At 31.4% G+C, this 72,089-nt stretch overlaps 6 protein-coding genes across 6 annotated transcripts; 3 read left to right on the forward strand and 3 right to left on the reverse strand.

Moving 5' to 3' along the window:
- Positions 1-2,280: 2,280 nt before the first annotated feature.
- On the reverse strand, positions 2,281-4,998 carry VNE69_10038 (endonuclease; the record flags this gene model as incomplete). Its single annotated transcript, XM_065474759.1, has 2 exons — positions 2,281-4,192; positions 4,223-4,998. The coding sequence occupies 2 exons, from the start codon at positions 4,996-4,998 to the stop codon at positions 2,281-2,283; spliced, it is 2,688 nt and encodes an 895-aa protein (XP_065330831.1).
- Positions 4,999-5,040: 42 nt separating this feature from the next.
- On the reverse strand, positions 5,041-5,292 carry VNE69_10039 (uncharacterized protein; the record flags this gene model as incomplete). The annotated part of the gene is made up of 1 exon (XM_065474760.1): positions 5,041-5,292. The coding sequence occupies one exon, from the start codon at positions 5,290-5,292 to the stop codon at positions 5,041-5,043; it is 252 nt and encodes an 83-aa protein (XP_065330832.1).
- Positions 5,293-30,646: 25,354 nt separating this feature from the next.
- VNE69_10040 (uncharacterized protein) lies at positions 30,647-31,306 on the forward strand (the record flags this gene model as incomplete). The annotated part of the gene is made up of 1 exon (XM_065474761.1): positions 30,647-31,306. The coding sequence occupies one exon, from the start codon at positions 30,647-30,649 to the stop codon at positions 31,304-31,306; it is 660 nt and encodes a 219-aa protein (XP_065330833.1).
- Positions 31,307-37,643: 6,337 nt separating this feature from the next.
- VNE69_10041 (pol polyprotein) lies at positions 37,644-38,713 on the reverse strand (the record flags this gene model as incomplete). The annotated part of the gene is made up of 2 exons (XM_065474762.1): positions 37,644-38,579; positions 38,699-38,713. 2 exons carry the CDS (start codon positions 38,711-38,713, stop codon positions 37,644-37,646), a joined length of 951 nt encoding a protein of 316 aa, XP_065330834.1.
- A 15,413-nt stretch (positions 38,714-54,126) lies between these two features.
- VNE69_10042 (protein DDI1-like) lies at positions 54,127-55,327 on the forward strand (the record flags this gene model as incomplete). The annotated part of the gene is made up of 3 exons (XM_065474763.1): positions 54,127-54,282; positions 54,335-54,561; positions 54,625-55,327. 3 exons carry the CDS (start codon positions 54,127-54,129, stop codon positions 55,325-55,327), a joined length of 1,086 nt encoding a protein of 361 aa, XP_065330835.1.
- A 12,048-nt stretch (positions 55,328-67,375) lies between these two features.
- VNE69_10043 (enolase) lies at positions 67,376-68,592 on the forward strand (the record flags this gene model as incomplete). Its single annotated transcript, XM_065474764.1, has 5 exons — positions 67,376-67,421; positions 67,597-67,704; positions 67,924-68,169; positions 68,222-68,310; positions 68,428-68,592. The coding sequence occupies 5 exons, from the start codon at positions 67,376-67,378 to the stop codon at positions 68,590-68,592; spliced, it is 654 nt and encodes a 217-aa protein (XP_065330836.1).
- Positions 68,593-72,089: the final 3,497 nt, after the last annotated feature.

The raw sequence follows: 72,089 nt of genomic DNA on the forward strand, positions 1-72,089 counted from the left end.
ACGAAATTAAAATTACTTTTAATAAAGAATAGTTTTAGAAAAACTTACTTCTAATATATGATAATATTGGCAAACCTGTTCATGAGATGTTAAGACCACCTTCAATTAAAACGAAATATATGTATATATATCTGATTGTTATGTTAGTATTTTTTTTTGGAGAAAATATTTTATATCTGATCGTATAATATATACTCGTTAAATCAGTAGTAGTTCAAAAAAGTAAAAAAGGACTCAACATTTTAAACTAATATTTTTTTGTATATCTTTTATATAGAAACCTCATTAATAACAATTTCTAATATATATATAAAGTACTTTTTTGTTTAATATTTTGTTTTCGATATTTCTAAAATTTATTCCTTTTAAATCTGTTTTAAACTAAAAGCAAATTGAGAATTAGGAATATTTAAAAATACATCCTAATTAAAAATATTCATTGTTTATAATATAGTGTTATAACACTAAATATGATAACGTTTTGAATTTTAACATTTATTTATATCAGTATATGGAGGGACACAAAAAATTTTAGCATTCTAAAAGTTTTCCTAAATTATCTATTTAAATTCTCATAATCATAAATAATAAAACTAGAATAATCATCAAAATATTCTTGTTTACACATATCACACAATTCATCAGACTGATGCTCTATGAATAATATTAGTAAGTAAAATTATTTAAATAGTCGAAATGTCTAAAATTGCCCTTTATTCACCGTAAAACTGTTTCTAAATAGTCTATATTTATAATTTGATCTTAATTCTAATATCCCTTTGAATAATTGAATTATTTATTCAGATAATGGTAAACTTATATCTATAGAAGTTTTCGCATACATTCATCACAATGATTATGTAAGAATCATACTTATGTTTGATTGGCAATAATAAGGTATAAATGCGATCATTAAAATCATTATTTTCTACGGACTAGAAATATATGACCGAAGAAACCTTATGTTTATCAATCGATAGATTATATGACTAAATTTGGGTAAAGCTAATGTAGCGGAAGAGCTTCTATTATAATTATAGTAAAAAGCTGCAATTACAATTCTTGTGACAGTCCGTGTTTTTTCACTGTTAATATAATTTTTTTTATTTTATGCTCATGATCTTATTTATCAGCAAATGATTATTATACAATTTAATACTTCGGAAATTTGAGTATACAACTGTATTCCAACTTTTCAACTTCTCGCGACACGTGGGATGCGCAAGCGCTATAAGGTCTTGTCCATTGAAGTTGGTATAACTAACGGTACTCAAATTTCTGAAGTATATAATTCGTATAATAATCATCATATATATAAAAGAATTTTATTTAATTTTTTACCCCTCTTTTTTATGGTTTTGTAAAATCCAAACTTCTTATTACAGCTTATTATGTTATTGTATTGTCAAATTTAAACTCAATGCTTAAATTTGATAATTGTAAGTGCGTATACTATTTATTAATGCATTTTTATTCTATTTATTATTTTTGTAAAACTCAGTTCCAAAATATCGTCAGAATCGTTTTTTAGAATTTATTTAACCCTTCTAGAAAAAATTCAAAAAAACATATACCAAAAATAAGTTGAATATAAGTGTTAACAATTTAGCTTATAAGTTCCCAAAATTATCTCATTATAATTATAAAATGTTTTTAGCTCAACTTTACTCCTTATATGTTACTAAAAAGTATTTTTCAAAATCATGTTTTCTCCTTTTTAAATTCAGTTATCCCAAAAATGGAAACTCAACAAAATTCAAGGATCAAAGACATATTATCAAACTAAACATTTAGATCCCGTTTTCAAAACGGGAAAGCATACGCTAGTTTGCTGATAAAAAAAGATCATGAGCATAAAATATAAAGATTATTACACTAGCAGAAAAAAAATTGACTGTCTTGGATTAGATATTGTATAATACTCTATTCTTAAAAATACTATATATTCCGCAAATTTTCATTGTCATAAAAACTTAACTTATCTCTTTTATGCACCAACCCAATCTTTGATTTATCATTGCCCATAAACAAAAAAATTTTATTTAATATTTTAGGAGGGAAATTTAAAATAAACAAAAATTGAAAAGAGCGTAGATTTTGAATTTAAAGGATTTTAAAGCAAAAATAAAACAAATTTTTGTCATAAATTAGTTGAAAAATATACAATCAAAAACTAAACAAAAACGTTAATTAATCTTTGTTCAATGTATTTATTTATCATAATGAGGGGTCAAAATATCTAAATATATAACATCCCCCCTCCAGACGGTTAGTCTCACTTTACTCCCACCTCTCTATACCTTTTAAATCATAATGCCTCTTTTTAATTATCCTTCCGTTTTCAAGCCTAACAATATACGAGTCACTAGGGCATACTTCCAATATCATTCCCAAATCAACAAATCTTCCTTTCATATACTTGGTCTGACCTCCTAAATTTTCTTTTTTCGCAACACGGACAATCTGATTTCTATAAAACTTTTCTCTTTTCCTTGCAACAAATCTCTTCGCGTATGTTCCTTCAGGTCCGTTTTCAATCATTATCTTTCCCGTTGTACCTTGAACAGCCTCTACCGGTGTATATTTTATTCCACTATGGTAACTTAAATTATAAATCTCAATGCTCTTCATAACTCTTTCCTCGAATGTTTTACCTTCAATTTTGGCTATACTCTTCCTCAACGTTCCAATAACCCTCTCCACTCTTCCATTGCTCCTATGAGCTTCTATGCTTACTTTCCTGTGCTCAATACTTAGATCTTTACATAGTTGTCTAAACCCTTCGTTAACGAACTCCTTACCATTGTCCGTAATTATTTCTTCGGGCTTCTTCCCCTGGACACACATTTCTTTAACCCATTCAACAATCTTCTCACCTGTCTTAGCGTCAATTACTCTGTCCCAAACTCTTCTCGTAAAATAGTCGATAGCTACAACAATGTATTTTTTTTCTTCTCTATACTCAATCAAATCAAATGCTACCTTTTCTAAATATCGGCTTGTTGCTACAAAAACACATCCCCCGGATTTCTTTCTATTATTAATCTGACACACCTCACATTTACTAAGTTCGGCTTCTATATCTTTTTTCATCCCCGGCCAATAATATTTGCTTTTCATCTCGTAATACACACTTATCATGCTTCTATGTCCTTTCAATTCATGATATTTCTCTATCAATTTGGGCCTGTCTTTTTCTTCAGGGATATCCGCCATTTTATTATTATCAAATTTCCGATAATTCAAGCCATTCTCTACGATTACATGTTTCTTCCACTTACCTATCTGTTGCTTAATTGCACGTTCTTCCATCTGTTTCTTCTTACTATCTTCTTCCGTATATATGCGGCCGATTGAATCTGCAACAACCATTATCTCCGGTTTTCTGCATTCTATCGTAAAGTCAAAATCTTGTATCTTCTCTATCCACCTATTGATCCTATCATTATTAAAATTTGCCTTGTTCCTAATTTCACTCAAGGCTTTATGGTCTGTCTCAATCTTAAATTTTCTTCCTCTGAGTTCGTATTCAAACTTTTTAATTCCCCAGAATACTGCGTACATTTCCTTTTCTGTTATCGCGTATCTACTTTCCGTTGGCGTAAACTTTTTTGAAGCCCACTGTACCGGAACCCACTCATTTAATCCGTTTCTCTGCAATAACACAGCTCCCATGCCAACGTTGCTCGCATCTTTTCGCTGCAAAAATTCTTTACTATAATCAGCTATCTTTAAACTTTTTAAATTTCTTAAACATTCTTTCAAACTTTCAAACTCTTTTTGCATTTCCTCCGCCCACTCGAAGTTATTCCCATTTCCCTTAAGCGCATTTGTTAAATGGTATGTCAACTTAGCGTAATCTTTAATAAAACTTCTAAACCATCCAGTTAATCCCAAAAATCTTCTTAATTCTGATACATTTGCTGGTGCTGGGTATTCTAACGCTTCATTCTTTTTAATTTCGCACGCCTGAGAATCCTCTCCATTCAGTGTCACCCCTAATAGCTTTACTTCCTTTTTACAGAATTGTATCTTGCTGATATTTATTTTCATATTATTTTTCTTAAATCGTTTTAGAACTTCTTTTAGCAGCTCATCGTGCTTTCTTTTCGTTTTTGCGTGAATTACTACATCATCCATATACACCTCTGCTCCTCCTCCTAACAGGTCGTCAAAAATCGTATTCATTGTCCTTTGTCATATTTGGGGCGAGTTCTTAAACCCTATTACCATACTATTCCACTCGTAAACTCTCCCATTGAATTCAAAAGCTGTTTTATGCTTATCCTCTTCGCAAATCCCAATGTGGTAAAAACTGTCTTTAATATGTATCACAGTAAAAAACCTTGATCCCTGCGTTCCCCGCGTTACATCTCCAATTCGTGCCAATTCATACGGATCCTTATCAACTATATCATTTAAAGCCATTAAGTTACTTACCAGTCTTATCTTCCCATTTGGCTTCCTAAGCGCCCTTACTGGATTCCGCCATTCCGATACTGATCTTCTAATTATTTTCCTTCTTTCTAAACTCTTAATATGTTCTACAGTATCCGCAATAAGCGCTTGTTCAACCATTTGTCCTTTCTTCTTTACGACTTTTCCCTCTTCGGTTTTAATTCGGCATTTATCCAACTTACAATATTTAATTTCCTCCTCTTCGTCCGAAAATACCTCATGATACTTCCGTCTCAATCCATCTAATTCCATATATTCAACTCTCTCACCTATAATTTCCCTGCTTCTCTTCTCTCTCTGCTCTTTTTTACACTTCTTATAATTATCTTCACTTAAACATTCTTCATGATCCATCGCTGATCTTTTAAAAACTAAATACTTGGAATCACCTTTATTAAACCTATTATATTTACAATTTCTACTAATATGTCCTATTCTGCCACACTCATAACATCTAAAAAGCTTTCTCTTAAATCCAGTTCTTTCTGCACTTTCCGCTTCCATGGCCTTCTTAACTGTTTCCGTAATCATCAATGTCATGTTCCTTATCTCTTATTCTCTTCTCATTTCCATTTTCTTCCTTTATTTCTCTTCAATCAACTTTTTTCTTATTTCTTCAACTCCTCCTTCAATCGGAACATTCAAAACAAAAAAATTTTTCAAATCTTCACTTCCTCTTCTGTAGACTTCTCTCTTCCATAATACTTCTTCAATTTCCTCTAATCTTAACTCATACATTATCCTCTCAAACTCACTATGATTTCTGAACTCTTGTCCACAGTCAACTCTTGTCAACTCATCATTAGGTTGGGCCCCCATGTATTTATTTATCATAATGAGGGGTCAAAATATCTATATATATATATACCTTCAATGATCTTTATTTAAAATTTATCACTTATTTTTCAATGTCTACAGAGTAACAACTCAATTAAAAAGATGACCAGATGGTTTTTTTTTAAAAAAATACGACCTTTAAATTTTTTAAATTCTCTGGCATTTTTGAAGAAATTCAAAATTTAATTAAATTTTTGCTAAAAATCAATCGTAATGTCAAAATAATAGTTACAGTTGAAAATTTTAAAAGTTTAGGAATTCATTTTTTCTAAACTATATTATTATTGTGTACATATATATATATATATATATATATATATATTAATATTTTAAGATCTTATTTGCATTCTGCAGAAATTTAAACATTTCTGGAAGCATACATTCAGTCGGCGCTAGGGCCTATTCCCAGTTAATGAACATAAAAAAGACGGCATTTCCCGGGAATAGGCCCTAAACTGGGAAATTTTTGCAACCCCTAAAAAATGAATAATTGTGAAGAAGAACCAAAAAATTCGAGATTTGTCATTTTTTCTTCAAATAAAGCAGCCATGCCTTTATTCAAAGGCATGGCTTACTCGAAGAATTTAAAACATGCTCGAAATGTTATGAGAGCATGGTTTTGGAACATGATATTTTTTATTCGAACGTTTTCGATTCAGATCTACTAACTTATTTTGTAGAAAATCCAAATCAGTTTTTGAGGGGCTAAAAGTTTCAAGTCCAAAGATAGACACAAGCGAATACTTATTTATAATATATTCATGGCTGGAAAAAAATTATGAATATAATATTAATAAAAATACTTCGGTTTTTTTAAATACTATAAAAAGAATTAAAAGGAATATTATAGAAGTAATAACTGGAGATAAAAGAATACATGGGAGAAATTGGGGCCAGAGCACCCAATACAAGTGGATTAGAGTGTTATAATAAAAGGAAAACTTATTAAGTCACCATCTGAAATGTATGATTCAATTAGTAAAGCTACTTTGATAATTGGCGCAGTAGAAAAAAACTAGAAAACTAGTTCTTAAAGTTTTACCAAATAGAAAAAAAAGAACTTTCTTCGACTTTTTTTCTGAAAATATTAGTCCTATGTCTGTAATAAAAAAAGATGGGCACAGATTCTACCCATACGCTGTTGCTGGGATTAGCGGAGTACATAAAATCGTGAACCATGAGGAAGGATTCACCAATGCTGATGGAGACCACACTAATTTAATAGAATGTGAGCGGTCTCATTTCAAAACGGACATCAAAACGAGGAAAGAATTACCAGGTTATTCAATGCCAGGGTATATAGAAGAATATTTTGGAGGGGAATAAATTTAAATTTCATGATTCCAAAGCCTATAAAGACGCCTTTTTAACTCTCTTAAAACTTTTAATTCGAAATAAATGTCACCGTTCGGACTGGACGCCGGGGAAAATGCTTACTTGAGAAGGGTAAAAATTTAAAAAAAATATCCGTTCGGACTGGACGCCGGGAAAAATGCTTACTTAAGAAGGGTAAAAAATTAAAAAAAATTGGTGTTTATTTTTTATTTGTTTTTAAAATTATTTTAAAAATAAGGGCATGAAAACAAAATTGAATAACAATGAAAGACAAGAAGTTTTTGTCTTTTTACAGACTGGTGTTGTTCCAACAAGGTTGGTAACAAAACAAGAAAGAGATGCTTTCAAAAAAAAGCACAAAAATTTATCCTTTTTGAGGATGTAATTGACGGCATCACAGAGCTCACGGTGAGATTTAAAGTAGGTCTATATAGATCATTAAGATTCTTTACCACCAACGAGCAACGATTCAAAATCGATTATATAAAATTGATCCACGTCTCAAATAAGCATGCGGGACTGGACAGATTGTTTCCATTATTGCAAACAAAAGTCTACGACGCTTCACAAAAAGATATCCAGAGGGTCTTGAATAGCTGTGATATATGTCAATCAAAGAGAAATCTAGTAACTAGACCAGTTATTAGACCAATTGTAGCAAAGTATCCAAGGGAAAGATATGTTGCAGACTTGATTGATCTCCGGCTATATCACGAACTCAATGAAGGATATAAATGGTTATTGAATATTGTAGATTCATTTACCAAATTTTGTTGGACGGTACCACTGTTTGACAAAACAGGTATAAGTGTGGGGAATGCCTTTGAAACATTGTTTAGAACATTTGGTTCTTGTTATATACTTCATACTGATAACGGCAGAGAATTTGTAAATCAAACATTCGTCGATTTATGTCAGAAATATGAAATAAGACACGTAAGGGGGAGAGCTAGATGTCCATGGATACAAGGACAGATAGAAAAATGCAATCAAACAATAAAGTGGATGATTGCATCTACTCTCAGGACAAAAAATATTTTGGGGCAATGGACCAAGGTAAGAGAAGAAGTTACCTGGTCATATAATTATTTAAGACACTCTACTACGAGACAAACACCATTCTCTTTAATGTTTGGTAGACCCATTAGGGACATAATGGACGAGTCTAGAATCACGGGCATTCTAGATTCGATCAATAGCGAAAATCATGAACAAGAGTTAGAGGAAGAAGAAATAGCTGAGGAAAGTTTATCAGATGTTCTAGATGGCAATACAAATGAAGAAATACAGCAACTCTATGCTCTTAATAACACAAACCTTTTTTTAAATGAAATTTATCATGATACAGCTAGAATTCATACACAAACTGCTGCAGATAGAATGGTACAAAGAAGTATGTGGAGAAATGATTTCTTAGAATTTAAAATAGGAGATAGAGTCCTTATAAGACCTTACTTGGACAACAACGTAAATACCCGAAGACATTCTCTTTATGAACATTTAGATGCTGAAGTCTATATTGTAACAGACATAATTCAATTTAATAAAGTAAAATTATGCAAAGAAGATGATAATGGCATTATAATAGAAGAAATAAGTACTAGAGATCTAAGGTTGCTTGGTAATGAATAAAGTACTAAAAATTTTGTTTATTTTATTTTTCTCCCTTTTTCATTATTCCCTCCCATTATTATAAAAAAAAAAACAAAAATTCCCCCCTCAAAAAATCAGAAGAAATTTGAGCTGTCTTAAAGACGAACATTTATTTGTTCTTATTTTCTGGTTCGCCCCTGACTGAAGAGATTTTTTTTTTAATTTTTTACCCCCGGCGTCCAGTCCGAACGGGCGTCCGGTCTGAACGGTGACAATAAATAATTGAGATTTCTTTTTTTTTCTATAATTTTTTGTTTAAAGGGTCCCCCCCCTTTAAACAAAAAAAATACCCGGGAATAGGCCCTAGAGCCATTCAGTCTAATGTGATGAAGAAAACTCCAGAGTCCATCTCTTTGGAACGACGAACAAGATACGATAAAGATTATGCAGAAGAAGAAGTAACTAGAGCTGTAAGCGCACTAGCAAATATGGCGACTGTTAAAGAAGTGGTGTCAGCAAAGGAGAATGAAGCTAAAAATTTGGAGTTGAAAAACATAAATAATTCCACAGAAACCAAAGTCTATGAAGAGCCGAATCTAGTGAGCGATACCGAGGGAAACTGTGCTAATCTAACTTTAATGATAAATTAACTTAATAAATCTTCTATATGTTGTCAACACTTCACAAAAAATTGCCGTACTTACGAATGTAGTAACGACCATGCAACTTTCGTTTAATTGTGTGACCCAACTTGACGGAGCTATGGCAGTCTGGTGGCCAAAAATCCCTTAAAAGGAATTTTTAAAAAAATCACCCCAAAAATGAAAAGTCAAGAGGAAAAACTTTTTGAAATTTTTAAAATATATTGAAAAAACAAGCAAATCATGTATAAAATGTGGTTCTATAAGTAAAAAATATTATGAAAATGTTATTTTTCGATGTACTTGGTCTAAATGTAGAAGTAAATGGTCTTTATTAAAAAACACTCCATTCTACAATAACAAGCTTGGAATTAATACTATGTTATAATTATTAAATCATGGTCTGTTAATGTAAAGTATAAAGCTTTTGCGGAATTTCTTGGAATTACCATTAAAAGTGTAAGAAAAATCATTTCTTTAACAGTAAATTCCATCGAAAATTCTGTTTACGTTGAAACAGGTATAAATGGAGGACCTGGGATTGTTGTGGAAATAGATGAAAGTAAGTTTGGTAAATTAAAATACCATAGAGGCCATGGGTAGAAGGAGTTTGGATTTTCGGAATGGTAGAAAGAACACCTCAAAGGAAAATTGTGTTTGTTCCTGTTGATAATAGAAGAGCAACTACACTAGAAGAACTTTTAAAAAAAATATGTTCACCCAGAATCTATCATACATAGTGATTGCTTCTCTTCATATTCTAGGTTGTGTTCAATTTTTCAACAACATAAGACGGTTAATCATTCAAAAGAATTTGTTAATAAAAATAAATATGCCATACTAATACTATCGAAGGTAATTGGAGCGCTGTTAAAAGTGAAACTTCCATAAGGCATAGAACAAAAAAATTAATAAAGAGTTCTTTGTTAAGATTTATGCTTAGAAGAAATTTTGAAGGGAATTTGTTTGATAAAATTATTAAAATGATTTTTAAGTTTTTATTTTTTTCATCTTGACTTTTCATTTTTGGGGTGATTTTTTTAAAAATTCCTTTTAAGGGATTTTTGGCCACCAGATTGCCCTTTAACCCAACTTGACATGTTATCCGAAACAATTGACTTTTTTTTGACTTCTTTCCATGTGTTGTAGTAATGTACATCACAGTATCTAAGAAAAACAAAATCTCAAGAAAAAATATTAGTTAAATCACATAAATATGTTTGGTACATGACCGTTTGGAACCCGCTTTGGGAAAATGAACCCGCTTTGAAAATAAACACGCTTTGAAAAATTCAAAAAAAGGGAAAAATAAAAAAAAGTTATAAAAAAAGGACTTGATGATTTATTTTAAATAATGACAGAAGACAATTTATCCGTTAATTTTTGTGAATTTGAAAAGCCTAGTGAAACTGTAAAAGGTACTCATAGTGTTCTTCTTTGTTTATGTTAAGATCAAATATCTCTTATAGGAATGAGCCGAAACCAACTAAATTATATAATATTGTGACTCAGAATCGCTAGAGGTTACTGCATTTATGGAGTGATTCTTAGTACTGTGCTCCACCCCTTTGCTTAGCTAATGTGACATCATATGCTACCCATTGATTAGAGATCATATAGAAACAGGTTATACATTTTCTTGTATCACCTCAAAGAAAAAGCAGTATTCTACTAGTTACAGAAACGAGCAAGGCGCACACCAATGCAGCATCAAATGTTTCCAAAATAAACTTTTCTTTGTATTCCATGCATAAATACATTACATCACTAAAAACCTCATCTGCCTCAACAAACATTGTTTTTGCCAATTTTGCCATTTTTTTAAAGGGGGTCCTTTAAAATTTCAAGGCGGGTTCATTTCCCCAATGCGGGTTCATTTTCCCAAAGCGGGTTCCAAACGGTCATGTACCATATGTTTTTATTATTTTGTAGTCTGAATTATTAAAAGAATGTAGTTCATATATAGTTGTAGCAGATCAAATACATATTAATCATATTCTTACAAATGACAGTTTTAACTTGTTGAAAAAATTATTTAAAAAAATTTATTTTAGAGGGTATGGAAAATAAGAATAACAAAATTGCCAGATATAATAGAGAGATTGAAATAAGAAGCCATTAAATCTTAAAATATGCGTAACATATGAAAGTATTTTGTATATATAATATAGGATATATACTCGTTTTGCCGTGTAAAATGTATTTTATTTTTTTAGTTTACTAAGTATATATATTAGAAAGGTATATTCGGATCAAAGAAAATCTTATATAATTTTATTTTATATAAGAAAGCATAAAACTAACATTGTAAATTGTTCTATTATTTGATTCATTCAGATTAATGATCTTTTAATCTGACTAATATGAAATGTTTTTTTATGCATAGAAAGAAAACAAAAATAAAAGAAAGTTGAACTATAATTGGTTTTCTCAAAGGATAACCAAAAATTAAAATAAGTGTGCTTGGCAGAATAGTTGCACCTTGATTTGGGACATCGAAGGTCCAAAGTTCGATTACCGGTGGGAATAAATTTAAATTTATTCTAAGTTAAAGATATCTACTCGCAGACATTCAGACGTCACTAAATTTAATGTCACAGTCCGGAGCGGACGCAGGGGGTAAAAAATCAAAAAAAAATCACTTAATGAGGGGCGAACCAGAAAATAAGAACAAATAAATGTTCGATTTTAGTGACTGCCCAATTTTTTTCTCGATTTTTTAGGGGTTATTTTTGTTTTATTTTTATAATAATGGGAGGGAATAATGAAAAAAGGAGAAAAATAAAATAAACCAAATTTTGAGTACCTTATTCATTTCCATGCAACCTGAGATCTCTAATACAATTTCTTTTATAATAATTCCCTTATCATCTTCTCTACATAATTAGACTTTATAAAATTGTATTATGTCTGTTACAACATAGACATCTGCATCTAAATGTTGGCGCTACTTCATTTTCTTGCCCCTAAAAAAAACATTAATAAAAAGATACAAAATCGTGTTATTTTTCAAATCTAAACATTTTTTCGAGGGGGGCAAGAAAATGAAGCTAAGGTATTTTTTGTCGATTTGAGAATTTTAAAATGCCTCCTGCAGATTCCTCAATTAAGGGGTTAAAAAATTAATTTTTTGAAAAACCCTTAATGAGGAATCTGCAGGAGGCTATTCGAGAGCTAAATATCTGCGAAGATGCGTGCTTTAGGAACAATGAAGCAGCAATTGATTTTTTTTAGATAATGGTCTTCTAAAAAGATTGATTGCTTGCAGACATTGTTCGACATCAAAACGAACTGTTCTTATGAACATTAGTGGATGTTCCGGCTACATTGACGGTAAAGCTTATCGTTGTGTTATTAAAAAAGTGTAGTTCGAAGAGCCCATTTAAAAATGGTACGATGTTTAAAGGAATAAACGTTCCATTTCACAAAATCCTTAGAGCATTCTATTGCTGGATATTTAATTATACTACTTACCAAGCAATAGATCTGTGCAAAATATGTGAAAATTCGGTTAAGTTCTCGACTTACCCCCCCCCCCCCCACCCCTAAAAAAAATAAAAAAAAATAAAAAAAAATATAAAAAAATAAAAAATAAAAAAAAATAAAAAAAGGGAAAAAATAAAAAAAATAAAAAAACGTTTAATTCTCGACTTAACCCCCCCCCCCCCAAAAAAAAAAAAAACAAAAAAAATTATTCCACAATTGTAAAGTCTATTACAGGAATAATATCATAAGTTACAATACTAAAATTACCTATTTGAAAAAATTTTAACATTTTATCTAATAGAGTTTCACGATATATTAATTTGAATCTATTAATGTAAATCTTTCTTACAAGATTCATAATAGTACCATGACTAGTTCCGCCTTTTCTTAGTTCTCTTTTAATAACCGACCACATTCCCTCTATAGTCTGAGTATGCGCACCAGTTATATTATCAACAAAATTTTGGCTGTGATTCACAGTCAAATGAAGATACTCATATTCTACACAGATTGTTTGAATATCACTATATCCACGCCAACAATCTGTCACAATTGTGGTCCCCGGAGCAATTTTTCTTGTAATTAATTCAACAAGAGTAGCTCTTGTTCTATTTTCTACGATCTCAAAGAAAAAAGAATTTGCATCCCCTCTCACAACGCCTCCAACTGCCCATACTTGATATTGAAGAACCCTTCCCGCATGGTTTTTACTTTTTACAAGTAAAGTTTCATCAATTTCAACAATACAACCGACGCCGCCAATCGTTTGATTGTTTATATATGTTGAATAAGAGACGTACACGGCGTTATTAAAACGCGTAAACCATCTTGATACCGTACATTTACCTATATCAAGTTCTAACGTGGCGGCCAAATTACTTGAACCCTTTACCCATTCGCAAAGCAATATTAAAAGATTCTCAATAGGCAATTTTGAGTTCTTAAAAACGCTTTGTTTCATTATGGTTCCTTTGTTAGAACATTTTTTACCATCACGTCTTGAATAACAACGATAGTTTTCAGTGTTGGTCCGATTTTGAGTCATTGGTATATTGCATTTATTGCACATAGGGACCCTCAAAATGATTTTTGCAATTAAAAATTGCATTAACTCATTTTTTTTATAGATGAGTTTTCTAAATTCTTTAATTCTCATTATGGGTCAAATTTTTTATTTTTTTTATTTTTTCCCCTTTTTTTTATTTTTCCCCTTTTTTTATTTTTTTTTATTTTTTTTAGGGGTGGGGGGGGGGGGGTAAGTCGAGAACTTAACCGAAAATTCATATTTTAAAATCAAGGATAAAGTGATGAAAATAATTGCTTCTAAAAGCGATGATAGCTACCAAATTCAAGGAACTTCTGTTCGTGTACAATTTGATGAAACCACCATATGCAACGGGTTAATTGTATCTAATCCTTCTTCAACTTTGGATTCCATGCCTGGAATTCAATAGATTATAGGCGGCATAGTAGAAGGTAATTGTAGAGAATTTGTTCTTGAATTGCTACCTAATCGACAATCTAGTACTATTGAAGACTTTTTTAGACGCAGAGTAAAACTTGGCTCTATTATAATTACTGATGAACACCCTTCATATCCATCAGCCTCTAGAAATTTTGGCAGTGAACATTACATAGTAAATCATTCGCTTGGATTTATAAATGCAGAAGGAGACCACACAAATAATATAGAAAATTGGCGGTCCCATTTTAAGAATGAGTATAGATCGAGAAGTGGACTTAAAAGGCATAGGATTAATTTAATTCTAAAATAATTTGCTTGGAAAAAAAGAAATATCAATCATTCTAATAATGATGATCATAGATGTGCCTATATAAAAATTTTAGAACTTTGTAGGTTTGAATAAATAAAATTTCTTCTAAATAATTTTTTTTTCTAGGGGGGGCAAGAAAATGAAGTAGCGCGCCAATTACTAGTTTGATTATCTTGCATTCATGATAATTAAAATATTCTCAATATCTTGATTCGCACGCTCCACAATGCCTTGAGACTGGCTGTGGCGTGGCTTCCCATGCACAATTTTTAATTCAGGCCACAAACCTTTAAAATCATCAATGACGTGGTTAACAAATTCTCGAAAATTGTCCGATTTCAAAATAGATGTGCCCCAAATAGTAAAAAAAATTTAAAGGAGTTGATCAGCAACTTCATATGCTGTCTTATTTTTAAGGGATCTAATAATGATAAACTTTGTTAAGTGGTCCTGGTATACCAATATAAATTTATAATTATCAACTAGCTGTGATTTTAAGTCAATTAAATCTACTTGACATCTTGAATTAAAATGAGAAAACACCATTGGATTAACCACCAAGCCTTTCTTTTCATTCGCCCTTTTTTTAAGGCACACTTCACAATTATTTAAAAATATTTGAATATCTTGTGCTGTTATATTTTTAAAGCGAAGGTTAAGCTCCTTTTTCATTCTGTCTCGTCCTCCATGTCCAATTGATAAATGAGTTTCATATAAAACTTCAAACAATTCTTCAACAGTAACATAATACAGCACTTTTTCATCTGCTATTGGTGCAATTAGTTTATCCACATTACTCACATACACTGTATCATAATGTTTTAGTAACCAGAAGTGACGATTTTCTTTTTTCTGTGCTGATTTAGCGGATTTAACATCACTTATTAGTTGAGCATATCTTTCCGTATTCATACGAAAGCCGTTAGCTTTTTGTGGAGTATTGTTAATGTGCTGGTAGAATTTATCTTTCATTGGTTGTTTATCCATTTTATTTTTAGGGTAAAATAATTAAAAATTATTAATTTCTATGGACACATATAATTTAAATAACTCACTTACCATCCAACAATCAGCCAGTGTGTACTCTCTCAAACTGCACAGATAGAGCAACATTCAACAGCACACAGTGCATCACGAATAAAGAGGTTAGGTTTAAGGTTTCCTAGCAAATTTAACGATTTAACCTACGGATTTAACATACAACACTTTGACTAGAGGGAGCTCGTGAATGTATACATTCACTAGGTAATGTGTTCATTTCAGTTACAATGAATACTTTAACTACAAATCTTAGTGAATGTATACATTCACTAGGTAATGTATACATTGCCTGGAATGTACGTTTTGACTGTAACATATATACAAGAATGAGATGGAAAATGGCAAATTTCATAAATGCTTTAAAAACAAAAAAAGATACTCAAGTTTCACTTATATAACAATAATGTGTATTTATATGCATTTTCGGCTGTTCTTAATTTTTTCATATTTTTCAAGATTTGTCTTTTTATTGTATCTCTATTTATATATACAAGAATGAGATGGAAAATGGCAAATTTCATAAATGCTTTTAAAACAAAAAAAGATACTCAAGTTTCACTAATATAACAATAATGTGTATTTATATGGATTTTCGGCGCAACGGCCCGAGCCCGGACTTTTTTTCTCTCTAAGTGTCCCCCTTATAGAGAAGCGAAAAAAAATAATAATTGTCAAGCGCCCAGGGCGCACGTGCGCCCAGCGCGCACAAAAACGAAGTTTTTGCCGGGTTCGAGCGCAGTGAGAACAATTTTTTTTTTCCGAAGGAAAATTAAGGAATAAAAAATAATAGATTTGTTTTACTTTAAAAAGATAATTAAATTGTTTAGATTTACAGAAGTTTTTTTTTGCATGGGAATATTTTTGATATTGGAATCTTTTTAAACTCAAGATAATATGTTGGGTTCGGGAATCCTTATAAGTAAAAGTACTGACAAAATATATAAACTAATTTTTTATTTTTTTAATCAAATTTAAATCTACTATAACTTCATTTCCTTCTAAATTTAACTTTACTCGATTGTTAGATAAAATTTCTATTACTATAGACTCTTTATGATAGAAAGATTCAAGTTTTTTTTTCTTAGTTTTTTTATTATTATCAAAATCTTTTTTCAATAAAACAGTATCACCTACTTCAAAATCATAAATAGAATTGTGTACCGCGCGTCTATCCATTCGTGCAAAGTATTTTTTTTGGTAACTCGAAAATACACAGTCTTCTTTAGATTTTTCTTCCTTTTTAACACAATCGATTTCATTATCAACAGACACAGGACATATTTCTCTATCTAACTCTAAAGACACTTTATTCTCAGGTTCTAAATTTTTACGAACTACTGTGTTGTAACCAGCTCTGTTAAACATTTTCTCAAATGGAGTAAAAGAACTCGCAGAATGAACTGCTTGATTATAAACACTAGTAACCTTTTTTAGACAATCAATCCACCTTTCACTTCGTTCTGATGTTTCTTCGTCCATTAATTTTTTTGATAATAACCTTGTGATTGTTTGGTTAAACCGTTCCACCTGACCCTGTGTCTGTGGATGTCTAGGTCTCCCTTTTATTAGAAGGATTTTATATTTTGATGCAAGATCATACATCAATTTGTTCCTAAACTCCTTACCATTATCACTTTGAATGATCCCAGGTACACCATAATATTCAAATAAATCCTCCAAACACTCTATAACACACTCAGCTGTCTTACCTTTTAATGGATATGTTCTGGCAAATTTTGAATATACATCCAAAATAGATAATATCCAGCAATACCCATCGTTAAACTCCTTGTATGATCTCATATCAATAAGATCTATCATTAGGCGTTCCCATGGAAATTCTGCTGTAATATGTTTCATTTTTTCCTTTGTCTTCAAAGGCTGACATTGAGCGCAAATTTTACATTCACGTACAACATCACGTATCAATTCCCTTGGGATTGAAAAATATAAACATTTACTTTTTAGGTATAGGGCATTCTGACCTAAATGCCCATCTACGTGAAGTTTTTGCATTTCTAACTTCATCGCACAAATATCCGTTTGTGCAAAAACCTTTAAATGTAGATTGTCGATACCTCTTAAGTAAAGATGATTATCTACAATTGTAAAGTGTTCAGCCTTTTTCCTTAATCTCGCCAAAGAAAACCTCGAAATATCTTTTACGACTTTGTTTTCTACAATAATATCTAGAATATTTTTATATTCTTCCGAGTTTTTCACAGGTAAGACCATTTGAGGGATGTTATGAAATATTTTTTAAAATGGTGTTGTTTTTAACTTATTTATATTTTTAAGGTTTTTTTATAACTGAGTTTAGCTCAGCGGTCAGAAATTCTGAAACGAACTGGTCAAATTTTAAGAGGAAGGGTTCGATCCCCGCGCGAGCCATTTTTCATAAGCACCCTTAAAAAAATGAAAAATGGCTCAAAAAGCGGGAATTGGGCCGTGTGCGGGCTGGGCGCACGTGCGCCCCGCGCGCGCGACATTTAATATCAAATCAGATCTCACTACAGCAGGTCTCAAAGAGTTTGAAACACTTTCTGAGTATAACAGTTGGAATGACACACAAAGCGGTCAAATTTACCATAGTCTAATCTATGATTCTACTTATAAGGATAAACTTACTAGGAACAGTTACAAGGAACTGAGAAAAGAACTTCTAGACATCCTGTATCCAAAGACCCAACATAGGATTCTCCCGCAAAAAATTGACAATATCAGGCAAACTGATCATTTTTTCATTAACGAGTATATGGAAACAATTTCTAAAGGATTTGAAGGCCACATTCATGTCAACGATCTTTCAAGAAAGGAAGTGGAAAGAAAACAAGAAGAAATATTTTTAAAGGTTTGGAAGATATACCACCATCAAGATTACCGATCTAAGGCATCCCACGTGTCAAACATATCATCTTGACATTTCTTGATTTGTTTACCCCGTAAACAAACGATAAAAATTATAAAAGAAAATTCCATACATAGGGTATGGAAGATAAACAGAATAAAACCATTAAGTTTAACTTATCTTTAATAGAGTTGTATCTCAGAAGGAGATACGACACGAGCAAATCCTTAAAACGGCTCCATTCAAAGAAATTATTCAATTTTTAATAGAAGTTGAAGAAAGCATATTATCCCAGTCCGCAGAGACTAAACAAGGCATAATAACCCAAACTACGGGCGCGAACAAGACTAAATACGCCTTTACAAATAAGAAGTGGTGTAAATACCATCACTCGAAGTTCCACAACACTAAAGATTGTTCCCTTAATAAAACCTCACAATCAGAAGAATGTAAAAACATGATTATCACTGAACTTAAAGTCGACAATCACGAAGGGATAAAAATCCAAGAGGATTAAATGGGACTAACTTACAGTTATTTGTTGACACGGGTGCATCTTGCAATTATATTCACGAAAAACTGTTAAAATCCTTAAAGCTGAAAACTATTGAAACTAAATCTCTAACTATGATATTTGGAAGTGGTACTAAAGAAACCTCTAGTCGAGCCGTCGAAACTAAAATACGTAGTAAGAATAAAGACTATGCTATCACATTTTATGTGTTACAGCGCATACCAGAAGATATTATCTTGGGATATTAATTTTTATATGCTAACGAAGCAGTAGTAAACTTAAATAAAAGAATGATTACCTTAGGAAATGGAAATACTATCTCATTTATTGGGGTTGAAGTTACATCTGAGGAAATTCTTGATGAAATATTATCTGAAAGGATTGCTTACCCATACTCTTAGAAGATAAAAAACTATTAAAAATCTTTAAGCAGTATTTTAAATTCAATGACCAATTTAGCCACATCAAAAATTTCTAAATATCGTTCCAACTTAAATCAGATATTCCAAGTTCGAGGACAAGGCACACTCTGTCCCAGGAAAGTTTTTGTCAGCAGCAAAAGAGGAAATCTAAAGACTGGTCAACAACGACATTATTGAACCGTGCACCTCCAACATATCAAGCCCTGCATTTTTTATCAGTAAGAAGAACGGCAAGTTACGTCTTGTGGTAGATTATAGAACGGTCAACACATACGTTGAAGATGATTTATATGTTATACCTTTGATAGATGAAAGCTTCCGATTGATGCAAGGTTGCAAGATTTTCAGCCAAATCGATTTACGCAATGGTTTTAACCAATTGCTCTTAAATAAAAATAGCGGGAACATAACGTCTTTCACTCTTCTCGGTCGGCAATGGCGATATAAAAGAGTGCCTTTTGGGATCAAGCCAGGTCCAAAATTTTTTCAATGACACATCTCAGAAATCTTAAGCCATATAGACAATTGCTTTGTCTATATAGATGACATAATCCTGTACTCCAAAAGCAGGGAAGAGCACAACATCCTACTCAATAGAGTACTTGAAACACTGTACTAATATACAGTCAAGATCAATTTCGATAAGTCGAAATTCTGCACCTCTGAGCTCGTTATATTTGGTTCCAGAATCGATAAAAATGGGATATCACCAGTCATCGATAATCTCGCGGCTAAAATTCTACAAATAGATATGAAATCAAAACGAAGCGTTCAACAGCTTATAAGAACATTAACTGGTATCGGAAATTTGTTCCTCGTATATCAACACGTATTTCGGAATTAACAGAATTGCAAAAAAAGAGAAAAATATTATAAGTTACCAGAAGCTACAAAAACAGAGATTAACGCTATCATTGAAGAGCTTAAAGTAGTCGAGCTAGGATTCCCAGATTATAGAAAGAAATTTACACTTCAAACAGACGCTTCAGAAAAAGGAATAGGTAGCGTACTTCTACAAGAAGACATAATCATAGGTTATTATAGCAAGAAACTGACAGGCTCTGAACTTAATTACACTATAGTCGAAAAAGAGTATCTAGATATTCTTTTCTTCGCAATTCATTATGATAGCATCATTCAGGGATGTTATGTAGAGATACATACTGACAGTAACAACTGTTCGTTTGAAAATAAAAGCCTAGCCACGAGGATTAACAGATGGAAACTGATCATGAATAAATTTAATCATAAGATCTTCCATATCAAAGGTTTTATTTATGAGATTCTTCTCCTCCACTTCCTTACTCATCTTCAAAATTGGGGTAATAAAAATATAAAAATATCAACATCCCTCCGATTAAAGAATGGGGTCATCAATGACAAGTTTGAGTTGAGATATATGCCTTTTAAACTTTCTTTTACCGGTGTCTATCATGTACGTATTACCCTCTAAACATTCATGAATTTTACCCCTTAATTTAAATCTAGGTTGTCCCTTCTTTATTATTCCTTCTTCTTTGATAATTACTATATCGCCCATATTTAATTTAATTTCTTTTGGTTTCCTCATTTGGGCTGTATTATATGCAACAATATTCTTAATTTGTGCATTTTTTAATTCATCCGTATTTTCTAACGAGAAAGCTTCATTTGGGGTCATCCTCGTAGCCGAATGATAGCTATTATTGTATATATCTATTCCTCTGTCAACCTTTTTAGTAAGTAATTTTTCCTTTTTATTTTTATAAATTAAATCTTGTAAAGTACGATTAAACCTTTCTACACGCCCATTTGACTGGTGATGGAAAGATGTGGTATAATGTAATTCTATTTTATTTGCTTGGCAAAACATTTTTACCTTACTACTGAGATTTTCTTTCGATTGATCCAGGATCAATGTCTTCAAAGGCATAGATGAACTTATTTCTTTTAGAAAGTTAACTACATTTTCATCTTTTCTCTTATTTATCACTTTGGCAAATCCTTTTCTCGTAAAATAATCAATCCTAGTTATAATGTATTGTGTTTTATTGAACCTATTATATCTATAGCAATTTTTTCTCCCTTTGCATACGAGGTAACAAATATGTGTTGTTTAGATTTTTTAGAATTGTACTCGTTGCATGTTTCACACGAATCTATAATTTTTCTAATCAATTTTTGTGAATTTTTTATATTAATACCTCTTTTATACATCTCATATTTTACTAATTGTATCCCACGGTAAAGTAACTCATTATGAATTTCTCGAATCATCTGAAGCATTTTCTTTTCGTCTATTTCTTCACATTGATTTATCGATCCTTCGTGTAAATTTAATCGCTTGTCGTTTGTTGCTAATCCAGAATTTCGACTTAGGCAATCCACGTGAGGAATTTCTTTACCTCGTCTATATCTAATTCTAAAATTAAACAATGACATTCTATCTAGCCATCTTTGTATTCTCAGAGACTTAATTTGACCCTTATTTAAAGCTTCTAACGCTTTATGATCTGTGATAATTTCAAAATGTGTACCGTATAAAAAATATCGAAAGTGTTCCATTGCCCATAACATGGCCAGACATTCCTTTTCGCTGATACTATATTTAATCTCATGTTCTAATAACCTTCTCGATGCAAATGTAAAGGGTTTTTCATCTCCATCAAAAATTTGCGAGAGTATTGCAGCTATACCTTCATTTGAAGCATCGGTCTCTAGTTTAAATTCTTTTGACCAATCTGGCTGAAATATTCCTACCGTATTAATAAAAATTCTTTTAACTTCTTTAAAAGCGTTTTCTTCTATATACGCCCATGTGAATTATTTCTTATTTTTCAATAATTCATACAAAGGACCACATACAATTGAACAGTTTTTAATGAATTTTCTATAATAGTTTATGGCACCTAAAAATTCTTGAACCTGTTTTTTGTCCTTAGGTGGTTTTAAATCCTCAATAGCTTGCATCTTATCTATGAGCGGAATAATGATGTTGTGTTTAATTTTGTATCCCAGGAATATAACTTCGGATTGTCTAAATACACACTTTTCCTCATTGATTTTGAGACCATTTTCTAGTAAAAGTTTTCGAATTCTATTATACAGTCCTTTTCATTTTTATAGACACCTCGTTTCATTTTTATAGAACCCTCATTTCATTATTATAGACACCTTGTTTCATTTTTATAGAACCCTCATTTCATTATAGACACCTTGTTTCATTTTTATAGACACCTTGTTCTAAAATTTATTTTACTTTCCTTTAAAATTTTTAAACCTTAAAATATGAGAAACCTAAATGTCAGAGAAGAACTTGAGGAATATCGTACAGAAGAATCATTTGTCGAGATAGAAGATGAAACGCAGTCTTCTGCCCCAAGAAAAACTAGGAAAATGGTTACCAGGTCGATAATCGAAAGTTTTCTTTCGTTACTTGACACTGGTATGAAACTTATTGATATGGAAGTTGCTTTAAATCTCAGTAAGTCTAGCGTCAAACGCCTATATAAAAGATATATTACAGGAGAATTTACCAATCTTTCAACTTTTAAAACGGCAGGACAAAAAAAGAGTGAATCTTTAAAAAATATTTCTATGGTTTCAAATATTATTGCATCGGAAATAGCCCCGAATCCTTGTCTAGGTCTTTATAATTTATCCGATAAATTGCAAAATGTAAATTGTACGGGACATTACTCTAAGTCAACTGTTTGCAGACTTGTTAAAAAATTGGGGTATAGTTCTAAAACCCCGACCTTGATTTCACTAAATAGAAACAGTCCTCAGAACAAGCTGTTAAGGTCTCAATATGCGAGAGTAATAGATACCATATCGAATGATAATTTAATATTTCTCGATGAAACTGGTTTAAATCTGCACCTTAACAATATTTTGGTTATTCTTTAAGAAATACTAAGTGTTGTGTAACGGTCCCGAATTCGAAAGGGACTAATGTTTCTTTAATGTGTGCTATAAGCGTTAATGGATTATATGCGCATAAAACCAAAGTCGGAAGTTTTAAATCTGCAGATTTTGTCGAATTCATTAACAATAATTTACCTATATGTGAGCAAGAGGAAAACAGAATTTTAATATTGGATAACGCATCCATACACAGAACAGCCGAAGTAGCCGCCGCTCTTAGAAACAAAGGATACAGTCTAAAACTTCTCCCTCCATATTCTCCACAACTAAACCCAATCGAAGAGTTTTTTAACAGTTTCAAGTCCCGAGTAAAACAGAGACCTAGACCAACAACCACTCCTTTGTTAATTGATTGTATTGAGGACGTGTTGAACACAGAAGTATTCGTCATGGGTGGTTACTTTTCTCATATGAGAGAATTTATTGAGAAAGCTCTTGTCAATGCGGATTTTTTCTGAATTAATATAATTAAAAATTATAATTTAAAATTTCTAAGATATTTTCATTGTTTGGCATGTAAATATTGATGTTTAGATTGCGTTGCCTCTTCTTTACGATTCAACTATATAAATCAATTATGAAAAAATCAAATATATTTTATAACAAGGTGTCTATAAAAATGAAACAAGGTGTAAATCTTCTACAACCAACATCAATTAAGAAAGTGTTATTATCAAGCGAGTCAACTACCATTCTCCGATTAAATACTTTGGAGCACCTTTTTTATTTATGCCTTCGTTCCTTATCATCACTATTTCCCCCCTTCGAAATTGTATTCCATAGGTTTCCTTTCATGCTTAGTTTTTAATTTTAGTATTTGCAGTAATTGCGTTTTTTCAATTTCTCAGCATTTTCTTCATTACATGCTTCTGTTGGAGTCATTATAATTCCCGTGTGAAATGTGGTGTTGTATACGTGTAAAGCACGTGTTAATCCTTGTGTCAGTAGTTTTCCGGTAATATTTTTATAAATAAGATCCTGCAAAGTCCTGTTAAAACGCTCTACCCGTCATATTGATTGATGATGGAATGGCGAGGTATAATGAAGATCAATATTCTTATCAACGCATGATTGTTTAACTGAATTCCCAAATTTTCTTTCGATTGATCTAGAATTATGTTTTTATCCTTACTTTTCATTGATCTCTTAATAAATTCTGCGACTTTTGCGGGTTTCGCGATTTAATTATCTTAGCAAATCCGTAGCTTGTAAAATAATCATTTCGGCGATTATGTATTGGTTATTAATAGGGCCAACAATATCAATGACAACCTCCTCTCCCTTCTCGTAAGATGTTACATATAGGAATCTTCTCTTTTTTGGATTATATTTTGTACAAATAGTGCATCTTTTTAGAAACCTTTCTTTTCACCTCTTCCACGTTTTTTCCCTTAATCTTCTTTTCTCGATTCATATTTATAGATTGTATCCCTCTATGCAAGAGCTCTTTATGGATTTGCTTTATCTGTTCTCCCATCCAAACTGTTCTTTCAACTTCATTTATCGTAGGCTGCGAATCTAATTGTAGGAGAGGACTAATTTCTGCTGAAAAATTGGCAGGGTTACGGCTCAGACAGTCTACGTGTGGGGCCTCCTTTCATTTTTTATACTTTAAATTAAAACTAAAATTCGCAATTCTCGCCAACCATCTTTGTATTCTTAACGACTTTATTTCTCCCTAATTAAGTGCTTCTGAGGCTTTATGGTCCGTTATTACCTCAAAATCAGTACCATAAAAAGTACTCAAAATGTTCATTGCCCCAAAGTATTGCTAGGCATTCCTTTTACTGATGCTGTATTTTATTTCCGTTTCCTCAGTCTCCTGATTGCAAAAGCTACGGCTTTATCTTCACCTTCGAACTCTTGGGATAATATCGCAGCTATCCCACTGCTTGACACATCAGTCTCTAATTTAAATCGCTTAGAAAATCTGGTTGTGTCAATTCCGTGCTATGTTTAAGTGAATTTATGAGGGCTAGGGATGTATTGTTTTCTGCTTCTCTCCAATAAACGTTTTATCGCCCTTTAACAAACCATAAGGGGGTCCGTCCGTCTATTAATGCACAATTGGCAATGAATTTTCTATAGTAATTTATCAGTCCTAGGAATTCCTGTACTTTCTTCTTATCTTTCGGAAGCTCTAGATCGTCGAGCGCCTGTGTTCGTTTTACACAAGGTAGTACTTTATTATAGGTTATTTTGTAGCCCAAAAATTTCACTTCCTCTTTTTGACTATTGATTTGTCTATATTGATATTCATACTATATTGTTTAAATGTATCTGTAACTCTCTTATATGCCTCGTCATGTTCTATCTCATTCCTACCAAAAACTCGAATGTCGTCCACATAGCAATAACACGACTTACCGAGCTCACTATTCAGAACATGGTCCATATATCGTTGAAAAATAGCTGGGCTATTTTAAATCCTTGTGGCATTACTCTCCACCCATATAGCACATGCTTGTATCGGAATGCTGTTTTGTGTCTATCTCTAACACTTAATGGTACCTGAAAAATCCGTCATTCAGGTTGATCGTAGAAAAAAAACTTCATATCTCTTAAATTGCATAATATTTCGTCGATATTTGGTAATGAATAACGATCCAGTTCAACAAGATTGTCAATGCCACTAAATTAGTCGTTATTCTAACCTTTCCATCCGGCTTTATTACTGGTCGAAGATTATTTAACCAGGAGGATTCGACTTACATATGTATCCATTATCAATGAGTGTCTTTATAGATTTATCCGCTTCAAACTCTAGCTTTTTTGGTAAAGGGTATACCTTTTCCACAACCTTACATCCTTCTTTTGTTTTTATTTCACAAATGTATTTAAATTCATCTTTGTCCATCACCTTCTTTATCGTGTTTATCCCATCAAAATTTTCTCAGATTTAACCTTTGGGAGGACATAGAAATCGGCCGTACATTTAATGGTTTTATATTTAAATTCGAGTGAAACATATTGTTTGATACTAAATTGTTCTTCCAAACAGGTCCAGAATTTTATTTCTTCATTCAGTTTTTTAGGTATGAGTGATAGTCTTTGTATCGCTGAGTAACTCATAAAGTTATATTTTGCCCCAGTGTCATTTAAAACTGCAACTTTTTTGTCTTTAACGATGATAAAACTCTCTTTATTAAAAATTTCAACAATATCTTCGCTTATCTCATTGATTCTCTTGGATCTATCGGCCTCTTTTCCGTTATTTCTAACATTTTTAGGATACTTTCGACATGACCTAGCGAAATGACCCCGTCGTCCGCATTTATAACATCCTGTAGAACTAGAATTTTCGTTAATTTTCAAAGAAGTTAATCTTGCTAAAAGAGAATTTAGGGTACATGACCGTTTGGAACCCGCTTTGGGAAAATGAACCCGCATTGGGAAAATGAACCCGCATTGGGAAAATAAACCCGCATTGAAATTTTAAAGGACCCCCTTTAAAAAAATGGCAAAATTGGCAAAAACAATGTTTGTTGAGGCAGATGAGGTTTTTAGTGATGTAATGTATTTATACGTGGAATATAAAGAAAAGTTTATTTTGGAAACATTTGATGCTTAATCGGCGTGCGCCTTGCTCGTTTCTGTAACTAGTAGAATACTGCTTTTTCCTTGAGGTGATACAAGAAAATGTATAACCTGTTTCTATATGATCTCTAATCAATGGGCAGCATATGATGTCACATTAGCTAAGCAAAGGGATGGAGCACAGTACTAAGAATCACTCCATAAATGCCGTAACCTCTGGCGATTCTGAGTCACAATATTATATAATTTAGTTGGTTTCGGCTCATTTCTATAAGAGATATTTGATCTTAACATAAACAAAGAAGAACACTATGAGTACCTTTTACAGTTTCACTAGGCTTTTCAAATTCCCAAAAATTAACGGATAAATTGTCTTCTGTCATTATTTAAAATAAATCATCAAGTCCTTTTTTTATAACTTTTTTTTATTTTTCCCTTTTTTTAAATTTTTCAAAGCGGCGGGTTTATTTTCCCAAAGCGGGTTCATTTTCCCAATGCGGGTTCATTTTCCCAAAGCGGGTTCCAAACGGTCATGTACCGAATTTAGGTTGTTCTTCTTGTCCAATTGTTTCTCTTTTTTCTTTTCTTCTTCCATGCCATGATTTCTCTGGAGTTCCCGAGCTCCAATTGATTTAACTGACCATAGATATTTTTTTATATCGCTATTATCTGCATGCAGTCCTTCTGCGATGATGTCTACAATATCTAAATCGCTCAACTTGTAGATACTAGCCTTTTCTTTTACCCTTTCTATAAAGGCTACAATGCCTTCGTTCTCATCCTGGTTTAATGGGTATATCTCACCCAGAGAAATCTCTTCCTTATCAAATACTTCTTTGGTGGACTCTAACCATTTTTCATATATTAGAGCGCACTTTCTTCGCGACTCTAGAAACTCCTCATACCATTCTATAATGGCGTACTCTGCTCTTCCTATGATGTACTTAATTTCTTCTTCATCGTTTTGTTAAAAAAGAAAAACATCATTCCCAATCTTTTACATTTTTTAAAGGGGGTTTCTATTGTTATAACCATGTTTATGGGCTTTGATGTCCCATTCTCCACCATGTCAATAGATTTATTGTTGTCCTTAAAAAGTTAGGGGGTTATAAAATTTAAAATAAATATCATCAATATGGATTCAACCAAATGATTTTTTTTCTTATTTTGTTGTACATGCCTATTCCGAAATTGGTTCAGATAAAAGTATATTTTAACATTTAATGATACCGAGAACTATAATGAAATTAAGTTTTGTGAAATTTTTTTCCCAAGAAACTACCACTGATGATTTTTTCAGTAATGACTCTTCTAATATTATTCTTGATCAGTATTACAAGGTAGCCAGAAACTATTTTATAATTATCCTGAGCACCCTGATATTAAAAAGAAAATATACGAATTATTTTATAAAAATAAACAGATCGATATCGGATACTATTTAGGAAATTTAAACATTACACTCGAAAGTTTATTTAAAAGAACTCTATGCTCCAGAATATTTATATGAAATATATTTTATTTTAACTCTTGCTTATCTTAGACATAAGTTTTTATATAAATTTTTTATTAAGGATATTATTATGTATTAAAACTAGATAATTAAGAGCATTGACTTAAAATTTGATGGAAAATGTTGCATAGGTTCACACAATTATTTAACGCAAAAAGACTTATTAAGCTAGATATTGCATTGAATGGAGCAAGTACTGTAGAATACCAATACGCAGCCGAAGATTTGTATTATATTATACTAATAAAACAATAAGACCATTTATACCTAATGTTGAAAATAGTTATTCTAGGTGGACGTCTAATCAAGGTTTTCTTCAGTTATTCATTAATAAATTTTTAATTATTAACAAACTTTCATTTTTTAATTAATTCTTTGTTTAATCGTAAAACTTGTGATATTTGTGTATAGATGTGGAGTAGCCTTAATTCTATGTCTTGAAGATATTTACAAGAATATGTGTATTTATTAAATATGTGAGATAATTCATCTTTTTTTGTATGGGTGATATGTTTTTATAATTATACTATCTTTTGTAAACAACTAATATAAATTTTTATAGTTCAGTTCATCGTAGTCAATAAAAAAATATGGCATTGTTTGTAGGCAAATTCAATATACTATTTATTAACGCATGGTCTAGCTTAGTTATACATCGATTTTAACGATAAGTTGTACTTCCAGGATCAGATTTTATACAAATGGGAGTCAAAAGTAATATACAAGTTTCCCTATCTAAAATTATGTACAATAGCCGAGGGAGTTTTCAAAACAAATATGCAAATACCGCGCAAAAATTATTCATTTACATTCTTAATCAATATTATATTTAAAGGTAGAAGTATTGTTATTGTTTAGAACACCTATAGTCGCTGTTTTACTACGCTTACTTAATTCAAAGGTTCTAAAATATCATAAGAAGAAAGATTCAATATTAAAAAATTTGAACTATAGTTGTAATAAAAAATGAGAAGCAACGTCTGCGACAAAAAAGCTTTTTTATTGACTAAATAACCAGTAAGACCTTAGTAAACGTTTAATGATATATTATTCGAATTGTTATTATTTTTAAAAATCAAAAAACTTCATCTAAATAGAACATTGAACATTATATCGATTGATTACATAGAATAAGAATTCAAAATCAACCATGCAATTATCTTGCATATGAAGATTAAATCATAATCAGATCAAATATTTACCAATTCAAAAAGACATATAACTTTTCTATTATATATATTATATTTATCGCATCTACATCTAAATTTTTATCAATGTTGATATTTGTCGCATTATTAAGGTTTTTTCTTTTTTATGAACTCTAATATTCACTTGAGACTGTCTTTTTAATATGTTGTATCAATCTATTTTTACAAAGATATAATGTCACACGACATCCTTCCTGCACCTAGGACGGCCAAGTAGGACTCTAAGACTTGAACCCCTCGGCTGTCATATCTCAATTACAGCCGAGTCATGGACGTAAACAAATACGTCTTCGTCAACAAACAAATGACGAATAAGAAAGTGTCTATCCTAGTGAATAATGCAAGAATATGAAAGCTGTACAAGAGACCAGCTTTCCCTCCAATGAATGATAAGTTTGACACGTATTAAAAATAAAATATAAAAGGATGAATTTCCAGCCCTTGACGTTGGCATGAAGAGCACCAGAATTAATAAACATTTTAAAACTAACAATTATTTAAACAAGCCGAGCGGCCAAGGAGGCAGCTCGCACCACATATAATATTTTATTAGTAATTTTATAATTAAAGTGTTTGTTTCTTAGATAATTTTAATTTCAGTTCGTCATGGCACTAGTAAAATCTGATTATCCTATATTTAAGTATAAAATAAAAAATTAACTAATTTAAATCATTTATTGAATAAAGTAAAAAAATAATACTGTAAAAACATACTACAAACTGTATACATATATTACTTAAAACTCATATTTTATTGTGTATTTTAGGGGGTTTTTCCTGTTAAAGGTACTTCATTCATTTCATGATTTTTGGGCATAAAAAGCAAAAAAAGCAATCGAAACACTTACATCTTTTAATATGATACATATTAAAAAATTATAAATTGGCAGTAGATTTAAAAATAAGTTTGAAATTTAACTTGCTGATTTTTTGTTCGCATATTTAAAAAATGAGACTATGTTTTTTTGATTCATTAATAACACTATCAACGTATTATACATGCCACAAAACAAGTTTGTGTCAACATATCTTATTTACAATCAAGTTAAAACTAAATTTTTATGCTGCAAAAAACGTCAAAAATTTTGTTATCTTACTATTACATCAAAATATACAATTAAATATCAAAAAACCATCTAAATGATTCTTGGTTAGTATAAATCGTCATTTTAAAATGATACTATGTGAATTGTCATAGATCAACAATCTACGTCATCGCCTAATGATTTATAAAATTTTATATTTTTGAATTATTATTATGATAGCTTTATCTTAAAATATTATTACTCTTTTTTAATTTAAATATCTGAAAAAAATATGTTTTAAAACGAATTTTTATGAGATACTGGCACACTGGATACAATTCATTCATACCTTTAATCAAAAATTTGTGAAAACCTTTGAAAAAAAAATTGATTTTATTTTATTAAAAGCGATCTTATCGTTTAAACATCAAATATTATCAATTAAATTAATTGCAACTTAATTGTTTTTAGAAATAATAATATTTAAACGAGAATAAATCTACCCCAATGTATATATTGCAGTATTTAACTATGAAATTCTGCTCTTTAGTGAATAAAGGCGGAATGAAAACTGAACAAGAAAATCTTTTTAAACATGAATATAATTTACAAGTTAATTTTCAAGATTTTCCGCAACAAGAATATCAAGGTATAAAACTTCATCATTATAATAAGGTGGTTAAAGACTACTTCTTTTGTATTGAGAAAAATCCCGAAATTAACAAGAAAATTTCTGATTTATTATCTAGTGATCACGACATTGACATTACTTATTTATTTCTCATTTTTAAACAATATTTACAACAGTTTTATTTGGGGATGCCATATGATACAAGATGTATAAAACGTTTATCTTTCATCGAATCCTTGTCTTATCTTAGTTATAAGTCAATAATCAAATTGGCAAGTATAACAGATTTTAATGAGTACAAAAGAACCAAGGATCAAATGATTAATAGCGTTGAATTGAAAGTAAATCCTGATTGTGAAAAGAAAATCGAGCAATTGTTTAATACCGACGAATATAATAAGATATTTTTAATGCCAAAAGACGTGGATACTAATGAACATATAATAAGAAGTAAGAGATATGCCCCTTCTCATACGACAACATCTAGACAAGATATTATTTATGATGATGTGAAAAAGGTATTAATGAGCGATTAGACATTTGGGATTGTATAGGATTATTTGTAAATAAAAAAAAGTTTTAAAAAGTTTATTGTGTTTATTATTTACTTATGGAGTATTAAAATGTAGCAGGGAAAAAGCAAACTTTTGTGGCACTGAGGAAAAAATGCAGAAACAGTAGCCAGAAGCCAAACTTCAATAGTGTGTTCTCTCATTTCTTTCCCAAGAACTCTACAGCTGTTTATTAGAGCATCATAGCTGCCAAAGACTTACTTTTAAAAAATTCTTTCATTAATAGATAGATTTTTAAGCATGCCAAGCGCAGGGAGAAAGAAAGCCGCTGAGTTCTTCTTACAAAAAGTTGGCTCACATTGAGGTTATCAGAATACAAGGGCAAAGTAAAAAAGCCGGCACTAGTAATAGCGGGAAAAAATGAAAGCTTGTATATAATAGTGTATTTTTTCAAAAAACAAAATTCGAACAATGCTCGAATCTAGAGAAGATTATTTATAAAGCAAAACTTTAAAAATAAAAATATATTTGAAATAATTTAGTTTGATCCCGAACACTTTTTGGCCATTTAAAAGCACGTTAAATTTTTTTTTGTATCTTTTGAATAACAATGCCATATTAATTGCAGAAGAAATGGTGTAAGATTAATCCTTATGGAATGTCAGAGTTAGCGGATGTTTTAAACTTGTCAGTTCTTTTTTCCGAAAAGAAAAGAAGAGTATAACATCTTTAGTTTCAAGGAAGCTTATAAAACGTTGATGCTATTGAATTTACGTCGCTCTTATAAATGTCAGTGCTTTATTAATTTTCGATCCAAGAAAAGTTTTTAGATTTGAAGCTAGTCCGTGAACTTAATCTGTCTAAAGCGATATCATCCGAAGGCTATTTTGATATTAAATAGACAATCTATATATTCAAGGATGTTAAAAATACTAACCGACACAGATAGTATAGACATAAAAATCATAGATTTTGCCTTTTTAGATGCGGGTGCAACAGAAAACAGAAATTTGTACAAGATCAAATACAATGTAAACAAAAATATCCATTTTATTTGATTTACCATATGAAAAAAATAATAATCAAAGGTTACGATTTTTTATAGACTATCTGGTGTATCTCTCCAAATGTCAAGAACATTAAATTTTTACATTTTTTTTCATTCGAGGACATCATTATGAATTTACCAAGCTGCAAAAACACAAGATGATATTGCTTTTTATGTTACTTTTTTAAAAGTGTGCAATCATATATACATATGTACATGATAACAATGATAAGAGAAATTATCTAGTAAAAAAACGATGCTTGGGTCCTAAAATCGTTTACCTATCTATTTCAAATGATAACCAAACCAAAAAAGGCTTTAGGGCGTTTGCCCGTGAGTCAAATTTCAATATGCTTACAACAAAATACACACTTAAAATAGTGCAGACAATGTTTAAAAGAATGGACCACTTGAAAAGAACCAAATAGAGATAGTTAGTCAAATATAAGAGTCAAAAAACAATCTTGGATGTGTATAGAGTCAATAAAAATATAACAACAAGCCTATGTACATGCTGGATAAAGTAGTCTTTCCTGTTTACTCCATAAAATATTAGAAACTATTAACATAGGATGGTGTGTGAAATCGTCTCGCAAGAATATTCTATTTATATAGTCTACGGTTAGAGTTTGGCAAATAACAAAAGTGCAAAATGGGTTCACATTGTCAGCTCTTTGTTTTTTATCCTGTATTTATTGCGCAGCAAAAGTTAATTTAATCTGATCAAAAGTAAATAATACACATATGAAAAGTATATGCAACGTATTTTAATATTATTTATATACGTTAAACATCTTTAAAAAAGTAGTAGTCGATTTAAGCCCGATTAATGAGTAAATAAAGGTTTTATTTTATATAGGTTAAATACTGAAAAAGAAAAAAACAATAATGAGTGAAGGGAGGATGCAAATTCATTTTATTGACACCGAAATATATATATATCAAACTAATTTTTGACGCCGTATTGTTATCAAGGATAATTTTTAAGTTGTAAACAACGCTATACTAAAGAGGTCCACAAAACTACCAATGCACAATAAACGATAAGAATGATTTGAGCTATTTACGAGTAGCAAGTCAAGTGATCAACTATTAAGTATGTTCATTTAATTGGAACTTTTAGAGTTTTAATTTGCTATCCGAAATTCGATGGTACTTATTACGTATCAAATTCCTAAATTGTACGTCTCGGAGAAAGACATACCTACCTACTATTAATTTCAGTATATCTTAAAAAGAGTTATTTAGAAGTTTATACCTATTTTGCTCAACTTGAAGTCTTGTGTGGATTCAATAATAACTTACTAAGAAGAGTAGAGATTACCATTATCGTCTAAAATTACATTTATGTTTGTAAATGGGTATCTGTGTCTTATATATAAAAGTGGAGCGAAATACCTCGACAAAGCGTTTATTAATAACAAAAAAAGCCTTTATTTCATGTAAGTAGAAGGTAGGGAGAAACCTTACATAGGGATCAGAGGGATTTGGATGTGATCCTCATCCAAATGGACTGTGAGATTCTTACTCACTAAAACTTTTTCCATATAACCTGCAGGTGTAGTAAGCTCTGCCGTATCCATTGGACTTTGGCTCCAGGAGAACACTTTCGATTTATACCTCAAATCGCGTCCTGAGTGACCTCACAGCGGATGTACTTAACGGGCATGGTTATCTATACCCCGAGAAGAGACATCATCGTACTGACTCAAAGATCCCTATAATCATCTGTATTGCACACACGTCTCCTTACACGGCCACATCACCAACGGCATTTTTATTGGGCTGCGTTGACCACCAGTCTCCCACTAGTTTCGGCTACCGTGTTACAGAACCTTATAGGATAGGGACCACGAGACCTTCTATTGCCCTACTTCGTTTGTTCTCTTAGTTAGCTCTAGGATCCCATGCTATAGTGCACCATTCATGGGCTCCAACTAGGCCGTACTCATTAGATACTTTTATGTATCATTATGTCACCAAAGGGTGATATTGATTTTTGGCTTTGAGGTGCGTTCCTACACTAGATGCTAATCCCCTTGTTGCTGGACACACACAAGTTTCATTGAATCAACTTAATGATTATCGTGAACATTTTCATCATCTGAGTTGTTCCAACTGCATCATAGAAAGTAGAAACAATTTTAAGCCACCTGGGAATCGAACACAGCCATTGCTCAATGGAAGCATTGCATTCTACCACTGTGCTAAGGGCACCTACAAAAAAAGCCTATGATCATACAAGCATAACTAATGAATCTAAGAGTTAATAAGATGTAAAAAATGAGTTCTATAACCTTCTTATCGTTTTTATTCTACTTATCAAAGAGAACACATGCTTAATATAAAACAATTTTTTAGCAAAATTAAAAATACATCCTATGGTAAGAGAACAACGTCCACAAATCGACAATAAAGAATAAACTTGTACTGATAGCTGTCTAGTGTGTTCATTTGCTTTGTAAGATTAAATGAATATCATAACTAAATGTCATATATATTTACAGCTTATAATTATTTAAATATGCCTATAACAAAACAAAGAAGATATATATTTATTCTGTATACGATATTAAGGCTATGTTAACGTAACTGCAGTAAATTTCTAATATCTACTGATATGTAATAAATTTTAAAAAAGGCTGGTATTCCTATAATTAACACATATGAAAAACAACTATTAATAGTGAAAATAAATAGAAACACAGGCTCTTAATGTAAAAAAGAAGATTAATTCCGAAATATACTGTATTAATACATTATGTCGGAAAGAATAGTTAGATTTCGCCCTGTATTTGGTATTTTGGTGACAAGATACAAATAAAAATGCATAAGATATCTGGAAATCTAACTGTTTATGATGTATACATTAATTTATTTCGCCGAAGAATAATTAGCGTCTATATTGTTCTATCGAAGAACAAAAAATGATCAGAAAATATATGAAGAAGAAATTTAAGCACAGATGTAAGTAAAGATAATAAAAGCTAAATTTCCAAAAGATTTACGTGTAAAAAAGCTGTAGCATTTTAGACCATACGAGCATAAACATTATGCATCTTTAAAAAGTGTAAAAATAAATCTCATTAATAATACCGTGATTTTTTAAGCAAAAAATTAAAATTACGCAAATTTACTTATTTAATTTACGATTCAATTGTGAACCATAAAAGCATTTATTCTTTTTATATGATTCTGTTCATTCTTTTACGTAATAATCAAAAAATCTATGATGTTTTAGTAAAAGTTATGCTTTTATGAATACAGATTTTAATATTCTTTTATTAAATTGGGTATATAAAAAAAGTTAAGTTTTTATAAAACTCCCAATATTTTTTTTCATGGAGGAAGCCCTCTTACAACAAAAATTGAAAATAAATATAATTAGTTCAAAATTCTATGCGCCATAATATATTTTCTAAATTACAATAGTTTTCTAATCTAACTCAGATATAAAAAAATCTTTTTGACTGTAACATAATAGATTATAAAGTAGTTGTCCACATAAGGATCGTTTTTAAATTTGCTTAGTTCACCTAGTTTTACGCATATAAATTACTTATCTTGTACATTTTTATGTAAAGCCGTAATGTAAATCTTACTGGATTCATAAAAGGGCTAAGTTCCTTAAATTTTTTTAAATCAATCTTAAGTGTTAATTATAACGTGAATGAAACTGTATTAATTTTCATAGTCTTTTGGATTTCTCGATGCGAAAACATTGAAAATTTTTCAAAGAGAAGGAAGCTAATAAATCACGAATTAGCTTAAATTACCAAGGCCTGCATGCCAATACTAACCATTTCAAAATATTTACCAATGAACGTAGAACTTCTACAAATCAACTGTCTTTTGGATACATTAACTTCCCAATATAAATATCTATCTACTTAATTTAGCCTTGTGTCGTGTACAGACGCTGATATTAAACGGAGAGATGGAAGAAAAAAAAAACCATCCCAGAATATATATAAATGCTTAAAGAGTCGAAGGAAACATGGCATGTCACAGTTATGAGCGATTTCAAAAAAACGCTCATTTAAAAGAAGTAAAAAAGATCTAATTATTTATTTCTACTTTATATGCTAAATACTATAATTTGAGAATTACGAAAAAAAATGAACAATGATGAAAAACAAAAAAAATCTTGTATTTTTAAAGACTGGTCTTCCTCCGACAAGGTAGGTAGAAAGATAAAAAAACATTTGTTCTTATGCACAAAACAAAAAAAATCATCCTGTTTGAGTATTTAGTTAATGTAACTGTTAGACATATCTAAGTTAAGGGGTATTTAATAATAAAAATATAAAATAAACAATGACATGAAAATGTCACAACAATAAGAATTGTTTAGCAATTCTACTAAAGGTTCATGCTTTTACATTTATAAACCTATTATCAAAGTATTCTTTTGCTTGTTTGTTTATTGACGCATTGGCACATCACGGAGGACACCTTTGACTGTTGATGTTCATGACATCTGTTATTGTGAGGTAGTTCATAACATCACACAGCTCTAGCCACCTCTTCTTCTCCTGCATCCTCTTGATCGTATCCTCGTCGTCGTTCCAAAGAGATGAACTTTAGAGTCTTCTTCATCACAATAGATTGGATGTATGCTTCCAGTTAGGGTTAGATTTCCAACTCCCTGATGTACTTTCTCTGATATTTGGTCACCCCCCAGCCCATGTTATTACATAAGGAACTATTCTTGTCCGAGATTCATGTATTAGTCCTAGTTCATTTGCAAGAAGATCATATTTTCGTAGTTTTTTTTCTCGACTATAGTAAGCCATCCTGGTTGGTTATACCAACTTCAACTTTAAATTTTCTTTTTTTTTGTCAAACACAATAATATCCGACTTATTATGGGTCTCCTTTACATTATTGGATATTCTCGTATCTATTCTTATTTCCGCACGCCCATTTTATGATCTTCTGTACTGAGTGTCCACGTATTTTTTTGTCTTCTTAAACCCATATTTAATACATAGTAAGAGATGATTGATCTAATTACCCCGTTTTGTCTTTTAATATAATCAAAACCCCACATTCAATCACACTTGGTAGCTAAATGAGATGTCCCATGGGGACCTAGCCATTTTTTAAATATGCCTCTATGAGGCTTTTGTTATATTTTATATTTTTAATGTTTTTATTGTCATTATATTTATTCTTTTGATTATAGTTATCTTTTAAATTTATCATGCCCTCCTTTCTTAAAATTTTATTTATAATTTTTTAAAACTTAAAGGGAAAATAAAATAAATAAAATAAAATTATGTTATGAAAAGACATAACATCCTGCCTCCTCTAGAACTTCAGCTGACTTAGATGTATCCAGTCGTTGTATCCAACTAGTTTTACCCATCTTCCATTTATACCTACTTCTGAGACTTTATAGGATCCGCAATACTTTGGTTCTAATTTATTAGTAGAAGGATTTTTCCGGTAGACTTCTTTTCCACATGTCACGATATCAGTGTCATGAACCTCTGTTCTGCTTGGTTGACTGTATTCCATTTTCTTTGATTCTAGGTCATAAAAACTTCTTTTAAATACGACTTCCCTTGGAGAGAAGCCCATCGTTGTATTGACGTTGTTATTAATTCTATGTTCAATGCTTTTAACTATACTCTTCATATCCCTTTTTTTATTCATCCTCAACATTTCGGAAATTGTCCTGTTAATTCTTTCTGACACTATGTTACTTTGTGGATGATACGCCGGTATCAGTTGTTGTATATTTCCTTGTTTCTGCAAATAATTTTTTACTAAATGGCTTGTATACTTAGTTCCGTTATCTGAAACTACCTTTTTTGGTTTAGTAAAATGTTCTTGCCAAACTTCTAAGCATTCTATAACTTCTTGACTTCGAATTTTCTCATTAAAAAATATCTTTGTATATCTGGAAAATACATCTGTAATTGTTAGTATGAAACCTTTGGTCGAGTAGTATGCACCCTCAAACTCCTCCAAACTAAAAGGTCCATAAATGTCAGTACTAATTGTCTCAAATATTCTCTCGCTGTATATTTTCACGTTGCTGTATTTTTTCTTATTTCTCTCTTTATTGATTAAACATTTGCTGCATTCGTGACATACTTCAGTTATATTTCGTTTGATGTTATGTACCCAGTAGTGTTTTTTTTTAATATTAAGATACATAATTACTTCGCCGCAATGTTCAGAAATTTCGTGTATAAACTTTATAAACTCTTTTGCTTTACTTTCACTGATAATTATTCTCTGCTTATTGTCTTAGTAAGCGCTATATATGACAATTCTCACATGAATAGCATCGTAATACTCGGTTATCGTTCGGTAGCTGATTTGTAAGATTCTAAATACCTCGCTCAAAATGTCACTGGTCCTAGCACCATATTTGATCTTAATTATATTTCTTCTAATTGTTACGCAATCTTTTGCAAAAATCTCATTATCTAATCGTGAGTCTGGGATTAAATTTTTTAAAATTAAAACTTGTTGTTCATTTGTCCAGGCATTCTGGATCGCTATTGATTCAAATTCTATGAACCAGGTTGTAATGTTCCAGTTATCTATGTTTCTTATTATTCTTATTTTCTTGTTAAATTCCGTTTCTGTTCCTGGAATTCTAATCTTTACTTGTAAAAAGTCGTCCTCATTATCAGATTTCTTCTCCTTAAAATTGTTTTTGTTATTCTCTTTTGAATTCAAATTGAGATGTCCCATGCGGACTTGGCCATTTTTTAAATATGCCTCTATGAGGCTTTTGTTATATTTTATATTTTTAATGTTTTTATTGTCATTATATTTATTCTTTTGATTATAGTTATCTTAAAAATTTATCATGCCCTCCTTTCTTAAAATTTTATTTATAATTTTTTAAAAAACTTGGAGGGAAAATAAAATAAATAAAATAAAATTATGTTATGTTATGAAAAGACATAACACTAAATGATCGTCGAACTATCTATGAGATCCAAAATGAAGACATTGTCGCTCTTGTCCACAGAAAATATTTCTATCCTGTCGAAGCAGTAAATTGCTTCAGATCTAGCCTAATTGTTTCCTTTAATCAGCTAGGTAGAAGAGTCCATAATGCTTACTAAATAATTGTCCCTAGCTTTAAACAACTTTCCATGGTTTGTTCTTATGTCAATTTTGCTGTAAAGCGCTTCTTTTTGGGATTCTATTATCATCTTCTGGGGTATATCTCCTACACAGCTGTACCCAATCCTGAGATACTCGTTAATTGTAAACAAGTTGGATTTGCTCTCTGCCTCTACTTTAAGTATCTCTGCCCGTCTTAGTGAGCTATTTCTAGGCCCATCTAATATTTTATAAATATTCAAAAGCATACTTTCGCTTCTATCTTTGAAACTTATGAGGATTCTTCCCATTTCAGATCTAGGAAGGTATAGTCTTTCCTCGCAGGCTGGCTGTAGATGGACCTGGTACTTAATAAGATTTGTCGGGTATCAAAATCGAGACTTTTGAAATCTATTGGTTCAATTTAGGAAGTCCTACATAATGTTTTATTACTGATATTGCATGTTAATTAGGAGTTCAAATTATATTCTTACAATTTAATAGGGTCTTGCACAGTTTTTCAATCCTCTATAGATCTCATTTCTTACTTTTTCAAAAGTCTCTCTTCTGACAGCACTAGAGGCATCCTTTGTTATTCCAGGGTATTTGCATTCTTGATGTTCTTCTATTATTACTCCATCTTCACTAACAATTGGTTGCAGATATACACCTGTTCATTCCTAACCCTACGGCCGAGAAACCCTTTTTAGTTTCCTCATTCATCAGTTTCAGAACGTGTCGTTCTCTGCGAGGAGCTTAATATCATTAATAAATAAAAGACAGTTAGTTACATTAACGCTTTCGTGGCTCTGTATCTCTACTTTTGGTCAAATTGAATTCAGTTTTTCTGCTCAGCGGGTCCATACATAGTACAAAAAAGCGAAAACAAAGAATCACCTTGTAATATGCATCTTATAATCTTCTTATTCAGTATTGTTTCCAAATCTGATTTTCTCTCAATCTGTCACCTTTTAACCGTAACTTTAAGAATTTACTAATAAAAATTTTATAGAAAATTATATTAAAAATATTATCGAGAAGCATTTACTCGCCGGGAAGGTTAGGGCGGGCATTATATCTAGTTTTAGTTTGCGTTTGTTATATATGATTATAACTTTAAAAATAAAAATCTTGAATTAACATTTTGTTCTTGCATATATAACCAACATGTGATAATCCGCATTTTACTATTACATATTTAGAAAGGCCGCCAATGTTATAGAAAGCAAAAGAAAAAATATTTTTATTGAGATTTTATTAATTTCATACATCTAGCTGATGTCTTTATGAGGAATAAATGTTATGTCAATTGTTTTATATTTTTTTAAAAAGTTGTATCAGTCTTTTAAAAAATTCTACTAATTTTGTTTACAACCGTCAATCATCTCAGCATTAATTACGAAGAATCTAAACTATTACACGAGTAGCTCGACCCATTAAATCAAAAAATGCTTTAAAACAATATATTCTTGTCTAAATCGAAAAATTATAAGAAGTTTATTTTTTCTACAATTGTTTATGTCGCCCCAAAAGAAATAATTTGCTAATTGAACCGTTTTTGATCCTTTTGTTTATAGCGTTGGTTTACGGAAAACTCTTTGCTTCGTTTATAAAGTAAATATGTTTAACCTCTTAAAAGAGTTCTCTATATCCGAATGCATTTATTTTTCTTCATAAGGAAGCCCATTGCAATTTATGATATATATATATATATATATATATGTTGATTGATTAAGCTCAGTATAACATTATGAAGATGAAGACCATTATTTCTAATATAATGGTAAAATAAAGGATTAATGATGGAGAATTTGCTCTATAATTCTCAACAAGGCAAAAAAAAAAAAATATAGTTCAATGCAATATGTGTTTTTTAGAAACGAACTGCACAAATACACAATTCTAAAGAAAAAATCGACTAATTGTGAGGAACAACTTTTTATTTCGAAAGTTTTGGGATGTAGATAGAATAAAAGCCACCAGGTGGCCGAAATACCAAAGAGAGCAGACACACAACAAAAAATAAACTTAGCATGATTATGTAGAAACAAAAATAAAAATTCAGATTTATTTTATATATCACTTAGTCCCAATACCAAAATTGCACATATGGTTTCTCCTTCACGTTAGAGTGAAATACCAAAAATCAATTTAAAATCTATAAAAAATGTTTCAATCTGAAAGAATACATACTATTTTTGTTAGTTTAAATGACAATGCGCAGTCTCCGGAGGAAAGGCGCAAGATAGATGCAGAAAGCTCTGATCTTCGATAAAAGATTATTATATGCTAGAATGAAAGGTTCGTCGCCTATTCACTTATATGTGAACTACATAGAAATAATGTATAAAAATGTATTTTCTTATTTAATTTCAAGAAAAAAGGATAGATAAAAACATACGCTCATAAATTCATCATGAATAATTAGCGCATAGTAATCGTTATTTTTTAGTGTTAAAGTATGTGATATATTAGTTTTTGTACTAGTGTTGATAATTTTCTGGTATTTTACATGCAAGTTTTTTAGATAAAAAAACCATAAACGTATTTAGTAAAAATATTTGAATTTCTAAACAATCACAATGTCTAGAAATTTATATTTTTTTTTAAAATAGGGGTTCCTTATTCATAAAATATAGATTGGCTGTTACTTCTATTGTTTTTTTGGTTGTAAGCTTTAACACCGACTATATTATATCATATACTGGTTCAAATAATTTTTTATAAATACGAGTTTTAATATTTTATGGGTTTTTTTGTATGTCAGACACTAATGCTCCAGATAAAACTTATTGAGATTTTTAATTAAAGTATCTATGGAATACATCGGACAGAAACAAAAAGCCCCATGTTACACCTTTGTAACTTAGTCTATTTGTAATTTGTTTAAAATAGAAAATATCAAATATATGTAAAAACGATAATCATCATATAAACGGTCTCCTGATACGACGGTTTCTTCGTTAACTTTGATTTTGGAGGAATTGCAAAATATTTACTAATATTTGGAACGTAAAACATAATTTATCACGTTAAATGTCGATCATCTTAACATTTTGTCATAATCCATGAAGTTAATAAAAAAAACTGTTTTGTGAATTAAATATATATATATACATATATATATATATACTTGAATTCGATGTCCTTTGGACGAACCGGGCTTAATAAATGGTTTTAAAACATAAATAATTTACTAAGTAATCACTTGAAATTTATAGTGACTTTGTTTCACAAATCATATAGCACAAGACTTGAAATCCCTAAGAATAGAAACGTAATCCAGATGATCACGCTAAAGAAGACGCTAGAGAGCGTTTTTATGGACTACCGAAGGAGAGAAGATGAAGCCGATGTGGAAAGGGCCATTAAGACTAGAAACTACCACAAGAATGAGACGCTACCGCGAAACTTATCCTTGAAAAACTAGAAATATAAACTACATGTAGCATACTACAATTAAATTTATTTTTATATATTTGAAATAATGTTGTGGTAGATTATTTTTTCCCAAGCTTAATACAATATATAGCATCGTAACGACAACAGTCGAAAAAACTATAAATGGGTTTAAACCTTGTCGTTTACAATAACCCCGATTTTTTATAGAATACGACATCCAATTTAAAATTTAAGCAATTTTTACAAAAACGGCATGCTAAAATAAAATTTTGGGTATTTCACAATTAAAATGTGGACAAAATTCTTCGTTATCCATTGTTTATATAATACAAATATGGCGTCGTTAGAACACACTTTTTGCTATTAGAAAAAAACTATATATTGTTGACAGCATTTTATTAATTGTCGCGGGGGGGGCGAAAGGAAGAATTTGGATAGAAATTTTACATAAGCATAGAGTGTGTTCAATATAAGTTGATATTTGAGGATTAAAAGTGTATTATGAACAAGGGTTAATATAAAAAGTTCTATTTTTGTAGTAAAAGTTTACTAACTTCCGCTTACATCATGAACATATAAAGATAATATAAGATTCTATAAATTAAAAATAGATATTGTTGGAATGAAAACATGGGTTTATTTATTATAAAATATTTAAAGAACAACATGTCAAAAAACTCAAAATAAACATTGCCATATTTAACATGTGTTACACTTCCTACACTACCCTACCTTTAAAAGCTTAACGTGATTTCGACTTGCCATAACTGTTTTTCCATTATCTAGTAACACTTTGAATGAATTAAATCGCAGGTCTATAACCGTTCCTTTTTCTTCCCATTTTGGTTCAAATTTTCCTCTGAACGGTAGAATTAAATAATACCAAACTCTATCTCCCACCTTAATGGCATCCTTATCCCCGGAATTAGCTTTTTTACTCGTGTCGTATTCTCGTCTGTAAACTTCCAAGTTCTTAATAGCTTGCTCCTGAAACTCTTTCTTATCTTTTGTTAAATGCATTCCTTCCTGTACATCTAACTTATTTGGAACTATTCCTGTTAAGAGTTCTATTGGTGCACACCCTATAGCCCTATGATATGATTGCATATAGGCTCTGACTGCTTCGGGGACACATTTTGCCCAATCAAATTTCCCAAATTCTGTAACCTTCCTTAATTTTATGGCTATTGTCCTGTTAAACCTCTCAACAAGCCTCGTGGTTGTAGGTTTATAAGGGGAACCATATTTCCAGATAAATTTTTTGGTCTTCGCATATCCCTCACAGATATTATTTTTGAATTCTTTACCATTATCAGATAAAATGGCTTTTGGAATACCATACTTCCTGACTATATGTTTATCTACCAAATAAATGACCGTGTTCATGTCTTTGGTATAAATCGGCACCACCTCTGCAACTTTCGAAAAGTGGTCAATCATTGTCAATAAGAATCTATATTTCTGCTCGCTTTCTCTCAAGGGTCCTACTATGTCTACTTCCCAAATTTCGCCTATTGTCTTCATTACTAAGGGTACAATGTCACTAAATTTCCTCTGTGGTTTTTCTTTTTGACATATTTCACAATTATCTACGTAATTTTCTATGTCTCTACTCATATTTTTCCAAGTAAATTTTCGCCCAATATTATATTTCATATTCTGTTTTGATCCATGCCCTAATAAATCATGATAAAACTTCAATAGCACTATTGTCCTTTCTTTTTTAACTATTTTCTTTTGGATTGAATTTATTTCAAAAACGTTCTCCTCTGGTTTTTTAAATTCTCTGCTCAGGTGATCCGTATAGTTTGATGGTCCTAATATATATTCAATATCAAAATCATATTCTTGTAGTAGTAATGACCATCTAGCCAACCTAGCTTTTACATTTCTAGACTTAAACAAGTATTTCAAAGCCTGATGATCCGTTTTTAGTGTAAATTTCCCTAATAATAAATATTCTCTGAATTTTTAAATCGACTTTATAACTGCTAGCAATTCTTGCTCAGTAGTAGAATAGTTTTTTTCTGTCTTGGAGTGTAAAGAGCTGTAATAAGAAATAATCTTGTCTTTCCCGTCACACATTTGTGCCAATGTGGCCCCGCATCCCTCATTCGATGCATCTGTGGTCAAAATAAATTTATCTTTTAAATTTGGTATCGTCAATAAGGCCGTTTTCTTCATTGCCTGTTTTACCTCTTCTATTGCCTCGCAGTATTTTTTATCATTCTCTGCATTTTTCCAGAAGTTATCCGCTTCCTCATTCTTGAGTCTTATTATGTCAAATAGTGGGTTAACCACCCTGTGACTGTTTTTTATGAATTTAGCACAATAATTATACAGTCCCAACAAAGATTGTAATTTCTTCTTACTTTTAGAAACTGGAAATTCTTGAATGCTTTTAACTCTTTCTACATCCACACTTATTCCCTCCTTTGATATAACATGACCTAAAATTTTTAAGTGGGTCTTATTAAATTCACACTTCTTTTTATTAAGTTTTAGTCCTACTGACTTGAGCTTTTCTAATACCCTTTTAACATCTCTTCTATGATCTTCTTCCGTTTTACTATAAATTAGTATATCGTCCATATATACTACAACAAATTTAAATAAGAATTCTTTTAAGATATTATTCATCACGCGCTGAAATGTCGCAGGTCCATTGACAAGCCCAAATGGCATTTTCGTAAATTCGAATAACCCTTCTCTACAAGCGAAGGCTGTCTTTTCTATATCACAAGGCGCCATATCAATTTGATGATATCCCCATTCTGCGTCCAATTTTGTGAAGTAAGTAGCGCCCTCTAATGCATTAATAAATTCTTCTACTCGTGGCATTGGGTATGCGTCCTTAATCGTTGCATCATTAAATCTTCTATAGTCCACACATAACCTGTGATCTCCATTCTTTTTGGGAACAATTATTATCGGACTTCTCCATGCACTTTCACTTGGTCTTATGATTCCCAAGCTCAGGTATTCTTTTACTATTTTAGAGGCTATGTCCTCTTTTGCGCCACCTAACTTGTATAACTGTGTAAGTATTGGTCTATCATCTTTTGTGATGATCTTGTGGTAACCTATGGCTTTACCCTTTGCCATTAACCCAGATTCAAGTTCCATTCTATTATCCCCAAATCTTAAATTTATTTTGTATTTATCCAGTAACGCATGTCCAATGATACATGGAATTGTAATATCTCTTGTTGTAATAAAATTATCTTCAAAAATCATCCCTTCCATTTTAATCTTAGCTACAGTTTCCCCAAAATTTTTATCTTCGATCCGTTTGCTGCCCTAAGTTGTTGTTTTGAACGATTAACTATGGTTTTATTTGGTAAAAATTCTGGTCTAATCAGATTTAGATCTGCTCCTGTATCAATCAATAACTTGAATCTTACTTCAGAATTATTCACTGAGGCTGCTTTAAGCGTTATTCTAGTGTCATTAAATCTTGAAGAGGAATAGTTAAAAATAATTTTATTTAAATCATCTTCTTTATCTTCCTCTTTTATTTTCTCTATTTCTCTTACATTCTTCCGGAGACCATTAAATCTGCATTGAGCAACTATATGGCCTTTTTGGCCGCAAATAAAACACCTAATTTTACCCGTCTTCTCCGTTTTCCGATTCTCTTTTGGGTATACCTTCCCCCTAATCGCATCTACCTCCATCGGCCCACTTCGCGCTACTTCTGTATATCTTGGTACATTTTCGCACTTCACGTTACTCAAAGCTCTGTAGATGTACTCCCATGATAAAGAATCCTTGTTGTTCATTAACACAATATTTGCTAAGTCATTTTGTAATCCTTTTAATGCAAATGCTATCAAAACACTCTCCGGGACATTGCCTTTTCGTGCCAATCCCGCCATCTTATCCAGATAATTTAATAAAGAACCCCCATTATATCTTAACAAAGAAAGTTTATCAATGGATATTTTCAGTTGTATATTACTTAAAAATCTTCCTTTAAATCCTTCAATCAATTTATCAAGCCCAAGTCCCATTGGCTAGGAATTAATCCAGTCTCTTGCTTCTTCTTTTAGAGACATTTTGAAAAGGAGTATAAGCTTACCCTCACTGTACTCCTGTAAGCGCCCTACCTCTAGCAAATCCTCCAAGAACTGCTGAGGGTCGTCTTTCTCTTCATTTCTGAAAATGAGAAAGTTTTTGTCCTTGTCGCCAAATTGTTGGAATGAAAACATGGGTTTATTTATTATAAAATATTTAAAGAACAACATGTCAAATATCTCAAAATAAACATTGCCATATTTAACATGTGTTACACTTCCTACAGATATGTGTCAAATTGGGTTAAACTCTTTGTGTTTTGTAAGGGCATCGAGATTATAACAAAGAGCTCCTGTCTGATAGAATTTTAAGGTAGAGATTAAAATGAAAATACATTAAAAAGATTATTCTTACAAATTGATGGTTACATTTTATTCCATTATTTCTTTTCATAAAACTTTTTTAGTTCTATTTTTATGGTTTGATTTTTCTAGATCAGCTCTGAAGATTCTTAGAATTTAATTAAACTTCAATTTATAAGAATTTTTATAAACAAATAAAATAAATTGAAAGAGGATTTTTTATATAAACTAATTCAATTTTTTTTTACATTCAAAAGTCTTAACTCAAGTATTGATTATCTTGGAAAAATAAATTAAAAAAACAAAAAAAAATTTGATGCTGTGCTCATATACAAAGTTTTAGAAAAATTATTTAAAATTGAGTTCACAAAAATTCATTTTAGATAATTAGGTACTTATAGCTGTGTAGAGATTACATTTTAGACACCCGTTTAATAAATAGTCTACGAAGGTCAATCGAGATATCATATTTCTAGTACGTTGATATTTGAATTTTTACACTTTATTCTTTAAAATATCGCACATCATATATATATATATTATAAAATGGATTATACTAAAAAAAAAAACGGAATTAGTGATATCTTTTTTACACAGATAACTTTCTTTATTCAAAAACAAATAATTTTCATAAATAAAACATTAAATGCAGTTTCCAATAAATAAAGTATATAAATAAAGATCTTAAAAACTCAAATTTATAATAAAATAAATAGTAAAATTTATCTAAAGGCTCATTTATTTAATTTTTTGACCAGATTCATTGATATTATTTCCTTCTTATCTTCGTATTTTAACCTTAATCGGTTATTTGATAAAATTTCTATTATTTCCCTTGGCTCAAATAAATCGAACAATATTTAAGTTTTTTTTGTTTTCGCATTAGTGTCGAAATCTTTTTTTACAACCTCTAAATCCCCAATAGAAAAATCATTGATGGAATTATGAACACATTTTCTGTCCATTCGAGTCAAATATTTTTCATTGCTCACTGCATTTCTTCCCGGCATTGTGTTTACAGTTGTTTCATCCCCATCAGTGTAATCATCTTCATTCTCCCTTAGACATGTATTGTATCTAAGGCTTCCTTACCATAACTTATGCGGAGACTTCTTTGTAGCAGAATATACAGCGGTATTAAAGTCATAAACATTTTTATTAATGACCACCACCCAGTTCTTATTGTTATAACCTTTTTCGCAAAGATGTTTTTGCAAGTAACGATTTAAGGGTTTGATTTAACCTCTTGACTTTGGGGATGACGAGGTCTGCCATGAAAAAGCATAATTTTATTTGTTTACAAAATTCAACTAATGTTTTATTTTTATACTCTTTGCCGTTGTCGCATTGAAGTATAGCAGGAAAGTAAAACGTTTGAAATTTGTATTCTAACTGTGATACAACTTCAACAGCGGTTTTAGTTTTAAAGCAGGGATAAAAGCATATTTAAAATACATCTATTGCTGTGAGTATCCAACATAAATATCATTTCATCACTATAAGTCCTCATATCAACAAGATCAATAATAAATCTTTCAAAAGGTCTTTTAGCGACGATGTGCTTGAACTTTTCTTTTGTTTAAGAGGTTGTGCTGTCATGCATATATTTGATTCACTGCAAACCTCCCTTACAAATCACCTAGGCATATTGAAGTATTGTTCTTTAAACTTACCGTAGAGACGGTTCGCGCCATAATGATGCTGCCGATGAAGTCTTTGGACCTCTATTTTCATGGCCTGGACCATAGTACCTACAAATACTCTTTTGTGCCAGGCCCCCACATCTTTCAAGAAAAGAATGTTATCCACAAGAATAAAATTTTAGGATTTCTTCTTTGCCCTATATTTCAAATGTTTGTCATATTCTAGACTAACCTAGTTCCCTTTAAGTATTTGGACAAGTCGATCATACTCAACTTAATCTTTTACTTCTTTCTTTGAGCTAAAAAAGTAAATTTTTTTAAAATGATGAACCTTTATTATTATATATTCAAAAGTGTTTATGTCAACCAGCTTGTACAGTGGTTGTTATGGTCATTCGTCACTTTGAAGGTCATAGATTTGAATTACGTTTTAAAATTTACTTAAGAATCATTAAAAAAAAATTAGTTGAATAAATCATAAACAGTTTACATACGTATATACATAGTTGTATAATTACAAATTTAAAATGTTAAAAATTGTAGTTAGTTTAAAAAAAAGTAGAAATAAAATCCGGTCGCGCACTGGGCGCGCGACATTATTAATAGTAAAAGATTTTTTTTTTTACAATCATAATTTGTCTTATTGTATTCATTTATCTAGAAAATAAAGTTTTCTTTGTTATCTTGTTCATAATGAAAATTTCATGCATGTTATTTTGTAATTTTCAATAAAATATGTCACCATAAAGAATTTCAAAATTTCACTATATTAAACCTCCTGCCTAGATATTTTTATAAGTTATAAAATCAGAAGTACCCATGTTTTACTCCATCTACCAATTTTGAAGCTTATATTACTATTCAGCCATAGATTAAAGTCTATAATAAATCTTTATAGACGTTATTTAAATAGTCTAATATTTCAGCTTGATATATTAATGACCCCAGTTAAAAATCAATTTAAATCTCTTTGAATACCTATACAATATATTTTTTTTTCTTTCATAACCTGTTTGATCATTTAAATTTGTTGTGATTATGTTTATAAAACAACGTGAGTTCTATGTGTTTTCATATACTTATATAGCCCCGAGAATTGAATTTAACCAATTCTTTGATGGAATGCTTTATTGTTGTACTTAATGCCAAAAATAAGCATGTTTACCAAAAGTAAAATATTATTCGGAAGAAACACTATTTATAAGCTCATTTCGAGAATGAACATTTTGCAGAAATATAAAATATATCAAATATGTAATTAACGGCGTTTTGCAAAATTGTTTTTTTTATACTTTGCCGTGCAAGTAATATATCTGCGATAAAAGTAACAAATTGAAATTTAATTTATTTATTTTGTCACAAGAATGTTTATATGCCAATAAAATACTATGTTTTTCGTTGAAACCCGAAAATAATGTAAATTTAGTTTTTTTAATAGTACCAAAATTGAATCTCTAGGTAATCATGAATAAATGCTAGAAAACTAAATCTATATACGTGCTTAATTATTAAAAATGTAATGGATGTTGTGTTTATATAGCCTTTTTCAATATATTGAATTTGGAGCAAATACATTAACAAATAAGTTAATTTTGTATATTAAACATAAGAGGCGGGGGAATGTTTGCACATATCATATATTTTTACTATTATATATTATTTGTTCAATTATCATTGCTATTTATTAGGGTAAGCTTATTATTATGCTAAACAACTTATTAGAATAAAAAATCGTTGTTTGTTTATTTATAACATAGTTTGTTCATTCGATATACTTTTTTTTCGTTTTTTATATTCTGTTATGCTTATTCAAAATAAACATTTTTATTTTTTAATTATTGTTTATATGCAAAAATTCAACGATATTGTACAAATAAGTTATAATACAAAAGGTCGATTTGTTCCCATTTATTAACCTAAAATAAAAACTTTAAGACATGAAATATACTATTTCATTTTTTTTTTTTGTATAATTTGACCATCAACCATCACATTTTGATTTAGCCAAATTCCCCTTCTCAATTTTAGTCACATAAAATATAATAACGTTAATGTATTTTTCATTAAAAATTTCATATATGGTCAGAAATGTAATTTTTTATTATCAAAATACACTCAATTTTATGAGTATGTTTTTAATGTTCATATTTATTTACATAAGAGAAAAATTTGTTGTAAACGCCCCTAAGCTTTCTTGAATCCTCAAGTAATTCAAATCTGATGGTATCGTAACATCTAAAATTAAAAATACCCTAAGCAGAAAGATATTAATCGTCAATACAATTTTTAATATAATATTTATAATGAAAAATACCAACAATATTGGTAAAAAAATAAATAAGAAGGGATTGAAAAATATTAATATTAGTATTAAACATGTATATAAGACACTTAAGACGTTACAAATAAATGCCCAGAATACTAGTTTTCTATCAAAATGCTGATAAATTATTATAAAAATTGGAATTTTACACGCGAAAGCAATTAATGAAATAGCCACAGAAATATAAATTGGTAGAAATGTATAACTTATAAGAACATACGCACTAATTACATCTATAATCGTAACCGAAATAAATATAATCTTTGATATAGAAAAGGAAGGAATGTACATATTTTATTGAGTATTGTTTTTTTTATATTAATCTCCTTAAATTTAAGGATGATAAAAATCAAATAGGACATCAAAATATATATAAAATGATTAACGCTTAAACAACTATTTAGATTAAAAATTATTTTGATAAAAAATGTGGACAGATAATTTTTAATGATAGAAGATTTTTTTTTTGTAGATATTCCATAATTTCTCTGTACCTTTCAAAGCATGATATTCGTTCATATTTGTAAGATTGAAATAGTCATACTTTTTATATATAAACATAACTGCTTAAGTGTAAAAGTATTTCTGTAGAGTATTTTATGTTTTCCATAGTAACCTTATTGATTCTCAAGATATGTTCTTTACAGATGAATTATTTTTCACTTGACCAATCTTTAGATTATTAATTTCATTTGTTCATTGCTTCAATTTTTAAATACTTATTGGTTTACTCAAATCGCATAATTTAGAGCAGTATTCATATATGTTAAATATGTTAAACAAATCCAAGTTAAGGGGTATTTAATGTCGCGCGCGCGGGGCGCACGTGCGCCCCAGCCCGCACACGGCCCAATTCCCGCTTTTTGAGCCATTTTTCATTTTTTTAAGGGAGCTTATGAAAAATGGCTCGCGCGGGGATCGAACCCTTCCTCTTAAAATTTGACCAGTTCGTTTTAGAATTTCTGACCGCTGAGCTAAACTCAGTTATAAAAAAACCTTAAAATATAAATAAGTTAAAAACAACACCATTTTAAAAAATATTTCATAACATCCCTCAAATGGTCTTACCTGTGAAAAACTCGGAAGAATATAAAAATATTCTAGATATTATTGTAGAAAACAAAGTCGTAAAAGATATTTCGAGGTTTTCTTTGGCGAGATTAAGGAAAAAGGCTGAACACTTTACAATTGTAGATAATCATCTTTACTTAAGAGGTATCGACAATCTACATTTAAAGGTTTTTGCACAAACGGATATTTGTGCGATGAAGTTAGAAATGCAAAAACTTTACGTAGATGGGCATTTAGGTCAGAATGCCCTATACCTAAAAAGTAAATGTTTATATTTTTCAATCCCAAGGGAATTGATACGTGATGTTGTACGTGAATGTAAAATTTGCGCTCAATGTCAGCCTTTGAAGACAAAGGAAAAATGAAACATATTACAGCAGAATTTCCATGGGAACGCCTAATGATAGATCTTATTGATATGAGATCATACAAGGAGTTTAACGATGGGTATTGCTGGATATTATCTATTTTGGATGTATATTCAAAATTTGCCAGAACATATCCATTAAAAGGTAAGACAGCTGAGTGTGTTATAGAGTGTTTGGAGGATTTATTTGAACATTATGGTGTACCTGGGATCATTCAAAGTGATAATGGTAAGGAGTTTAGGAACAAATTGATGTATGATCTTGCATCAAAATATAAAATCCTTCTAATAAACGGGAGACCTAGACATCCACAGACACAGGGTCAGGTGGAACGGTTTAACCAAACAATCACAAGGTTATTATCAAAAAAATTAATGGACGAAGAAACATCAGAACGAAGTGAAAGGTGGATTGATTGTCTAAAAAAGGTTACTAGTGTTTATAATCAAGCAGTTCATTCTGCGACTTCTTTTACTCCATTTGAGAAAATGTTTAACAGAGCTGGTTACAACACAGTAGTTCGTAAAAATTTAGAACCTGAGAATAAAGTGTCTTTAGAGTTAGATAGAGAAATATGTCCTGTGTCTGTTGATAATGAAATCGATTGTGTTAAAAAGGAAGAAAAATCTAAAGAAGACTGTGTATTTTCGAGTTACCAAAAAAAATACTTTGCACGAATGGATAGACGCGCGGTACACAATTCTATTTATGATTTTGAAGTAGGTGATACTGTTTTATTGAAAAAAGATTTTGATAATAATAAAAAAACTAAGAAAAAAAAACTTGAATCTTTCTATCATAAAGAGTCTATAGTAATAGAAATTTTATCTAACAATCGAGTAAAGTTAAATTTAGAAGGAAATGAAGTTATAGTAGATTTAAATTTAATTAAAAAAATAAAAAATTAGTTTATATATTTTTTCAGTACTTTTACTTATAAGGATTCCCGAACCCAACATATTATCTTGAGTTTAAAAAGATTCCAATATAAAAAATATTCCCATGCAAAAAAAAACTTCTGTAAATCTAAACAATTTAATTATCTTTTTAAAGTAAAACAAATCTATTATTTTTTATTCCTTAATTTTCCTTCGGAAAAAAAAAATTGTTCTCACTGCGCTCGAACCCGGCAAAAACTTCGTTTTTGTGCGGGCTGGGCGCACGTGCGCCCTAGGCGCTTGACATTTAATAATAAAAATTTCAAATAAACAATGACATGAGAATGTCACAACAATATTTTAATACACTTTGAAATAATTATTCGACAATTAAGTATGTTTTTATAAGATTGAACAGAAAAATAGTGTTCCAGGGGACAAGCCCAGGTGCATACTGAGACTTGCCCTGCCCAAAAATGAATGTGTTTTGACTGGTCATTAGAGAGACCACTACAATAATTGAGTTATGACAGGGAAATAGGCAAAGACCTAATTTTGTAATCAGGGGCTAAACCGCCATGTTTGGTCAACTGTACTTTTGTTGTCAAACATGTTAAAACTGTCATTCTCAACAATTTAAGCAAAGTCACCCGAGGGGATGAAACTAAGGAAGGAAAAGAAGATGGAAAACTCCACACCACTAAACCACAATAAAAAAATTTTAAATAAAAAGCATTTAAAGCAGGCAGGCAGAGGCCAGTCTCACATTGGCGACAACAACCAAAATTTGAAAACCCACTACGAAGAAGATGCAGTGAAGCACCTAAGAAAATTACTAATATCCAATAAATGCAAGTCTTTCAAAGGTAGAAAAAAACGAAAATGCAAAAGAATTCCTAGAACAGTTCATCGATGTGGAATACGAGTGGACTTCTGAAAAGCTAGTAAAGAGAGCTAAATCACTCTTAAAATTTAAGGCGGAAAAGTGGTTCAATTTCCAAGAGACCACTGGCCTGATAGAATTCTCTGATTTCAAAAAGAGATTTAAAAAGAAGTACTGCATAGAGCAGAAGACAGAAGAAAAAGATGAAGTGTTCTACTCATTACTAAAGAAGGACCATCTTTCACGACAAAATAAGTTATACCTATGATCTAGGGACAAACGCGGAGGGAAACAAATACTTCTGAACAAAGCGATTAAAAAACATAAAATGTTGATACCTGGGTACTTAACTGATAAATTACAAGCCCTGGATACATGGGAAGACCTAATTGAATTCGCAGAAGGCGACGAATCGGCAATAAACAGAGAGTTGCGAAAATTTTTATCTTCAAAAAATATGAATAAAGAAAAAAGATTTAACGACACAAGGAAGGACGTAAAGAAAGATACACAGTCCCCAACAGAAAGAATACTATCGATATCAGCCGCTATAAAAAAAAACTCTAGGGACTGTAGACTACGCGTAAACCTAACTACAGAGAAGTATGAGTTAGTAGCATTAATAGATACCGAGGCTGGGGTCTCACTTATGAAGGAAAGCGTAGCGAAGAAACTGGAGCTTAAAATTAAGAGAAATAAAACTTCAGTTAAAGGAATAACAGGTAAAACCAAAACAAGTGGGGACTGCAATGTCGATATTGAACATAACGGTGAAAAGACGACAAAAATGCCTCCGATGAAGGACATGGAAGAAGACATGATCCTAGGAGTAGTCGAGATAAGAAAATTTAAAATAGGCAGCATGATAGATAACTCAGAAAATGAGAGTTATAAAAAAAACAAAAGCAAATTCCAACAATATATACAGAAAAGAAGGAAATATTTTTTAAAGCTACGGGAAATGGAAGCAATTTAAGTTACGAACAACAGAATACGCTAAAAAATTATCAGAATTAATAAAATTATTTTTACAGATAGTAACACGGATAGATGCTTAGACATACACCATGCTATCGAAACACAAACACCTCAGTTCATATCACCTGCTAAATATCGGAGATCGCCAGAAGAAAATGAAATAATCAAGGAAGAGATCAAAAAGTTTTTGAATATAGGACTAATAGAGGAGTAAGATAGCAATTGTCTATCGCCAGTAGTACTGATCAAGAAAAAGAACGGCGAGATAAGGTTCTGCATAGACTATAGAAAATTAAATAACAGTACAGCAGGACTACCCAATTCCCAGAGTAGACGAAACAATTGAGGAGCCTTCGAGCGCGAAGTATTTTACAGCATTGGATTGCGAGTCGGGGTACCACCAAGTCACGGCCAGAGAGAATGATAGATATAAAACGGCATTCTGGACGAGAAATGGAATCTACCAATGGAAGAAAATGTCCTTCGGGCTTATCAATGCCCCATTCACTTTCCAAAAGATAATGAATAGATATTTTAATAAGTACTTGTATAAGTTCATTATGGTGTTTTAGATGATATCCTTATATACTCGATGACAATAGATGAGCATTTAGTTCATATGAGAATTACATTTGAAATAATAAAGAAAATGGGATTTAAGCTAAACAAAGATAAGTGCGAGATTCTGAAGAAGAAGATAAATTTTTTAGGTTACGACATTGAAGACGGAAAGATGACCATCCCGGTAAAACAAAAAATGAAAGTTATGGCATAGAGATTCCCAGAGACTAAGACGGAGATGAAGAGTTTTATGGGATTCACACAGTACTTTATCAAGTTTATAAAGAACTATTTGTTAAAAATGACCCCCTATACGACACCATTATTGGTGGAAGAACAAAGAAATTTGAATTGAATGCGAACCAAAAAGAGGCCTTTAGACAGGTTCAGCAAGATATTAGCGAAGCTTCGGAAATAACACCCAAGCTTCACCAAAAGATTTTTTATATATGCAGATGCATCTAACCAGAATATTGGTTGTGCTCTTTGTCAAGAAGAAGGCGAAACAATGATGCCTGTAATGTACTTATCAAGAAGTTTAATTTAGCAGAAGTAAACTACATTATACAGATAAAAAGTGTTTGGCCATAATATGGGCCATCAAAAAATTCAAAGTATATCTAATTAAAGAGTTTACTATACGCACTGATCACCAAGCTCTTAAATGGCTTCAGGGGATAAAAGAAACCACAGGAAGAATAATGAGGTGGATTATCACGCCTCAGGAATTTAAGTACACTATTATGTATATAAAAGGTAAAGATAACATAGCAGCAGACGCTCTAAGCAGAATGGTGGCATCGATAACAACTAAGAAAGAGGATAATGATATTACATAAACAGAATATAACAAGGCTCATTTAGAAGAAATCATTCAACGCAACCATTGTGAAAATGGTCACGGATCAGTCGAGGCTACTTATATACTAATCCTAAGAGAAGTAAAATGGAAGGAAATGTATGCCGAAATATCCAGATACATTAAATCATGTGACATCTGTATTAGATACAGCAAAGGTTCAGGGCGACTACAAAAATACAGAATAGCGTTAACAAATCCATTTGACATGGTAGTAAACGATACTGTTGGACCGCTACCAAGAACAATGAATGGAAATAGGTTTATTGTAGTAGCTACAGATCATACTACAAGATGGGTCATGGCAAGAGCCATAAAGTTGAAAACAGCCGAGAATGTGGCTTTTTATAATTGAAGAATTTTTTTGCTTTCATGGACCCCCGAAACAGTTATTATCAGACCAAGGTTGTCATTCATATTCAGAATAGTAAAAGCGATATGTGGTATAATGAACACCAAGAAAAACTATACGCCGGCGTACAATCCTAAATGTAACGGTACAACAGAGCGACTTAATCAGACGTTAGTACAAAAATTAGTAAAGCTTGTAAACCAAAGGTGGAATGAATGGGCCGACTTTTAGCATTTGCATTATATGCGTATAGGATAAGTCCTAGAAAAAGCACAAAGCAATCTCCGTTCGAATTAATTTACGGAAGGAAACCAAATAGGATGAATGAGGAAGCATGCACTGTCCAACACGAAGAAAATATGCTGATTTTTGAAAGATTAAATTACTTACGAGAAATGATGAACGAAGAGGAGAAAGAAATCAGGAAAAAAGATATCGAAGCAGTCGACGCTGGAACAGCAACAGACACCTTAAAGGTTGGCACCTTTGTAAGAAGAAAGAATCTACAAGTTTACAGACGTAGTAAATTGGACGAAATGTTTAAGAACATCTACAAAATTGTCAAAAACAAAGGACATGGAAGCTATATGATTGAGGACCTTCGGGAGAAAACCTCTACAGTAAATGAAAAGCAATAATTCCAATTGAACACTCGGATCCAGATGAATGGATCCCTTTAAAGGTGGGGGAGATGCCAGGGGACAAGCCGGGTGCATACTGAGACTTGCCCTGTAAAGGAATGAAGTGTGTTTTGCCAGGTCATCGGAGAGGCCAACACAATAATTGAGATATGACAGGGGATAGGCAAAGACCTAATTTTGTAATCGGGGCCCAACCCGCCATGTTTGGTCAACTGTACTTTTGTTGTCAAACATGATAAAACTGTCATTCTCAACCATTTAAGCAAAGTCCCCCCCTGAGAGGATGAAACTAAGGAATGAAAAGGAGATAGAAAACTCCACACCACTAAACCACAATAAAAGTATTTTAAATAAAAAGCATTTAAAACAGGCAGTGAGAGGCCAGCCTCACATAGTGTTTATCACAAAAAATGATGGAATCATTTTAATTCTTTTTGTTAGTTTCAAAAAGAACGCTTCTAATTAAATATTGTTTATGTAATTATTTGTATCTATTGTGATGCCTTTAAAAAACATTAGATAAGAAATTGGTATGATGTTTAATCATTTCTGCTTTATGCACTATGCTTCTCATAAAAGCTATTAATAGATAATAGTTAAAGATCTATTCTTTTTATTATAAATAGTTGAAGTGCGTAGTAGTTACATAATGTAATATGCAATAAAAATATTATATAGAAAGCATTTATTCTAAAAGCATACAACCCCTAAATCTATTAAATGTTAAATATTAAACAGCGACACTAAAGCCTAAAACTAATGAGTGCTAGTGTACTAAGTGAACGCTAAACTATATAGAGGCTTATATGAAGTCGTTCATTACAACATAAATATGTACACACACAATCGAAAAAAGAGCAACACTAGCATTTTTTATTAAAATACATATATTAATGCGATTTGAAAATAGGAATTAACGTAACTTTTTGATTTAAAATATTTCCACGAATAAGATAGTATGTACAATACATTTTAACAAGATTAAAAAATGTATTAATCATTTAAATTTTTGAACTAAGCACTATTTGACCAAAAAAAACAAATAAATAAGAGTATATTCTGATAAACAAATATTAGACAATAAAAATGAAAAAAAATATAGACACAACATTTCAGAAGCTTCGAAATGATATGTAAAACACGTGTATTTTGGATCTATAAAAAAGAATTGGAAAATAACAATTCCTGATAACATACTGCCATGTCTTGGCGGCACCTTGTTGGTTTATAAAAAGGAAATGTAAATAGATTTACATGTTGAAGAGTAATTCATATTTATTAAAAAATAATTTTCTTAAATAGTTTTTTCTGAATCAAATCAAATATAATTGGTTACACGAGTACCAATTAAAACATTGATCTGAAACAACTATTTCCGTGAGTATAATTGGTCATAGTGAGGGTATTCAGTTTCCCCCACCTTAGCCGGCCTTACTCTTTTGATATTTACCAATGTAAATTTATCGTCTTCCAGAACCTTCAACTGATCGCCTGGATAGATTCCACAATAAAAGAACCTAGCCATTTGTCCTTAAGTTTTTCTTTTGCGTTTACATTCTTAATGTAAATATAATCACCTTTAGCAAATTTGTGATCGATTATTCTAGACTTGTTTAATTTAGCATTATCTTTGGCTGTTTTTGTATGTATGTTTTGAATTATACTTCGAGTGTCAAATGATAAATTTCGTTTGAAGGGATCAAGTGGACTATATTTAAACCTAAACTCAAATGGAGATAACCCGGTTGTTTTATGAGCAGCGTAATTTAAGGCTCTAAACGCTAATTGAATCGTCTCGCTTAAAAAGTTTCCTTTATTGATTCTTAGTATCGTAGCGATGGTTTGGTTAATCCGCTCACTGATGCTATTTCCCGTAGGATTATATGGAGAAGTAAGAATATGCTTGATTTTATACGCTTGTAAAATATTTTCAAATTTTTGCGATATAAATTGTTTACCCCTATCTGAAAGTAGAGTTTGAGGGATGGGGCACTGTTTAAGCCAATTGTTTTCGAATGCCTCAGAAACTGCTGCTGCGGTAATCTGTGGAAGTATAATTAGTTCTGTCCATCGTGTCAATCTGTCTGTGATTGTTAGTATGTAAAATTTGTTTTCAACTATATTTGACTTAAACTCGTCTGAGCGAAATGGACCTATTATGTCCGTAGATATATCTTTAAATGGCGTGTTTGAAGAAAGGTTTCCTTTTAGTTCTCCATAGTTTGCGCGAAAGTTTTTACTTGTTTGACATTTAAAGCATTGCTGACTAATATTTTGAATGTTTCGTTTAACATTATTTCCCGTTAGATAAGTTTTTATGGAATTATAAAGCTTAACTTCTCCTGGGTGTCCTAAATAGTCATGAATTCGCTTTAAATATGTTGTAAATATAGTATCTGGGAGGATAAGTCGGTTTACATTGTCTGATATAATGCCCGAATCATGGAGTATATATCTTTGTGGTGAATCTTCTACGCTTTCTTGCAGTTTAGAATCTTGCAGTTGTTGTTCTAAGATTTCTTTTAGGTTATATTTAAAATTTCCAAAAATGTAGTCCCTTAGTGCACAACACCTTGATAAGTGATCTGGAACTACGTTTGTTTCTCCTTTAATATGAGTGATTGTGTAATAATATTCGTCAAGTAATAGTTTCCAGCGTTGAACTCGTTTATTCAGGGCTTCTGTTGTAAAAAGTAAATTTGCGTTGTCTGTCTGGATGTGTATTTTTGAATTAAAAATGATTTGCTTAAAGTGTCTGAGTGATTTAATTACTGCTAGAAATTCCTTTTCCATAACCGTGTATCTTTTTTCGGCTTCTGAAAATTTGTAACTATAAAGTCCTATAAGGTTTTCGTCTTGAAGTAAAGTAGATCCTAATCCCTCTTCGGATGCATCTGTAGTAAGTAGAAAAGGTTTTTTGTAGTCGGGATAATTTAACATTGTTTGTCGTTTGATCTCCGAAATAATGTTCTTTACTGAAGCATCTTCCTCTTTGGTCAACGAAAATTTGCTTTTCTTTGCTAGTTTTTTGGTCAAGAATGCTATTTTACTTGAAAGATTTTTGATATAAGGTCTGAACCAAATAATGAATCCAATAATCTTCATCAAGTCTTTCTTCGTTCTTGGGGGTTTTTTTATAGTAAATTTATCAACCCGGGAAATATCTGGTTTTATTCCTTTAGATGAAATTATATTTCCTAAATAGGTTACTTCGGGCACAAAGAAAGTGGATTTTTCAAAATTAACTGATGCGCCTGCCTTACATAGAAGTGATAATACAATTTTAAGATGTTCTTCGTGGTCTTGTTGACATTTAGAATATATTAGTACGTCGTCTAGAAAAATTTTTACAAATTCGAGATGAACCAAAAGGTCGGACATACATCGTTGGAATTCTCTGGGCGCATTGGCAAGCCCAAAGGGCATTCTTGGGAATTCATACTGTCCCCATGGAAGCACAAACGCGGTTTTGTGAACATCTTGTTTAGCGACTGGGATCTGGTAATAGCCCATATTTAGATCTATTTGTGAAAAAAAATTGCTTCCTGTAATGATATTAGTTGTTCATGAATATTTATAAATGGAAATGCTTGTTTTACTGTTACTGAGTTAAGTTTTCTATAATCTACTACTAATCGAATTTTCCCGTTTTTCTTCAGAATAGGGAATGCAGGCGATGCGTAATGAGACGTGCTTTTTTGTATAATCTTCAGTTTTAAAAGATTATCAATTTCTTGTTTGAGTGGTTCTTTTATGTTTACGGGCACTTGGTAAGGATTTGAAAATACTGGAGTATTGGTAGTTGTTTTTATCTGAAAACCTTGCGAAGGTAGTTGCCCAAGAGACGGATTGTTTTCTTGTACGTCTTTAATGTATGATTTAATATAATCTGGAATTAATGTACTTTCGTCTTTTGTGATCATTTTTGATTTAGAGCATATGATATAGTCTGGATTGTTTATCCAATCTTGATAATCTTTGTTCGTAAATTGAAACCTCTTATTTAGAATATAAATAGATTTTTGGTGATAGTCTATTACTGTACTGGTGTTATTTAAAAAGGGTCTTCCCAATATACAGTCCAGAATCAGATCGTCGAGTACGATGAAAATAACTCTTTCTTTAACGATTTATGATTGTTTTATTGTTAAATATACTTCGACAGCCTCGTTAGTATTCGAGATAATACCGTTTCCATATTCAATTCGCCTGTTTTCGACTATAAGAGGGGTAAGTTCAAGTTGTTTTACCATTGATCTACTCATATAGTTGCTGCTTGCTCCTGTGTCGAATGATAGGGTAATTTGGGGTTGGTTGACATTTCCCAGTAGTTCGGGCAAACCAATTGGGGTATCCGGTTCTTTAAGAATTAAATTTTTATCATTTCTCTGGGTAACGCCTCTCTTGGAGCTGTTTAGCGCTCTACAATCTTTCGTATAGTGTCCACGGCTTTTATGAAATGTAAAAAATAGTTTTTGTTGGATATATTCTTTTTTATTCTTCATGGATTTAAAATCCAATTTAACACATGGCTCTTTTCCAAGGTTAATAATTGTTTGTTCTATTTCTTTAATTTGATTCATTATGGATATAGAATCCCTTGGATTAATCTTGGTCATTTCTAATTTCGTTGTTATATCTAAACCTTGGTAAAAATACTCAGATATTCTACTATTCATACCTTTCTCGGAGATTCTTAAACACTGTGGTGCGAGCTGCCTCCTTGGCCGCTCGGCTTGTTTAAATAATTGTTAGTTTTAAAATGTTTATTAATTCTGGTGCTCTTCATGCCAACGTGAAGGGCTAGAAATTCATCCTTTTATATTTTATTTTTAATAAGTGTCAAACTTATCATTCATTGGAGGGAAAGCTGGTCTCTTGTACAGCTTTCATATTCTTGCATTATTCACTAGGATAGACACTTTCTTATTCGTCATTTGTTTGTTGACGAAGACGTATTTGTTTACGTCCATGACTCGGCTGTAATTGAGATATGACAGCCGAGGGGTTCAAGTCTTAGAGTCCTACTTGACCGTCCTAGGTGCAGGAAGGATGTCGTGTGACACACTCCCCTCCTTTCGAAGGATCCACTCTGCTGGATCTAATTCTTCAATCCACATGATATTCTTCCTATTCACTTTGTTTCTTTTCTCATATATATTGTATGTCTTGTAACGTCCACCTCCTCCCAACTTTTTATTAGGTATAACAATTTTCTCACGTTTGATATCTAGTTTCTTAATTTTTTTAATCAGTCCTTTTTTTCTTTTAGATCTCAAGGGAAATTTTTTGTCCCTTTTTCTCGGATATGGCTGGTAGTATTTTTTCTTTTTGTTTGGTGGAATAACATCTTTCATTTTTGTAAGTGTTTCTACTGGTTTTTTCGTTACAGGTATACGCAGTCCCCTTTTGGTTCTAAGTTTCGTAAGTTTCTTCCCGCCTAAAATTGATCTTGGGGATTCCTGTTTGTGTTCTCCTACAACAAGTATCGAATCACCATCCGTGTTGTTTGTTTCAACGCCATTGTCTGGTAAAATTTCCTTTACTTCTTTCGTCTTTTTGTAACTTTCGACATTTTCTTCTTGTTTCTCGCCTGTTATTTCGTTAAGGCGGTTATTGTATCTTATTTCTTTTTGTGAATCTGTAGTATTTTTATTTAATTTAAAGTTCAGTTTTGGCTTATGAATTCTAGCTTCCCCATCTATGGGGTTCTTTCCGCTGTTTTTTCGAAGTTTCTGTATTGCTATCTTGGTGTTATTGTTTTCACTCTGTAGTTCCTCAGATTTTTTTGATACTAGCACAGACTTTTGTTTTTCGACGTTGTCTTTGTTTCTAATCGATGTGGCCCCATGTGTAGCTTTTGTTTTATAAATCGCTTCGGGTTCTTCTTTCACTTCATTGTCATATACCCTGTAATTTGTATCGTGGTTATTTAGCTTCCTTTTTATATTTATATTTATCTTCTGTTCATATCGCTTGCAGAAGTTTAGTAAGTCTGCCCATGTAATACATTCCTCGATTTTATCTGATAGATAGCTATCGTTGCCTAGATATTCCATTATCTTCTTAGTGGCATTTCTTATCTTCTTTTTGTTTCTTTCAGAAGATTTCATTAATTCGTATACATAGGTTATAATGTCTTGAAATTTTGGCCCATTAAAGATTAGTTGCCAAAATATATTTTCATTGTCTTCGGCTTCTGATGCCGGTAAATATCCCACCTCAAACTCTTTTATAAAGCTTTCATAATCATGTATTTCGTAGCCTTCCTTTGCTTCGAACCATGCAAGGGCTTTAAATTCTAGTTTTGTTTTAATGATTTTGTAGATTTGTTCCGGTGTTTTCTCCCCCTCTAATTCAGTAAATTGTTAAATAAAGTTTCTGGGGGTTTCTCCTCTAGTCCCCTTAAATTTACTATATTTTTCTGAAGTTAACATCCCTGCTAACTTTTTAATAACATTCCCTATGTTATCCTCGTTATTCGCGTTGTCGCCAGTGTGGTGCGAGCTGCCTCCTTGGCCGCTCGGCTTGTTTAAATAATTGTTAGTTTTAAAATGTTTATTAATTCTGGTGCTCTTCATGCCAACGTGAAGGGCTAGAAATTCATCCTTTTATATTTTATTTTTAATAAGTGTCAAACTTATCATTCATTGGAGGGAAAGCTGGTCTCTTGTACAGCTTTCATATTCTTGCATTATTCACTAGGATAGACACTTTCTTATTCGTCATTTGTTTGTTGACGAAGACGTATTTGTTTACGTCCATGACTCGGCTGTAATTGAGATATGACAGCCGAGGGGTTCAAGTCTTAGAGTCCTACTTGACCGTCCTAGGTGCAGGAAGGATGTCGTGTGACAAACACCATTTTAGTTTAGTTGTAAGGTCTTTAATTCGATTATGATATTGTTCGATATATGTAAAATCGGATCTAGTTTGCTACGCGCCCGGAGGGAACCTCGTTTGTTATACGCCCGGAATAAAAAATTACACATTTTTAAGAGAGAATAACTTTTCTAGCATGATAATAAAAAAGCAGCATTGTAAAAAAAACAGGCTTGTTTTAGAATTAATTAATTTTATTGCTTATGGCTTATAAAGATAGGATATTGATGAACACAGTCTGCTTAAACTCATCTCTGATCATCAGTTCAGCTAGAAGACCAGGAAGTTGTGCTTTTTGAACACCATACATTTTCTTAATCACAATCTTCATCTTATTCCAGAATGACTCTATGTTCTGGGTATGGGCTCCAGTTATCGGATCAACGAAATTTGTCTTGTGGTTTACAACCAGATGACGGAACCCGAGCTCACTTTCAATATTCACATATGATCCCCAGCCATCAGAGTGAATGATTGTGCCAGGTCTACATATCCTAGCAATGATCGGAAGTAAAACAGTAGCTGTTCGATTGGGAACAATCACCATATAGCACTTCGCAGGAGAGAAAGAGGTGTCTGCGATCCCAAAAACCCACACATCACTTGATGGTGCTCTACCATGATGATGTTTGATCTTGTGGACGAACTGGCTTTCGTCGATCTGGCAAACAATACCTGGACCTCCCAATCTCATAGAATCAGCCTCGAAGTATCCTTTAAGAATAGTTCTCAGCTTGTTTATAAATGCTACGATGCTGTTTCTTCTAAATCCATGCTCGGAAATGATCTCTTTAATCTGTTTTCCCTTGCTCCAAAGCATAATCATAGCGTAGATCTCGGACAAATGCAATTTAAATCCCTCAAAAAATGATCCAGTTCTAATGCTCTTTGTGCTTCTGTAGAGCCTGCACACTTTATTATCACAAGTCCAGCATATAAGGTCCGGGTCTTTCTTTGATCTCTCAACCATGCCAGATGAACACTCAGAACAGGACATACTGGTCAAAAAAAGGTTTTGTTCTCGCAGAACAGAAATCATCTCTCTAGGTGGCATTCTACGGATTTGTACGTAACTTTCAAACTGCGACACACCCGTTCTCATAAGGGTAAATTTTTAAAAACCTAGTTTGTTATACGCCCGGATAGGGCGTATAACAAACTATATCCGTAAAATCTACATGTTTTGTTCTTTGAATCGCATCTAAGTACCAATGGGAATCCTGTTCGGGATAGGCGCTGTAAATTAGCGCAAGAAAATGCTTTTCTATGTCCAAAATTTTCTTCTTTGAAAGTATATCTAAAAGCGAAGGCGAAACTACCGAATGCAGCACGGCAATTAAAAAAGATGCTGACCATTGGCATTGTTCCATGGTTTCTCTGAACTCTGAAGTCCATTGAAAAATATCCTGTATTGTTAAATCGTTAAGTTCTGTGATAGACTTTGAAAGTTGTAACGAATTTGTAGGATCGGAAGAAAAGGTAAAAGAGTACTGTTTAAAATTTTTCTTTGTTTTTGACAGATTTGAACCTGGTTTGTTAAAGCTCCCTGCATGAATAAAATCTTCTTTTTCGGCGTATGACGTCATAATGCCATGTCTTGGCGGTACCTTGTTGGTTTTTAAAAAGGAAATGTAAATAGATTTACATGTTGAAGAGTAATTCATATTTATTTAAAAATAATTTTCTTAAATAGTTTTTTCTGAATCAAATCAAATATAATTGGTTACACGAGTACCAATTAAAACATTGATCTGAAACAACTATTTCCTTGAGTATAATTGGTCATAGTTAGGGTATGACACATACAATAAGTTAAATGATTAAATCTTAAAAAATTTAGTCTTGTCGAGTAAATTTTAATTATTGTATTGATGTAATAAAAAAATAATTTAAAACATAACAACTAGAGAATTACATAGTGATAAAACATAACTCTAAACATATAAGATAATTTGGCTTGGCGGAATTATAAAAACGTACATATAATTTCTTGATCTCTGATAGAATAATTGGAACTTTTTTTTGAAGACTTGAGGGTATGTAATAATAGAAATCAGGGAGAAAAAAAGCAAAATTACAATTTTTCGGACACGTGATATGCCCGAAGAAATATCAAGGCCAAATATCAATTTTTATCTTTTGTTTTTATAAATAAGAACTACTTTTTTCAAAAGTAACTACATGTTTATAATCATTTATCGCTACGTTAAACAAAGTACTATTTTGCGTTTATTGCTAGTTTAAGAATTTTGTTTGATGGACACCATAATATAATACAAGACATTTCATCAAGTTAAAGAAATCAAATTATATAACATGAAACATTAATTTACAAATCTCTGCGCGTCAAATTATAATATCTATAAATTGTTGAGTGATAGTTTGTATATGAAAATATCCATAATATATTCATGTATGCTCATATATGAGAATGTATTTTTGTTAGAAACCTTTCTTTTATATTTAGCATTTGTAATGCGTAGTGCCTTAGAAGTAATATTTACAAAAAATTCAAAGGGGGTTGTTCCCAAAATCTGGTCTTTACATTAATATTAGAATTTAATTTATGTCATTTAAACTAATTTTTTTTTATAAATAAATTTCTTTATGTATATGTATCAGCAGCTATCTTATTTTATATGGTTAAAATAAACGTATATAAAATGTTTTAAACCTATTTGTAAACATCAAAACATAACAAACAAAAATCTGCTTGTCAGTTATTTTATAAAAAAGAAGAAGGTAATTTGTATGAATATTAAAGATTTAAAATTTAAAAGTAGAACAATTTTAGATAGTAGGGGAAATCCAACTTTGGAAAAAGATATAATATATAAAAATAATATTTTTAGATCATCTTGCCCAGCTGGAGCATAAGTGGGATCAAAAATGCATTGTTTTAAAAGACAATAGAATAAAAAATAGGGGAAAGTCAATTGACGATATACATCAGATTATAAATAAAGTAATAGTTCCAAAACTTATGGAGACTACTGTAAACCTCTTAGACATATTAAAAAATGATGAAATAATGTTGGAAATAGATAAAAGCAATAATAAACAGAATATCGGAGGAAATAGTATTTTGCCCCTATCTCTAAGTTTGTGTAAATAGCAGCACACCTTAATAATCTTCAATTGTTTGAGTATATTGCACAAATCAATGGAAACGTAGCAAATATGGCAGTACATCATTTTAATATTTTAATGGAGGAATGCATTCGGGTGATAATTTTTTTATCAATGAATAATGATAAAATTTAATGCTGGGGATATTGAAAAAATATTAAATATGGTAGTGTGTTATCAAGAATTAGAAAATGTTATTATAAGAATATATGATAATACATACACAAGTGTAGGATATGAAGAAGAGTTTGCGCCTCCCTTAAAAAATGTGGACAAAGCTATGGATCTTTTAAAAGAAACTGGAGCTTTGTGTGGTATTACTGATTATAAAATAGCTATGGATGTAGCAGCAAATAGTTTTTATAAAGATGGAAAATATGATTTAAACGGAATCAAAATGACTTCTAATGAATTATGTGAATAATATTTGCATTTGATACAAAAACACTTAAATATATAGTATTTAAGATCCTTTCAGCGAAGATGATACAACAGGCTGGGAAACTTTTTCGAAAGCAGCTCTCATAGGCTTGAATATTGTAGGGGATGATCTAACGGTTACAAACATCAATCTAGTAAGGAAAGCCGGCATAAAAAAATTGTTCAATGTTGTTAGTAAAGCCAAACCAGATAGGCTCCGTCTTGGAAACGTTAAATGCTGTTATTATGGCTAGAAAATTATGGTATCTCATAGAAGCGGGGAAACAGAAGACACTTTTATCAGTCATTTAGCAGTAGGTATCGGAGCATATTATATAAAATCCGGCGCTCCATGCAGAGGGGAGCGGGTTTCAAAATACAATGAACTTATTAGGATCAAAGAACATCTCAAAAAATAACAGTATGTTTGTTTAGTTTTTAATCTTAGCGTTATGTATTCTTTTACGTATACTATAAAATTAAAATCATAAATGATAAATTTTTATTTAGTTATGCATCTTGTAATACTATGGCTCTATTTCTGTCTTCATATGTTTTTCTTTGTGAGTAGAAATGATTTACACACCGTCTTTCGTCTTTCCTCATCACATCCGAGATCTTTTGATCTGCTATCGTTGAAGAAATACTTTTAAGAGTTCTTTTAGAACAAGAGATTGGATATACGGCTCGACGAATTTTGGTATATCAAGCCTTCTTCGATGCACGATATGGTATTTGGTAACCATGCCGCCCCATGTTAATACATAAGGAATAATTTTACATTTAAACAATACATAAAATATTATCTAACTAGAATATATTTCAAAAATCAATATACGAAAGCCTTAAACTTTATGACAAATGTCTCAATCATTCGAAAAATATCTAAATAACGCATATTATTTGGATAAATTACACTGACATTCAATCCTTATAATTAATACATTTTTTGGCGCTACTTCATTTTCTTGCCCCCCCTAAAAAAAAATTATTTAGAAGAAATTTTATTCATAAAACCTACAAAGTTTTAAAATTTTTATATAAGCACACCTATGATCATCATTATTGAAATGATTAATATTTTTTTTTCCAAGCGAATTTTTTTAGAACTAAATTTATCCTATGCCTTTTAAGCCCCATTCTGGATCTATATTCATTCTTCAAATGGGACCACAAATTTTCTATATTATTTGTGTGGTCTCCTTCTGCATTTATAAACCCAAGCGAATGATTTACTTTGTAATGAACACTCCCAAAATTTCTAGAGGCTGGAGGGCATGAAGGGTATCCATCAGAAATTATAATAGAGCCACGTTTTACTCTGTGTCTAAAAAACTCTTTAATAGTACCAGATTGTCGATTCGGTAGCAATTCAAGAACAAATTCTCTACAGTTACTTTCTACTATGCCGCCTATAATCCATTGAATTCCAGACATGGAATCCAAAGTTGAAAAAGGATTGGATACAATTACCCCGTTGCATATGGCGGTTTCATCAAATTGTACACTTACAGAAGTTCTTCATATTTAATAGCTATCATCGCTTTTAGAATCAATGACTTCCATCACTGTATCCTTGATTTTAATATTTGAATTTTCACATATTTTGCAAAGATCTATTGCTTGGTAAGTAGTATAATTTAAAACCCAGCCATAGAATGCTCTAAGAATCTTGTGAAATTGAACGCTTATCCCTTTAAACATCGTACCATTTTTAAGTGAGCTCTTCGAACTACACTTTTTATTAACACAACGATAAGCTTTACCGTCGATTTGGCCGGAACATCTATTAATGTTCATAAGAACAGTTCGTTCTGATGTCGAACAATGTCTGCAAGCAATCGATCTTTTTAGAAGACCATTATCTAAAAAAATCAATTGCTGCTTTATTGTGCCTAAAGCACGCATCTTCGCAGATATTTAGCTCCCGAATAGCTTCCTTTAAATTTCTTATTAAGGATTAAAAAATTAAAATTTTTTAACCCCTTAATGAGGAATCTGAAGGAGGCATTTAAAAATTCTCAAATCGACAAAAAATACCTTAACTTCATTTTCTTGCCCCCCTCAAAAAAAATATGTTTAGATTTGAAAAATTACACGATTTTGTATCTTTTTATGTATGTTTTTTTTAGGGGGGGGCAAGAAAATGAAGTAGCGCCCATTTTTTACTCTATATTTATTGCCGATTAGTCCAAAGTCAAAGCTGTATATGCATAACCAATACAACAAGGTCTTTTTGCGATTTTCATCGCGCTTATTTTTTCTTTGCGCTTATTTTTTCTTTGCGCTTAAGAGGAAGAGAAAAATCTTACATAGGTTTCAACATTTAGTCGGGCTTCTTATCCAATGCATCGTTAAGTTATTAGTCACAAAAATTAAAGCAAATTATCTACAGTATCTTCAAGTTCAGCCTATCCAGTAAAGTTAGGCACCGATAAAATTTTTTTCGTTTCCCAAAATCGCGCTAATTACAACAAGCAAATATACTATATCGACATGGTTTAATAGCAAAGGGAGAGGCATCATCATACTAGCTCAGCAGTCCCTCAAATAATCGACATCTCACCCGTGGGGGTTTACACCAACTCATTTATAGCTGGTATCTATTGGACAAATTACCCTTGTATTTCACTAGTTTTGTCTATCGTGTTTAAGGATCTTATAGGTTGGGGCATAGGAGATCTTCTTTTAACCTACCCCGTCTAGGACACTAATTAAATCTGTAAGTCCTCCCAGAGTGTACCAGCAATGGCCCATACTGGGGTTAGCCCATAGATAATAGTGTGTGTTATAAGGCACTACGAGGGGAATACTGTTTTTTCGTCTTTAAAGAGCGTTTCTACACTAAATGTTAATCCCATCAGAGTGATACGCCCACTGATTTCTTAAATCAAATTAAATTTTATGAACGTACATATTGTCTGAATGCTCAACTGCATTATAGAATGTAGAAAATTTATATCACTCTATATTCGAATCCAGTCATGCCAAATAACCAGCTCTGCCTCTGTATGATAATCTAAGGCCTCCAATTGGCGATTAATGTCCATGAGATATCTGAAATATATATTCAATCTAAAATGATATTCACAAAAATCTATATCGATTCATATAACTAACCTAGCTAATAACACACATACTAGTGCAAAAAATGTTCTTTTTATCAACGCCCATGTTACTTTTGCACAATTTCAAAAACGGTGTGACTTTTTTTCGATATCCCATTTACCAGTGTGTCAGGCTGCAGACCTGCACTGACGATACGGCTTCCAGTTAAACAATAATAATTGAACCTGTCAAACATCTCGAAGTAGTGTAAACAAACATTGAACATTTGACATGCACAAACTAAAAGTAGGAAAAGTGCATGTCACATGAAGTACTACTACTTTAGTAGAACTTTGGTTTCTTGTTTGTTTGTTTACATCTCAAAGAGTTTGACAGTTAATCTAATTAACTATTTAAACGGAATTTACCCCTAACCCACAATTCCGATGAGCAACAAAAAAGATAACAACTTAAATAAATATGTTAACTTAGACTCACCCTCTTCTACTTCGGATCAGGCTACATGCCGGATCACAAATGGCGACAACGAAGAGATTTGTAAAGAAGAAAATATGGATTCAATACTCTTAAAATTAAAAAATTTAATGTCAATGGAAAAGTGGATAACTTTTCAAGGACTAAAAACTGAAGATCCAAAGACATTTTTAGGGCAATTCTTATAATATGAGAAGCAATGGCCTCAGAGCACCCTATATGCAAAAGCGACTTCAATGCTTAAGGGAAAAGCCGAACTATGGTTTAGAGCGAACGAAGAATCGATGCTCACATATAAGCAATTTGTTGAAAATTTTAAACGTAATTTTATTTAAAAAGAATCAGAAATAGATAAAACTGAAAAATTCTGGGA

This window comes from Vairimorpha necatrix, chromosome 10, assembly GCF_036630325.1.
Source record: "Vairimorpha necatrix chromosome 10, complete sequence".
In the NCBI taxonomy this organism is placed as follows: Eukaryota; Fungi; Microsporidia; family Nosematidae; genus Vairimorpha; species Vairimorpha necatrix.